The sequence below is a fragment of the Phacochoerus africanus genome, chromosome 11, assembly GCF_016906955.1.
Source record: "Phacochoerus africanus isolate WHEZ1 chromosome 11, ROS_Pafr_v1, whole genome shotgun sequence".
Classification (NCBI taxonomy): domain Eukaryota; kingdom Metazoa; phylum Chordata; class Mammalia; order Artiodactyla; family Suidae; genus Phacochoerus; species Phacochoerus africanus.
Genome location: NC_062554.1, coordinates 50,979,127 through 51,051,215, shown reverse-complemented (window position 1 = coordinate 51,051,215; position 72,089 = coordinate 50,979,127). Strand labels below are relative to the sequence as shown.

Sequence of the window (72,089 nt, the reverse complement as noted above, 5' to 3'; positions counted from 1 at the left end):
CATCCATGTTGCTGCAAATGGCATTATGTCATTCTTTTTTATGGCTGAGTAGTATTCCATTGTGTATATATACCACCTCTTCCGAATCCAATCCTCTGTCGATGGACATTTGGGTTGTTTCCATGTCCTGGCTCTTGTGAATAGTGCTGCAATGAACATGTGGGTGCACGTGTCTCTTTTAAGTAGAGTTTTGTCCGGACAGATGCCCAAGAGTGGGATTGCGGGGTCATATGGAAGTTCTATGTATAGATTTCTAAGGTATCTCCAAACTGTTCTCCATAGTGGCTGTACCAGTTTCCATTCCCACCAACAGTTCAGGAGGGTTCCCTTTTCTCCACAGCCCCTCCAGCACTTGTTATTTGTGGATTTATTGATGATGGCCATTCTGACTGGTGTGAGGTGATATCTCATGGTAGTTTTGATTTGCATTTCTCTTATAATCAGCGATGTTGAGCATTTTTTCATGTGTTTGTTGGCCATCTGTATATCTTCTTTGGAGAAATGTCTATTAGGGTCTTTTGCCCATTTTTCCATTGATTGATTGGCTTTTTTGCTGCTGGGTTGTATAAGTTGTTTATATATTCTAGAGATTAAGCCCTTGTCAGTTGCATCATTTGAAACTGTTTTCTCCCATTCTGTAAGTTTTCTTTTTGTTTTCTTTTGGGTTTCCTTTGCTGTGCAAAAGCTTTTCAGTTTGATGAGGTCCCATGGGTTTATTTTTGCTCTAATTTCGATTGCTTTGGGAGACTGACCTGAGAAAATGTTCATGAGGTTGATGTCAGAGAGTGTTTTGCCTATGTTTTCTTCTAGGAGTTTGATGGTGTCCTGTCGTCTATTTAAGTCTTTCAGCCATTTTGAGTTTATTTTTGTGCATGGTGTGAGGGTGTGTTCTAGTTTCATTGCTTTGCATGCAGCTGTCCAGGTTTCCCAGCAATGCTTGCTGAATAGACTTTCTTTTTCCCATTTGATGTTCTTGCCTCCCTTGTCAAAGATTAATTGACCAGAGGTGTCAGGGTTTATTTCCGGGTTCTCTCTTCTGTTCCGTTGGTCTGTCTGTCTGTTTTGATACCAGTACCACACTGTTTTGATGACTGTAGCTTTGTAGTATTTCTTGAAGTCTGGGAGAGTGATGCCTCCTGCTTGGTTTTTGTTTCTCAGGATTGCTTTGGCAATTCTGGGTCTTTTGTGGTTCCATATAAATTTTTAGATTGTTTGTTCTAGTTCTGTGAAAAATGTCCTGGGTAATTTGATAGGGATTGCATTGAATCTGTAGATTGCTTTGGGTAGTATGGCCATTCTTACAATATTGATTTTTCCAATCCAGGAACATGGAGTATCTTTCCATTTCTTTACATCTTCTTTGATTTCTTTGATAAAAGTTTTATAGTTCTCGGCATATAGGTCCTTTACCTCCTTGGTCAGGTGTATTCCGAGGTATTTGATTTTGTGAGGTGCCATTTGAAAAGGTATTATATTTTTGTATTCCTTTTCTAAAATTTCATTGCTGGTATACAGAAGTGCCACTGACTTCTGAATGTTAATCTTATATCCTGCTACGTTGCTGAATTTATTAATCAGTTCAAGTAGTTTTGGGGTTGAGTCCTTAGGGTTTTCTATGTATAGTATCATGTCATCTGCATACAGTGACAGTTTGATCTCTTCTCTTCCTATATGGATGCCTTTTATTTCTTTGGTTTGTCTAATTGCTGTGGCTAGAACTTCCAAAACTATGTTGAAGAGCAGTGGTGAGAGTGGCCATCCCTGTCTTGTTCCAGATTTGAGTGAAAAGGCTTTCAGTTTTTCCCCATTGAGGATTATATTTATCATAAACGGCTTTGATTATATTCAGGAATGTTCCCTCTATACCCACTTTGGCGAGGGTCTTGATCATGAATGGATGTTGGACTTTGTCAAATGCTTTTTCTGCGTCTATTGAGATGATCATATGATTTTTGACTTTTCTTTTGTTAATGTGTTGTATGACGTTGATTGATTTGCGTATGTTGAACCATCCTTGTGAACCTGGGATGAACCCTACCTGGTCATGGTGTATAATTTTTTTGGTATGTTGTTGGATTCGGTTGGCTAAGATTTTGTTGAGAATTTTTGCATCTATATTCATCAATGATATTGGGCTATAGTTTTCTTTTTTGGTGGAATCTCTGTCTGGTTTTGGAATGAGGGTGATGGTGGCATCATAGAATGACTTTGGGAGTATTCCTTCTTCTTCAACCTTTTGAAAGAGTTTAAGGAGGACGGGCACCAATTCCTCTTTATATGTTTGATGGAATTCGCCTGTGAAGCCATCTGGTCCTGGACTTTTATTTGTAGGGAGTGATTTTATGACCTCTTCAATTTCATTTCTAGTGATCGGTCTGTTCAGTTGGTCTGTTTCTACTTGATTCAGTTTTGGCAGGCTATAAGATTCTAGAAAATTGTCCATTTCTTCCAGATTGTCAAACTTGTTGCCATATAGTTGTTCATAGTATTCTCTTATGGTTTTTTTGTATTTCTGCTGTATCTGTTATGATTTCTCCTTTTTCATTTATAATTTTGGTTATTTGGGTTCTTTCTTTCCCTCTTTTGAGTGAGTCTGGCCAGGGGTTTGTCAATTTTGTTCACCTTTTCAAAGAACCAGCTCTTGGTTTCATTAATTTTCTCTATTGTTTTTTGAGTCTCGATTTTATTGATTTCTTCTTTGATCTTTATAATTTCCTTCCTTCTGCTGACTTTAGGACTTTTTTGTTCTTCTTTTTCTAATTCATTTAGGTGGAGGGTTAAGTTGTCAATTTGGGATCTTTCTTCTTTTTTGAGAAAGGCCTGTATTGCAATAAATTTCCCTCTGAGCACTGCTTTCACAGCATCCCATAGATTTTGAGTGGTTGTGTCTTCATTATCATTTGTTTCAAGGTAGTTTTTAATTTCCTTCTTGATTTCCTCATTGACCCATTGGTTTTTTAGTAGCATGTTGTTTAGTCTCCATGTGGTAGGTTTTTTCTCTTTCCTTTTCCCATGGTTGATTTCTAATTTCATGGCATTGTGGTCAGAGAAGATACTTGAGATAATTTCTATGCTCCTACATTTATTGAGATTAGCTTTGTGTCCCAATATGTGGTCAATTCTTGAGAATGTTCCATGAGCATTTGAGAAGAATGTGTATTCTGCTTTTTTTGGATGTAGTGTCCTGAAGATATCAATTAAGTCTAACTTTTCTATTGTTTCCTTTAGGACCTCTGTTGCTTTATTGGTTTTCTGTCTAGAGGATCTGTCCATTGATGTGAGGGGGGTGTTAAGGTCTCCTACTATGATTGTATTCTCATCAATATCTCCCTTTATGTCTGTTAATATTTGTTGTATGTATCTGGGTGCTCCTGTATTTGGGGCATATATGTTGATGATAGTAACATCCTCTCCTTGGATGGATCCCTTAATCATTAAGTAGTGTCCTTCTTTGTCTTTCTTTATGTCTTTTGTTTTAAAGTCTATTTTGTCTGATATGAGCATTGCGACTCCTGCTTTTCTGTCATGTCTATTGGCGTGAAATACTTTTCCCCACCCTTTCACTTTCAATGTATATGTATCTTTTGTCCTAAGGTGAGTTTCTTGTAGGCAGCATATTGAAGGTTTTTGCCTTTTTATCCACTCAGCCACTCTGTGTCTTTTGATTGGGGCGTTCAGTGCATTGACATTTAAGGTGATAATTGATAGATGATTATTTATTGCCATTTGAACCTCCTGTTCCAGTTGATTCTATGGTTCTCCATTCTTCCTTTCTTTCTTTTTTTTTTGGTTGGATGGTCTCCTGTTATTATCTGCTTGAGTGTATTTTTTTTTTCATTTTTTGCGAATGCAATATTTGCTTTTGGCTTGTGGTTGCCCTGTTTTTAAGTATGCTAACCCCTTCCCATAATTGTGTGTTTTAGCCTGATGGTCCTGTAAGTTCAAACACTTCATTACTATATTAAAATTAAGAAGAGAAACATACAAACAAACAAACAAAAGGGTTATTTACTTCCTAACATCCCTTGCCCACATTTTATGGTTTTGATGACTCTTTTTTTATTTTTTTCTTTTTAATTTTATTTTATTTAAGGCCTGTTCATGATTAAATCTGTATGCTGGCTTATTTGAGTGACTGCTCTCTGATTGTGGTTTCCTCAGTCCTAGTTCTTCCTCTTTTTTTTTCTTTTCTTTTTTCTTCCCTTTCCTTCCTTTCTTTTTGGTTTAGAGAAGCCCTTTCAATAGTTCCTTTAACCTGGGTTTTGTGTTGCAGTATTCTTTACGTTTTTGTTTGTTGGAAAAATTTTTATTTCCCCTTCTATTTTAAATGATATTCTTGCTGGATAGAGTATTCTAGGTTGCATATTTTTTCCTTTGAGCACTTTAAATATCTCTTGCCATTCCCTCCTGGCCTGTAGTGTTTCTGTAGAGAAGTCAGCTGATATTCTTATGGGGGTTCCCTTGTAGGTAACATTCTGTTTTTCTCTTGCTGCCTTTAGGATCCTCTCTTTATCACTAACTTTTGCCATTTTTATTATGATGTGTCTTGCTGTGGGTCTATTTGGGTTCAGTTTGTTTGGGGCCCTCTGTGCTTCTTGTATCTTGAACCCAGCATCCTTTAGATTTGGGAAGTTATCAGCGATAATTTCTTCAAATATATTTTCCATCCCTTTATCTTTTTCTACTCCTTCTGGAATTCCTATTATGCGTAGATTGGCCCACTTTATATTATCCCATAGGTCTCTTATATTGCTTTCCAGTTTTTTGATTCGGTTTTCTGTCTGTTGACCGGATTGAGTGATTTCCATTATTCTATCTTCCATATCACTGATTCGTTCTTCTGCATTATTCATTCTGGTTTTTACTGCCCTTAGTTCCGTTTGCATCTCTGCAAATGAATGTTCTAGTTTTTCTTGGCTCCTCCTTATATTTTCTAGTTCCTTTCTGAGGGTATCTGCATTCCTGTTCATATCTTCTCTTAATTCCTTCAGTGTTTTCACTATTTCTCTTTTGAACTCCAGGTCTGTCAGACTGCATAGATCTGTTTCATTGTTGACTGTTTTAGGTGAGTTCTCCTGTTGGTTTGACTGGGGGTGGTTTCTCAGCTTCTTCATCTTGCTTGTTGTTTTCTTTCTCCTGAGGGAGTTGTACTCTCCGTTATCGGGCAGTGTTTGCCTTGTAACTGCCGTGGAATATTTCCTGAGGGCTGGCGTTGTTGGTCAATCTTTTTTGAGGCAGTGTGGCTTTTCTGGAGTGTTGATGGGGCTAACAGTGTTTCTTTGAAGCAAAGGAGGACTTCCTGAGGGCAGACAGGACTGGGAGGTCCACACCACGATGGTAGCAGATTTCACTTGGTCATGCAGAGCTTGCTCTGGTGTTTTTAGGCTGTGGGGTTCTTGCAGGGGGTTGGCGGTGTTGGGCAGGTGTTCCTCAGGAGTGCAGCACCCCCTGGGGGCTGGAGCAGCTATCTGGGTCACTGAGAACCTAAGAGGCTCTTCCCTAGGGCAGCCCAACTCAGAAGGATGGCCTGAGAATGTAGGCAGATCTTTTCACAGTCTGGCCAAGCTTGTTGCAGCTTTTCTGGGCTGCAGGGGCTCTTCTAGGGGGCTGGTGGTGCTGAGCAGCTATTCCGTGGGAGTGGGGCACCCCCTAGGGGCTTGGGTGGGTAGCAGGGCCACTGGAAACCCAAAAGGCTCCTCCCCAGAGCAGCCCGACTCAGAAAGTCCGTCTGAGATCTTTTCCCGGCTTGGCCAGGCTTGTTGCAGCTTTTCTGGGCTGTAGGGGGTCCTGCCTGGAGCTGGCAGTCCTATGCAGCTGATCCACTAGGGCACCCCCTGGGGGCTTGGGCGGGTAGCAGGGCCGTTGGAGACCCAAGAGGCTCCTCCCCAGAGCAACTCGACTCAGAAAGACCACCTGAGATCTTTTCCCGACTCGGCCGAGCTTGTTGCAGCTTTTCTGGGATGCAGGGAGTCCTGCCTGGAGCTGGCAGTCCTATGCAGCTGATCCACTAGGGCACCCCCTGGGGGCTAGGGCGGGCAGCAGGGCCATTGGAAACCGAAGAGGCTCCTCCCCGGGCCATCCCGACTCAGAAAAACTGTCCGGGAATTAGGCAGATCTATTCACTGCCTGGCTAGGCTTGTTCTAGCTTTTCTGGGCTGCAGGCCCTTTCTCTGGGGCTGGTGGTGTTTGGTGCTGCTCTGCGGAAGTGTAGCCCCTCCAAAGGGCAAGCAGGCCTGTGCAGGGACAGCCCCTGCGGTGGTAGGCTTCAGGCAATTGTTGAGGCCAGCCCTCCTGGATGGCAGGCAGCCCCAGGTTCGTCGAGAGCTTAGAGGGTGGCGGGGGTGGGGGGAGGGGATGCACTGGGAAGCACAGCTTTCAGCTAGCTAGTGGGCCTGTAAGCTTGCTGTGGTGTGGGGGGTATTCTATGGGGACCCACCCCTTCTTCTCTCCCCTCCCCAGCACGGGCGCAGACCAGGCTCTTCTCCCAGGTTCCCTCTGATGCGGCTTTCCACTTCCCCGCCCCTAGAGTATTGCTCCCTTCCTCTGTGACAGCTTTGTTTTCTAGTCTCCCAGGCAGTCTCTGCCCCTTCAAATGGTTTCTAGACCTCCCAAGCAGTTTCCGCTCCGCCCCGCCCCCCCAGCCTGGGGACTATCCTCTGGAGCCTAGGTCTCGGTGCCCAGCCCCCACCCAGGCGTCCCCCGGCCCTTTCCCGGGGAATAACCTCTGGAGCTGAGGACTCGGTGCCCAGCCCCCACCCAGGCATCTCAATTTTTGGTGACTGTGCCCGTAGTTCAGATGGTCCATTCGGTTCTTGATCGGCTTTTCCGTACTCCAACTTACTGCTACACTCTTGTCTGCATCTGGAGATTCCTCCAGTTCGTTTGATCTTTCCCCCGTGTAGGTGACTTTCCAGGGTGCGGGATCCCTTTCTCCTCTGCAGTTCCCTTTCGGGAGCGCCCGTCCCGCTCGGATTCACCTTCACTCACTCTCCTCTTTTCTCCCGTTCTGCCCCGTAATGTCACGAACTTCTTGCCGTTATTGGAGTTTAGGTTCTTCTGCCAGCGATTGGTTGCTGTTGTGTGCAAGTCATTTATTGTGTAGATGTGCTTTTTTTTGTTGTGTTTGTGGGAGAGGGCGAGCGTGTCCCTCTACTCCTCTGCCATCTTGTCCTCCACATTTTCTTTGACCTTCTGCATGTGGGAAGCAAATGACAATGAGGCATAAACATTGTCATCTAGACGGTGACAAATGTAGATGATGAAGGTATAAACAAATTAGAAAGTACAATGGGACAGGATGGAATGTGGACAAATAGAAAATATAGAAATCTCTGGGGTGCTGGCAGTATTCTATTTATAAATCCACAGGTTGTTTATATGTTATTTGTTTTATAAAAATATCTGAAATGTATATTTTATACATTTTTATACATATTTATGCTAAACTGCATGATAAATTAAGGTTACAAAACTTTGATTCAAGGCCTAAATACATTGAATATTAAACTAATCCATAAACAGAAACTGAGAGGAAAGGCCCAAGTGTATGGAGCAGCCTTCCAGTACAAAATACCTCACATAGAAGAAACCAGCAGAGGTAGGATTACTCGTAGATGGTTACCCAGACCAGTCCAGGGAAGAGAGGCTTCTCTTTACTAAGCCAATTAAGAATTTCCACGAGTCTGTGGGAAGAGGAAAGTTAACGTACAATCCTACTGCATTAATTTGAAGTATGTTATATATCATTCTGCTCAAATTATTTTAAAGAGGGCATAGTCCTCTTTCCAAGTCATATCATTTTGTTGTCTGAATTCTATCTACTTTTTCATGAAACATTTCTTTAAAGAATTTCTTCAACTACTTGATGATAATAATTTGAGAATAGATATATTTTGTCACAGAAAAATGAAACACTGTGCTTCAGTCACCAGAAATCTTAAAAATCATAATGCCTGAATCAGAATTGGGTGTCACAGTTTTGTATTTTTTTTTAATTTTCCCAATAGATTTTTTTTTTTTTCTACTGTACAGCATGGTAACCCAGTTATACATACACATATACATTCTTTTCTCTCACAGTACCATGCTCCATCATAAGTGACTAGACACAGTTCCCAGTGCTACACAGCAGCATCTCATTGCTAATCCACAGTTTTGTACTTCAAGTTCAAAGGTGACTTAGCAGTAACTATGGGTTGAGTCCTCAAATATTGGATTAGAGCATTTTATATCTCACCTACCTGGGGAAGCATTGTTTCTGGAGACCAGGATAGAGCCGAGTCTGAAGATGAAAGTCAGCTGTACTGTTACATGAAAAGTGAAAAAGTAGTTTGTCATTGTTCTTTGCCTATATATACTCAAAGTGTGAACATCAGGGCCTTATCATTTCTATAGGTAGGTCACCATATTGGGAAATTGTCATGGCCTCAAAAATAATTTATATTTAAAAATGGTGAAAATAATTTTGCAAATTACTTCAAGGAAATATAAACACAAAAGAACGTTAAGAACCCTAAAACTAAAACTAGAACGGGCTAAGGACTGAGCATAAGGGTCTCCCTCACCATACTCTAGGATTAAGAAATATGGAAAATTTATTACTTTGATAGAACTCTGACTTGAATTTTTGGAATGAAATTCCAAAGAGTAAATTCTGTACAGGAGAAATTCAGTGAGGTTTTAAAATTTGTTCTTGCATTATTCAGATTAAAGCCTTCACTATTTATTCAAATAAAAATGAATAGGGAGCTTTTAAGTAGCCTTAGATTTCCAAACCCCTCCTTATTTATTCTCTAAGGAAAACTCAATATGGAAATTATCATTGATGAACTGATGTTTCCTGCTTATTGAAATCTTAGTTTGGAATTGGAGTTCATTATAGAAGTTGTAACAGGAGTTCCCACTGATGCTCAGTGGAAGCGAACCCAACTAGTACCTATGAGTATGCGGGTTTGATCCCTGGCCTAGCTCAATGGGTTAAGGATCTGGTGTTGCCTCCAGCTGCGTTGTAGGTCACAGATGCAGCATGGATCCGATGTTGCTGTGGCTGTGGCTGTGGCTCGCAGCTGCAGTTCTAGTTCAACCCCTAACCTAGGAACTTCCATATGTGGTAGGTACTGGCCTGAAAAAAAAAAAAAAAGAATTTGTAACATGTGCCATAATTTCATGTGCCAGAAAATCAACCGTAGATTAAACAGTGCAGAGTGAGGTGTTCCTGTTGTGGCTCAGCAGGTTAAGAACCCGACATATTGTCCGTGAGGATACAGGTTAACTCTGGCCTCACTCAGTGGATTAAGGATCCAGTGTTGCCTCAAACTGCAGCATAGGTTGCAGATGTGCCATAGGCCTGTGGTGGCAGCTCCAACTCAACCCCTAGCCAAGGAACTTCCATATGCAGCAGGTATGGCCCTAAAAAGAAAAGAAAAAAAGAAAGAAAGAAAGAAAGAAAGACACGGTGCAGAGTGAAATATCATATTTCACACATGAGAATTTTTTTTGATGCTGATACACTTTTAAGCTTTCATTCATATTGTCCCACCATCTCCTTCTTTGGAGATAGTGGACCCACTATCCTTGACCCACTACTTCCTTATTTTTCCTATCCTATTACCTACTGGTCCTATAAGGAAGTGCTATTTGATTCCCTGCAAATGAGTAAGGGTCCCTTCCTTGGCTTCCATCCCATTGGTCTTTACTTCTACTGTAGCATGTATCACATTGCATTATAATTTTTTTACATGTGTTTGTAAATATGAATATAATACCACCAGAAGCATGTGTCCCCCTCAAAACAAGTGGGCTTTTACACAGGGAATGTACCCAAATGTATGCATAAAAACCACACGAACATGTTTCAGTGTCACTTTCTTTTTTAAGACAATGGAGAAGAAAATGGAATAAAGTAAGGCTTTACAACTTCTCATCAGTCTAAGTAGGATAGATACATCCTCACTAGGTATGGTGGATGGAGATGATTTAGATGCTGAAATTTCCACCAAGCTGGTCCTTTCTTATCTGGACAGGCAGGAAACCTACTACTATGAGCTAGTCTCAGCAGGTACAAGTCTTATTGCCTTAGCTTCCCTGAAGTTATGTCCACTTTTATTCTTATGGGGCCGCTTGATATAGTCCTGACTCTTGTGGACAGTTGCCAGCCATTCAGTAACTGACCTGATTAATAAACTACACACTACAAGTTTTATCTCTCTCTCTAGTCTATTTATCTATCATCAGACTCATTGACAAACTTACATTTTAAACAGAATTGGGTTCTAAACTCAAACTACTGTATTATAAACTGAGTATATTAGTCAGTTTTGTTTTTTTTTTTCCTTTTTAGGGCCGAACCCATGGTATATCGAAGTTCCCAGGCTAGGGGTCAAATCAGAGCAAGCGGAATCTGGGATCTGAGCTGCATCTGCGACTACACCACAACTTAAGGCAATGCCGGATCCCTGACCCACTGAATGAGGCCAGGGATCAAACCTGCATCCTCATGGATACTATTTGGATTCATTTCCACTGCACCACAATGGGAACTCCCCAGTTTTATATTTAGGTAAAATGAACTTAAATAAATGGATTTTTTTTTTTTTTTTTTTACTATTTCTTGGGCTGCTCCCACGGCATATGGAGGTTCCCAGGCTGGGGGTTGAATCGGAGCTGTAGCCACCTGCCTATGCCAGAGCCACAGCAACGCAGGATCCGAGCCACATCTGCAACCTATACCGCAGCTCACGGCAACACCAGATCGTTAACCCACCGAGCAAGGGCAGGGACTGAACCCGCAACCTCATGGTTCCTAGTCGGATTCGTTAACCACTGCGCCATGACGGGAACTCCAAATAAAGGGATTTTTAAATAAAGAGCCCACGTTTCCAATTGAAGATTGTTGTAGTCTTCCCTACCCAGCAAATATCTCCATCCCTTACAAAATAAAAGTTCTTTAGAGGTATAACATTACTTTGTTAACTGTTATACTCTTAGTTTCTCATACATTATGGCTGCTTAACTAATATTATTTTAATAATTAGTGGCTGAGGTACAAGTATGTCTCTGCCAAGAGGTCTTAGTGAGTCTCAGGGGTCTGGTGATGTGAAGGGGTGTGTTTATGTGAAGTTTAATTTAGTGACTTAATGATTTATTCCTTTCAGACTGTTTTTTCTTTGCAGGTTAGAATTACTTGGGAGCTTTAAGTAAGTACTGTGTTTTGTCAGATTTAAAACAGGAGGGCTTGGGAGTTCCCCATTGTGGTGCAGGGGAAATTAATCTGACTAATGACCATGAGGATCAGGGTTCAATCGCTGGCCTCCCTCAGCGGGTTAAGGATCCAGTGTTGCCATGAGCTGTGGTGTAAGGTCACAGACGTGGTTCGGATCCTGCATGGCTGTGGCTATGGCATAGGTTGGCAGCTGCAGCTCCAATTCAACCCCTACCCTGGGAACTTCCATATGCTGCAGGTGCGGCCCTAAAAAGCAAAAACAAATAAACAAAAAACCCAGGGGGTCTCTTCTTAAAATCAGAATATATTATTTTATTCAAGCATGTATGCACTGATAAAAACCTCAAAAGTTATGCAATGCAAAGACAAAAAGGGCCTTTGAATTTAGAGTTTTACTTAAACACCATTAAATATAACTTATGACTGGTTTTAATCAATAATCAGAACTTCTATTTCTAGGTCATTTCTTAATTTCATGTATTTTATTTTTCCTCACTTGTTCTGACTTAGAGCTGCTGTTGGTAATTATTTTTTCTTGTCTTTTTAGGGCTGCACCCACGACATATGGAGGTTCCCAGGTTAGGGGTCAAATCAGAGCTATAGCTACTGGCCTACACCAGAGCTACAGTAACATGGGATCTGAGCTGCATCTGAGACCTACACCACAGCTCATGGCAATAACAGATCCTTAACCCACTGAGTGAGGCCAGGGATCGAACCTGGCCTTCTCGTGGATATTAGTCAATTCATTTCCACTGAGCCACAACAGAAACACTGGTAATATTTTTTAATTGACACCCAAAGGCCAGATAAGTATCCACATTTGAATTCATCTTTAAAAAATTAACTTCCTGAGATACAGAAGTTTACATATGACTTCATCAAAATGAAAAAGAAATTGAACAAAGAAAAAAAGGAAAATCAACCATACTTGTTTTCTATATTGCCCTTCCTGCTACAGTGGAGTCTCACGGGGGAACATATTAGAGTGCCAGGCCTTTGTAGAGGTGAATCATTCAGCAGATAGGTTGTATTTATCCATGAACCCAAATTTATTACCATAATTTTTTCTCATTTAAAAATAGAAATATATTATTTAAATAGAGCTCTTTGCAAACTCTTCAAATGGAATATTTTAGATTCAAACAAATCAAACTTTCTTTTTGAGAGACAGTCTCATAGTAGCCCCATCTGGGCTACTTGGTATCTAAGAAAAAAAAAGGTAAATCAAAGACAAGACAAACCCTATGACAAGAAGTGTGTTAAAAGTTAAGGAAAAAAGGTGAATTATGAATTGTCCCCATTTCATTGAGAAAGTGACATTTAAAGTAGTTATGTTGGAAAATATCTCTTCAGGCAAGAGTAATTGCCAAATGCAAACCCCTAAAGTGATATTATTTGCATGTTTGTAAAAGTTGTATTTAATGACAGGAGTGAGGGAGAGAGATGAAGATAAGGACAGAGATGGGAAGATAAGGACAAGGGGAAAAATCGTGTTGGTTCTTGTAGGCCATTGTAAAAGTGACTTTTTTCTCTGAATGAAATGAAATATAGGGATTTAAAACATGTGGGTTATGTTTTAAAGATGATCTTGGCTGCTATATAGAGAATAGACTATATGAGACAATGGATGAATCAAGAGTCTGGTTAGGAGGGTCTTGAAGTAAGAGATAACAATTTATCAAATCAAGGTGGTTTTATCAGAGTTGTGATACATACTGTAATTATGCATATATTATGACTATAAAAGTAGACATATTTTATTGCTTGAAGTATAAATATATTTGTTTGGGAAAAGATACTTTAGGCAAACCAGTGGACTAATAGTGCATTAGGAAAACACGAAGTCGGTGTTCCTGTTGTGGTGAGGTGGGTTAAGGATCCGGCATTGCTGCAGCTATAGCATAGGTTAGAGCTACAGCTCTGATTCCATCCCTGGGCTGGGAACTTCCATATGCCAAAGGTTCAATCAAAAAAAAAAAAAAGAAAGAAAGAAAGAAAAGTAAAAGTATAGTTTAATGAAGGTGATAGACATTAGATTAATATCTATTGTTGTATTGTGATATGCATATTATGAAACATGCATATATATCTGCTCTTCAACCCCATTTCTGGCACAAGTCTTCTAAAACCCTTGGAGTTTTAAGTGATGGCTTTGATAAAAAGTGTCCTTTGTTATATTAATGAAGTAACTTTTTTACTTCACCTAAGGATGGAAGCTGGGTGCCAGGAGAATCAACCTTGTGATTAGAAAGTTGGAACTTCCAGTGTCTCCCTAGAACTTCTGGAGTTCAAGGGAGGGGAGAGGGGCTGGAGATTGAGTTCAGTTAGCAATAGCCAGTGATTTAATCAATCATGCTTATGTAATGAAACCTCCATTAAAACCCCGAATGATGAGATTGAAGAGCTTCTGGGTTGTGAAAACATGGAGATGCTGGGAGCGTTGTGTACCTGGAGAAGGCACTGAAGCTCCACACCCTTTCCCCATAGCTTAACTGTATTGCTATCCTCTATCTAGATGTTCACCTGTATCCTGCATTATATCCTTTTAGAGTAAGATGGTAAACGTAGCTGTTTAGCTGAGTTCTGTGAGCCACTCTAGGAAATTAACCAAACCTGAGGAGGGATTCCATGGGAAACATTATGGAAATTCACCTCATTGAAATAAAAGCAATGGAGTATCAAGAGTATGAACAATGTTGATTATTTTAGCATTGCTTTTGGTAATAAAAAACTGGAAAATTATGGATTTCTATCATTGTAGAATGGTTGGATACATTGTACTGTAAACAGAACACAGAATATTTGGAGAGGTTTCAGGAAAGTTTTGTTAGATGAAAAAAGCAAGAAGTTAAAACCAATGTAGTTTGTAGCCAATTGTAATAAAATCTATTTGTAAAATGTTTATGTCAGCAAATAGGAGAATAGAGGAAGTGCTCTTGGTTATAAACATAAGTAATGGGGGGAATATTGATGGAAAGGAGGGAAGATAGGAAATAGAATGCTAAGAAAAAAAGGAAAAGGCAGAAATATACTCTAAAAGATATAAAGTATGCATTGTATGCTCATGCATGCCACAATGTTAGAAACGTGTGGGAAGATGTATCTGTACATGTCATATTTTTGATATGTTCTAAAAATATCCTTAGCTCTAGGTTAGCAACTGTACTTAGAAGTCAAAGAAATATTAGGAGAAAGAGGAGAGAAAATATTTCTCCTTGGGGGAATGTGCAATCCCTGATGTGAAATTTTGTGTAGACTCTTGAGCCTCCAAAGGCACCTGGGTTAAAGCATCTTCATCTGCATATAAACAATTTCATAAATCTTTCTTTCCTAAAGGATGTGAATTATGGAGGGGCTCCAGGGAAATCCACTTTATCAAACTCCTGAGACCTTGAAGCTGGAAATCAAATAATGTACATGATCCTACATTGTATGATGATGAAAACAAAAAATGCTGTTTGGATTCTTTTTTGTCATTTAATGATCACCTCTGGGCAAAACCTTGATTAAAATCCTGATCTTTATCTGACTAACTCTCAGAGCAAGTGAAAGACTGAGACCTATAAATGCTCTGAGGCCTTCCACTGGGATGGATGTGGAGGGGGTTATTTCAGTTTTGCTGCCTCTGACTGCAGAAGAGCTCTTCCTGTTTGGAGAGCAGTGGTAGAGAGGAAACCACAAGGACATTTCTGATGTCTGTAGGCAAAGAAGAGTAAGCACGGACTCCTTTATGTTTTTATAGTCTTTCATCACCCATAGCTGTGGAAGGTAGCAGATTTTTCTGCTGTCCCCAGTTTTGGCCCTGAGGTGCAGATAATCAAAGGGGCTGTGTGGGAGGAAAATGGAGATGGGAAGTAGTGCTGAGTTTATAGGGTTTGCAGTGCCACCAGTTTTTCTGTCCCTTAAGGATTTCTCATGTGGGAGGCACAGATTCCATTCCTGACTTAATGACTTGCTGTGTATGCTTGGGAAGCCAGCAGTTCTCTGTGAGTCTCTGTTGCCCCAACTCAGCTGTGGACATGGGCTCATGATCTACACAGTGTCCAGCCTGGGTTGGTAGCCAGCACTGTGTAGGTGAAGTGTGGTGAGTAAATGCCAACTTGAACAAGTGAAGGGATAAAATGTGTTAGTGACAAACTGCAGTAGAGAAAAGATGAGAAATGCTTGTACTTTTTTTTACCTCTTGCTACTTCTTCCAGTATTACTTGATGCTATGCTGATGCCTCCCATGTACTTCTCTTTCTTTATATGAGCAGAGCCAGATCCTGCTCTCTATAGAATAAACTTCAGTAGAGTCGTTGGGCTTCTTGGCTCCAGAATGGACTGAGCATGGGATTGTATGGGGAAACTGGGTTCAAATCTGACTCTACTCTCTTAACTTTCAGATCCCACTGGAGGGGAATGGATATTGGAAACAGCTCCCTAGTCACTGAGTTTATCCTTGTGGGTTTATCTAAGTATTCGGAGATCCAGCTGCCCCTGTTCTTCCTTTTCATGGGAATTTACATTGTTACTGTGGCAGGAAACCTGGGCTTGGTCACTCTAATTAGACTGAATTCTCATCTTCACACTCCCATGTACTACTTCCTTTTTAATTTATCCTTTATAGATCTCTGTTACTCTTCTGCCATCACCCCAAAAATGTTGGTAAACTTTGTGTCAAAGATGAACACCATCTCCTATGCAGGATGCATGACTCAGCTCTTCTTCTACTGCTTCTTTGTCAATGCAGAGTGCTATGTGTTGACAGTGATGGCCTATGATCGCTATGTGGCCATTTGCAAGCCCCTGCTGTACACAGTCATCATGTCCCCTAAGGCCTGTTCTCTGCTGCCTGTGATTGTATATATGGGGGCATTTATAGCTTCCTCAGCCCACACAGGATGCATGCTGAGGTTGACCTTCTGTGATGCCAACACCATCAACCACTACATGTGTGACATTCTCCCTCTTCTGGAGCTCTCCTGTACCAGCACTCACATCAATGAATTGGTAGTTCTCATTGTTGTGGGCTTTGATGTTGGTGTGACTGGTCTCATCGTCATCATTTCCTATGCTTTCATCATCTCTAGCATCCTCCGCATCCATTCTGCTGAAGGAAGATCCAAAGCCTTCAGCACTTGTAGCTCACATGTCATTGTTGTTTTTGTTTTCTTTGGCTCAGGGGCATTCATGTACCTCCATCCTTCCTCTGTTTTGTCCATGGACCAGGGGAAAGTGTCCACCGTGTTCTATACCATTGTGGTGCCCATGCTCAATCCTCTGATCTACAGCTTCAGAAACAAAGAGGTTAAAGTTGCCCTAAAAAAAAGCTTGAGTAGAAAAATATTTTCCTGAGCTGGAGTAGTATTAATTACTATAAGAAAATACACCTTTCTTTTTAAATTGTTTTGGTTCTTCTACAAAGGTCTTTAATACAGGAAGAAGTGAGGTATAACAGAAAGAGTATTGAACTTGGAATTAGAAGGCCCAGCATGAAAGCTGTGCAAAAGCAGGGCATCATCTTACTTTATAGGGCTTTAGGGGGAGAAGGTGAGGCACATGAATGTTTGTTGCCTAGTATTGGGGGCCTAATTGTTGTGCAGTTTATTTTTTCCTCTCTTCTTTCCTCCCTATTCTTCTTCCATCTCTTCTTCCCCTCTCAGTTTTTTTCCATCTTACAAATGAGAAGAAATAGTCATACTTTCTTAAAGTATGATAACTAGTTCATATCAGATAAAAATGTTCCAGTTACAGAAACAATTCCTTTACAGAAAACATTAGAGAGGATTCCCATCTGAATTTTAGAACTGTATTTAACTGCCTAATATCTCTGTTTGAATATTCCACATGCAAAAATTAACCTAATCATAGCAACATCTCCAAGCCTACCAAACTTCTTGCTCTTCATGTGATCAATATCATCATGAATGGCAGCATTGGCTCCTTAATTGCTCAAACCGCAAGCTGGCATCTCCTTGATTCTTCTCTCTTCACTTGTCCTCCACACCCAATTTATCAAGTGCTAACAATCCTTGTTCTTCTCCTGACACCATCATTTCTCGTTCAGACTGCAGCCATCTAACTGACCTGACCCTCTCTTGTCTTTCCGCCTTAAAATCCATTCTCCACACTGAAACCAGACTGCTCTTTTCATGCTGCAAATAAGATCATAATTACTTGCTTTACCCTGTTCAGTGCAGTTGCCTTCAAGGTAAAAATTAAAGTTCCACTGTATGCCAAACAAGATTCTTAATATTTGGACCCTGTTCATCTCTTCAGCATGATCCTCTGTCACTACAAACCATTCCTCCCTGCCTTTTAAAAAAACCAGAGACAAGTATAGGAAAATTTGCAAGTGCATCTTTTAAGTTAGGTGGTAAGGGAAAATTTCATAAAGTTGTTTTTTGAATGAAAATTTGAAGATGGGTGAGAAAGTTAGCCATGTAGATATATGGAGAATTTTCTACAAAGAGAGGTCACCTGGACAAATATCCTGAGATGGGAAGATATTTGGGCAATTAGTGGTGGTCGGAAGCAATTGTATGTGGATGGCTTTCAATTGTATGTGGATAGTTACCTGGAGGTAACAGATTTGCTGTTAATTGAATTATGTATGAAAGAAAAAGTAGGGGCCATGGTAATTATTAGGTTTTTGACCTGAATAATTGAAATAATTGATTTTTTCATTCATTTAATTGGAAAATATTGTAGATGGTAGATTTTTATGGATTGAGACAAAACGACTTTGAGATAGTTGTTAGAAATATAAGTATAGATCTTGAGGAGGATCTGCATGTAAGAGTGTGAAATTAAGGGGGAAGCATAGTCCAGGGATATAAATTTTGGAAGTCACCAACATATAAATGGTTTTAAGACTTTGAGAGTTAAGGAGATCAGCAAATTGAGTGTATTCAAGGAAGAGATCCAAGGGCTGAGTCCAGGAAAACGCCAACATTAAAATATTGGGGAAAGATAATGAGTAGCAGCAGAATTTGTATGAGGAATTTTTAGGACTGGATTATTCTGCTGATTTTGTTTGAGTTTCTTCATTTCTGGATCTCCATGTTAATCAAATGGAATGCATTTTCTACCTTAATTCAGAGCCCTTCCTTCCTCCCTTCCTTCTTTCTGCCCTTCCCTTTTCTCTTTCTTTCTTTCCCTTCCTTCCTTCTCCTGTGATTTCTCAACTTCCCCCCTTCTCATCTTAGATTTTACAGTATAATTATGTCCTTGCAATATTAAGGAAAAAATTAAGGAAGAAATTATTTTCACTGTTTTTTCTATGTGGAATGATAGCCATCTGTGGGACAGATACTGTAGGTTTTAATTAATTACTAGAATAATATCACAAGATATTGATATAAAGTGATATATATAATAGCTTGAGAATTTGCTTTTCTAAGTATGTATTTGTTTTTATAAATTTAATTTTATTGAAGTATGGTTGATTTACAGTGTTGAATTAGTTTCAGGTGTACAGCAAAGTGAATCAGTAATACGCATACCTATATCCATTTTTTTTCCCATATAGGTGATTACAAACTATTGAGTAGAATATCCTGTATTATACAGTAGTTTCTCATTAATCATATACTTTATACAATGTAGTATATGTATTATTCCCACCATACCAATTCTTCCCTCCCCCCAACAATGTCTCCTGTGGTAACCATAAGATTAATTTTGAAATCTGTGAGTGTGTTTCTACTTTTGTCATTCTTAGTGAAGTAAGACAAAGACAAGTATCATATGATATCACTTATATGTGGAATCTAATAAAAATGGTACAAAAAAGAACTTATTTGTGTTTGTCGTTACTAGTGGAATTCATATGACACAGACACAGTTCCAAATTTGCACACAAAAGCAAAAGTCATAAATATTTTATTTATTTATTTTTTTATGTAATGATTTTTTTTTCATTATAGCTGGTTTAAAGCATTCTGTCAGTTTTCTACTGTAGAGCATGGTGACCCATGTACATATATACACGTTCTTTTTCTCACATTATCCTCTATCATATTCCATCACAAGTGACTAGATATAGTCCCTGTGCTATACAGCAGGATCTCATTGCTTATAAATATGCTCTTGTGATTTATTACTTTCATTATTTCATGGTTTTATTAACAGTTGCAATTTTTTCCAACCTCCATAACTTTTAAGTTATTAGATGAAAAATATTAAAATGGCAGCCAGTGTTGTATGTTGAAAATAAATGTTATTATGAGTACTGCTTTCACAAATTGTAAATTGAGAGTAGAATCAATTTCTTTAGCATCTTTTTGTTAGCTCTGTTATATCATTTGACACAGTTAATATTGAATAAGAATTATCAGTCTGTTACCTCTTTTAGATTATGAGATCCTGGAAACTGCAGACTGTATCTAGATTGTATTCCTTGGGTTTGACACAATTTTGCTTTGAAGTTACTCAATATTTGATACTGTTAAGATTGTAGTATAAAACGAGTTATAGTAATTCTTACTTCCAAAACATAAAGGTTTGTGTTTTTCTCTTTGTAAGACTTAGTATGATAAAGATGTTTAATATAAAAATTTAAGATATAATTAAAATGCTTATTCTGCAATATCTATCCTTGCATGTGATCTTAGTAATATCTTTATTTAAAAAAATTCAGAAAATCAACATAAATCATGCACATTTGGCAATAAATTTGACAATCTGGAAGAAATGGACAACTTTCTAGAATCTTACAGCCTGCCAAAACTGAATCAAGAAGAAAGAGATCATTTGAACGGACAGATCACTAGAAATGAAATTGAATATGTCATAAAAACACTCCCTACAAATAAAAGTCCAGGACCAGATGGCTTCACAGGAAAATTCTACCAAACATACAAAGAGGAGCTGGTGCCCACTGTCCTTAAACCTTTTCAAAAGCAAGAAGAAGGAACACTCCCAAAGACATTATGTGAGGCCATCACCCTAATCCCAAAACCAGACAAAGATACCACCAAAAAAGAAAACTATTGGCCAATATCTTTGATGAATATAGACGCAAAAATTCTCAACAAAAATCTAGCCAAACGAATCCAACAACGTATCAAAAAGATCATATACCATGACCCTGTGGGATTCATCCCAGGTTCACAATGATGATTCAACATACCAAAATCAATCAACATCATATACCGTATTAACAAAAGAAAAGTCAAAAACCACATGATCATCTCAATAGATGCAGAAAAAGCATTTGACAAAGTCCAACATCCATTTATGATAAAAACTCTCACCAAAGTCTGTATAGAGGGAACAGTCCTTAACACAATCAAAGCCATTTATGACAAACCCACAGCAAATATAATACACAATGGGGAAAAACTGAAAGCCTTCTCACTCAAATCTGGAACAAGATGGGGATGTCCACTCTTAACACTGCTATCCAACATAGTTTTAGAAGTCCTAGCCACAACAATTATATAAACAAAAGAAACAAAAGGCATCCAAATAGGAAGAGAAGAGATAAAACTGGTACTGTATGCAGACGACATGATACTTTACATAGAAAACCCTATGGACTCAACCCTAAAAACTACTTGAACTGATCAAGGAATTCAGCAAAGTAGCAGGATGTAAGATTAACATTCATAAATCAGTTGCATTTCTGTATACTAACAATGAAATATTAGAAAAGGAGTACAAGAATACAATATCTTTTAAAATTGCACCTCAAAAAATCAAATACCTGGGAATACACCTGATCAAGGAGGTAAAGGACTCACATGCTGAGAACTATAAAACATTAATCGGGGAAATTAAAGAAGACGTAAAGAAATGGAAAGATATTCCATGTTCCTGGATTGGAAAAATTAATATTGTAAAAATGGCCATACTACCCAAAGCAATCTACAGATTCAATACAATCCCAATCAAATAACCCTGTTATTTAAAAGAGTGAGACTTTGAGCTTTGAAGGGGGAAAAACTTACACAAGTCTCAGGTCTCACCCCAATATAACTATGTGCTATTTACTAGGGACAACTGTACAACTGAAGGACAAAGAAAAATTGAAAAGAAAGGACTGAAAATACTTGGCAAAAATCTAACAAGGCAACTGGCATGACTAAATTAACACAAAGAGAAATAGACTTTAAATGTGATTGTTAGAGTAAAGAAATCAATACACAATAGCAAAAATAACAAGATATAGCATTTTAAAACTTGTATACACTTACCAATATAGCCTCAAATTATATTATACAAATATAACTTGCAGCAGGAAATCAACACATACAAATCAGAGTGAGATTTTAACATCTTCTCTCAGATATTGATAGGTCAACTGGATGAACTCTAAAAGGGAAATAGCCAATTTGAGCGAAACATTAATAACCTAAAGCTATAGATTTATGCATAGGACTTTGCATTCAATAATGAAGCATTTTCATTTTTGTAAGGAAATGTAGAATACATGTTAAAATTTGATTAAGGATATGTCCTTGGATTCATTCTTAAATACAAGCAAATTTATATCGCAGAGACCACATTCTCTGATTAAAATGTAATAAAATTAAAAAATAAAAGCCAAAAAGTTATTTACCTATTTTACATTTGACATTGTAAGAAACAGTTCCAAATATTTCATAGGGCAAAAAAAATGAAAATTAAAGTTATAAAGTGTTTAGAATTTTTTTTTTTTGTCTTTTGTGTGTGTTTTTTTGGGAGGAGGGCGTCGCACTGGTGGCATATGGAGGTTCCCAGGCTAGGGGTCTAATCGGAGCTGTTGCTGCCGGCCTATGCCAGAGGCACAGCAATGCCAGATCCTAGCAGTGTCTGTGACCTACACTACAGCTCATGGCATTGCCGGATCCTTAACCCACTGAGCAAGGCCAGGGATTGAACTCTCGACCTCATGGTTCCTAGTTGGATTTGTTTCCACTGCACCATGACAGGAGCTCCTAAAGTATTTAGAATTGAGTAACAATTAAAACACATACCAAAACATTTAAGATAACTGCTAGTGTTAGTGGGACATTATGTCCTTAAATTAATTTTGTTTCCAGAAATCATTTTGAAATTAATTCACTAAGATTAGAATTGCAAAAATAAAGTAAACACAAAGAATAACATGATTTAATAGTAATATGAATAATACAGTAATGTTATACTTTAATAATACATATTAGAAAAAAATGTACTATGGTGTTATTCAATTTCATTCTTTGTTGGTACTGAGTCTAGTACATTTGTTCACTATTGAAAGTGGGGTATTGAAGTCTCTTGTTACTATTGTATCTTTCTCCTTTTAGTTCTGTTAGTGCTTGCCTTTTATGTTTAAATGTTTATGAGTTGAAGTATATTTATACATGTCATATTTTCACATAGAATTAATTCTTTCATTTTTAAAATATATATAATGTCCTTTTTTGTGTCTTGTGATAGTTTTTGACCTAAGTATGTTTTGGCTGACATAAGTCAATCCATCCCTGCTCTCTTTTGGTTGATTTTTGCATGAAATACTTTTTTCTATACTTTTTCTTTTGGGGTATGTGTGTCCTTAAATCAAACCTGTGTTATATGTTCGTTCTATACTTTTCTGATGAACCTCCATGTGTTTTCCATAGTGGTTGTACCAATTTACCCTTGATGGTATATATTTGTATCTTTCTCTCTCTTTTTGTAAATCTGTTCACCAATGCTATGTCATTTAATGAGTGAGTTTAATAACATATGAAGTAATTATTTATTGGGAAGGATTTACTATTACAAAATTTTGTAAATTGTTTCATCTTTTTCTTGTTTTTTGCTTTCTTGTCTCTCTGTCCCTCTCTTGATGTTTTCCTTTGTGTTTCATTGATTTTGTATTGATATGCTTTGATATATTTTGGTAAAGTGCTTTTTTCTGTTCTATACCTTGTATAGATATTTTCTTTTTTGTCATCATTGGGCTTACGTAGAATACTTTGTAGTTTTAAGAGTTTATTCCTTTAAATAAAAGCTTAAATCAATTCCTTACAAAAACTCTATGCTATTATTCCTCTGAACGCTTTATTTATGGTTGTCACAATTCACATGTATTGTACCTGGTTATGCATATTGAAACCTAACACAGAGCTTCATATATTTTCCTAATTTTTCATAGACTCAGATACACTTATTGAAGCTGTAGGTTTTTTGCTTTTTTTTTTTAATACCATAAAGTCTTTATTTTTTTCTCTTTTTTCCTTTTTTAAATTACTCAAATGAATTTATCACATCTGTAGTTGTATAATGATCATAACAATCCAATTTCACAGGATTTCCATCCCATAACCCAAACACGTCCGCCCACCCACCAAGACGGACTCCTCTGGAGACCATAAGTTTTTCAATGTCTGTGAGTCAGCATCTGTTCTGCAAAGAAGTTCATTCTGTCCTTTTTTCAGATTCCACATGTCAATAAAAGCATTTGATGTTGGTGTCTCATTGTACGGCTGACTTCACTTAGCATGATAATTTCTAGGTCCATCCATGTTGCTAAAAATGCCGGTATTTCGTTCTTTTTAATGGCTGAGTAATATTCCATTGTGTATATGCACCACATCTTCTTTATCCACTCCTCTGTAGATGGACATTTAGGTTGTTCCCATGTCTTGGCTATTGCAAATAGTGCTGCAATGAACATTAGAGTACCTGTGTCTTTGTGAGTCATGGTTTTCTCTGGATAGATGCCCAGGAGTGGGACTGCTGGATCCAATGGTAGTTTATGTTTAGTTTTCTGAGGAATCTCCATACTGTTTTCCGCAGTGGTTGCACCAATTTACAATCCCACTAACAGTGTACTAGGGTTCCTTTTTCTCCACACCCTCACCAGCACTTATTGTTTGTAGACTTTTGGATGATGGCCATCTGGCTGGTGTAAGGTGGTACCTCATCGTGGTTTTGACTTGCAGTTCTCTAATAAGGAAAGATGTTGAAGATCTTTTCATGTGTTTTCTGGCCATCCGTATGTCTTCTTTGGAGAATTATCTGTTTAGATCTTCTGCCCATTTTTTGATGGGGTTGTTTGTTTTTTGGGTATGGAGCTGCAGAAGGTGTTTATAAATTTTGGAGATTAATCCCTTGTCAATCAATTCATTTGCAAAGATTTTCTCCCATTCTTTGGGTTGTGTTTTTGTTTTGTTGAGAATTTCCTTTGCTGTGCAGAAACACTGAAGTTTGAGTAGGTCCCATTTGTTTATTTTTGTTTTTGTTGTCAGTACTCTAAGAGGTGGATCTGAGAAGATGTTGCTGTCGTTTATGTCAGAGAGGGTTTGGCCTATGTTTTACTCTAAGGGTTATATAGTAACTGGTCTTATATCTAGGTCTTCAATCCATTTTGAATTTATTTTTGTATATGGTGTTAGGGAGTGTTCTCATTTCATTCTTTTCCATGTGGCTGTCCAGTTTTCCCAGGACCATTTATTGAACAGGCTGTCTTTTCTCCATTGTATATTCTTGCCTTCTTTGTCATAGATTAGTTGGCTGTAGGTGTGTGGGTTGAATTCAGGGCTTTCTATCCTGTTCCACTGATGTAAATTTCCGTCTTTGTGCCAGTACCATATGGTTTTGATGACTGTTGCTTTGTAGTATAGTCTGAAGTCCAGGAGCCTGATTTCTCCAGCTCCATTTTTCTTTCTCAGGATATCTTTGGCTATTCTGGGTCTTTTGTGCTTCCAGAGAAACTTTAAAATATTGTGTTCGAGTTCTATGAAAAATGTCCTTGGTAATTTGATAGGGATTGCATTGAATCTGTATATTGCCTTAGGTAGTATAGTCATTTTGATAATATTAACTCTTCCAATCCACGAGCATGGTATATCTTTCCATCTCTTTGTGTCACCTTTGATTCTTTTCATCAGTGTCTTATAGTTTTCAGAGTACAGGTCTTTTGTCTCTTTAGGTAGGTTTACTCCTAGGTATTTTATTCTTTTGGATGTAATGGTAAATGGGGTTGCATCCCTAATTTATGTTTCTGATCTTTCATTGTTAGTGTATAGAAATGCAGTCGATTTCTGTGTATTGATTTTGTATCCTGCAACTTTGCCGAATTCGTGGATGAGCTCTAACAGTTTTCTGGTAGAGTTTTTAGGATTCTGTAGGTATAGTATCATGTCATTTGCAAATAATGATAGTTTTACTTCTTCCTTTCCAATTTGGATTTCTTTTATTTCTTTTACTTCTCTGATTGCCATGGCTAGGACTTCCAAAACTATGTTGAAGAGTAGTGGCGAGAGTGGGCATCCTTGTCTTGTTCCTGATCTCAGTGGGAATTCTTTCAGTGTTTCACCATTGAGAATGATGTTCGCTGTGGGTTTGTCATATATGGCCTTTATTATGTTGAGTTAGGTTCCTGCTATGCCCACTTTCTGAAGGGTTTTTATCAGAAATGGACGTTGGATTTTGCCAAAGGCTTTTTCTCCGTCTATTGAGAGGATCTTCAGTTTGTTAATGTGGTGTATCACACTGATGGATTTACGGATATTGAAGAACCCTTGCATCCCTGGGGTAAATCCCACTTGATCATGATGTACAATCGTTTTAATGTAGTGTTGGATGTGGTTTGGTAGTATTTTGTTGAGGATTTTTGCATTGATGTTCATCAGTGAAACTGGCCTGTAGTTTTCTTTTTTTGTGGTATCTTAGTCTGGTTTTGGTACCAGGGTGATGGTGGCCTCATAGAATGAGTTTGGGAGTTTCCCTTCCTCTGCAATTTTTGGGAATAGTTTCAGAAGGATAGGTGTTATCTCTTCTCTAAATGTTTGATAGAATTCACCTGTGAAGCCATCTGGTCCTGGACTTTTGTTTGTTGGAAATTTTTAAATCACAGTTTCAATTTCAGCACTTGTGATTGGTTTGTTTATCTTTTCTATTTCATCTTGATTTTGTCTTGGAAGATTGTACTTTTCTAAGAATTTGTCCATTTCTTCTAGGTTTTCCATTTTATTGGCTTATAGTTGCATATAGTAGGCTCTTATGATCCTTTGTATTTCTGTGATGTCTGTTGTTACTTCTCCTTTTTCATCTCTAATTTTATTGATTTGAGTCCTCTCTCTTTTTTGCTTGATAAGTCTGGCTAAGGGTTTATCAATTTTGTTGATCTTTTCAAAGTACCAGCTTTTCATTTCATCGATCTTTTCTATGGTTTTCTTTGTTTCTAGTTCATTGATTTCTGCTCTGATCTTTATGATTTCTTTCCTTCTACTAGCTTTAGGTCTTGTCTGTTCTTCTCCCTCGAGCTGCTTTAGATGTAAAGTTAGCTTGTTTATTTGAGCTTTTTCTTGTTTCCTGAGGTGGGCTTGTATTGCTATAAACTTTCCTCTTACAACGGCTTCTGTTGCATCCCATAGGTTTTGGAGTCATATCTTTGTTGTCATTTTCGTCTAGGTATTTCTTAATTTTCTCTTTGATTTCTTCAGTGATCCATTGGTTGTTTAGCAGCATGTTGTTTAGTCTCCATGTGTTTGTGTTTTTTGCAGTTTTTTTTCTTGTTGTTGATGTCCAGTCATATAGTGTTGTGGTTGGAAAAGATGCTTGATATGATTTCAATTTTCTTAAAGTTACTGAGGTTGGATTTGTAGCCCAGGATGTGATCAATCGTAGAGAATGTTCCACGTGCACTTGAGAATAATGTGTATTCTGTTGCTTTTGGATGGAATATCCTATAAATATCTATTAAGTCCATTGGTTTAAGGCATCATTCAGGGCCTGTGTTTCCTTATTGATTTTTCTTTCTGGTTGATCTATCCATTGCTGTAAGTGGGGTGTTAAAGTCCCCTACTATGATTGTGTTATTGTCAATTTGTCCTTTTAAGGTTGTTAGCAGTTGCCTTATATATTGTGGTGAACCTGTGTTGGGTGCATAGATATTTAAAGTTGTTATGTCTTCTTCTTGGATTGATCCTCTGATCATTAGGTAGAGACCTTTCTTGTCCCTTAAAATAGTCTTCCCTTAAAGTCTATTTTGTCTGATATGAGTATTGCTACTCCAGCTTTCTTTTGATGCCTGCTTGCATGGAATATTTTCTTCCATCCTCTCACTTCCAATTTGTATGTGTCCTTAGAGGTGAAGTGGGTCTCTTGAAGACAGCATATATATGGGTCTTGTTTTTGTGTCTATTCAGCCAGTCTGTGTCTTTTGGTTGGGGCGTTTAGTCCATTAACATTTAAGGTAATTAGTGATATGTATATTCTTATTGCCTTTTTATTAACTGCTTTGGATTTGTTTTTGTTGTTCTTTTTTCCTTCCTTCTTCTCTTGTTCTCTCCTCTTCTGGTTTGATGACTATCTCTAGTGTTGTATTTGAGTTGATGTTTCTTTGTGTATCCATTGTAGATTTTTGGCTTGCAGTTATTCTGAAGTTTTGATATAAGAGTCCATATGTATATGAGATTGTTTTAAGTTGTTGTTCTCTTAATTTCAAGTTCATCTCCAGTGTCCTGCATTTGTCCCACCTCTTCTTATGATTTCTGATTTTCGTGGTATAATTGTGCATGGATGATTTCATATCTTAACTGTATATACACCTTTACTGGTGAGGCTTGTCATTTGTGGAGTTTTTGTTTCCTGTTGCTGTCTTGTCTTTTCTGCCTAGAGAAGTTCCTTTAGTATTTCTTGTAAGGCTGTTTCAGTGTTGCTGAATTCTCTCAGCTTTTGCTTATCTGTGACGGTTTTGATTTCTCCTTCTAGTCTGAATGAGAGCCTTGCTGGGTAAAGTAATTTTGGTTGGAGGTTTTTTCCTTTCATCACGTTAAGTATATCATGCCACTCCTTTCTGGCCTGCAGAGTTTCTGCTGAAAAATCTGGTGATAACCTTATCGGGGTTCCCTTGTATGTTATTTGTTTCTCTTCCCTAGCTGCTTTCAAGATTTTCTCTTTGTCTTTAATTTTGGTCAGTTTGGTTAATATGCATCTTTGGGTGTCCCTCCTTGGGTTTATTTAATATATGGTACTTGTTGTGCTTCCTGGATTTGAGTGAGTAGTTCTGTTCCCACGTTAGGGATGTTTTCAGCTGTTATCTCTTGAAACATGCTTTCTGCCCTCTTCTCTCTCTCTTCTCTTTCTGGCACCCCTATAATATGGATGTTGGTGCATTTAATGTTGTCCCAGAGTTCTCTGAGACTCTTTTCATTTGTTTTCAATCTTTCTTCTCTTTTCTGTTATGCATCCATAATTTCCACTAATCTGTTCTCCCCCTCACTTATTTGTTCTTCTGCCTCCTGTATTCTGCTGTTAGCTATTTCTAGTGAATTTTTTATTTCAGTTATTGTATTTTGCATCTCTTCTTTTTTAAGTTTTATATCTTGTATCTCTCTGGTCAGTGTTTCCTGTAAGTTATCCATCTTTGCCTCCAGTTTATTTCCAATGTCTTGCATCATCTTTAGCATTAACAATCTAAAGTCTTTTTCCTGGAGGCTGAGAATCTCCTCATTGCTTAGCTGATTTTCTGGGGTTTTTCCCTTCTCCCTCATCTGAGTTATAGCTCTCTGCCTTTTAATTTTTGTAGGTTTTTGGTGTGGTGACCTTTTTACAGATAATAGAGTTGTAGCCTCTCTGACTTCTGGTGTCTGCCCCCCTTGTGGCTGGATTTGGTATGGGGGTTTGGTGTAGGCTTCCTGATGGGAGGGGCTGATGCCTGCTCACTGGTAGGTGGAGCTGATTCTAATCCCTCTTGTAGGTGGGGCTTAGTCTCTGGATGGGATTAGAGGCAGCTGTGTGCCTGAGGGCTCTTTAGGTAGCCTGTTTACTGAGGGGTGGGGCTGTGATCCCTTCTGGATTGCTGTTTGCCCTGGGGCTTCTCAGTGCTGACTGTCAGGTGGGGCCATATTTTCCCCAAATGGCCATCTCCAGAGAAAGGCACACTGCTGAATATTCCTAAGAGCTTTGCTTTCAATGTCCATCCCTCACAACAAGCCACATTCAGTCCTGTTTTCCCAGGATGTCGTCCAAGAACTGCAGTCAGGTTTGACCCAGATTCCTATGGAGACTTTACTTTGTCCTGGGACCTAGTGTACGTGAAAGTCTGTCTGCGCCTTTTAAGAATGGGGTCTCCATTTTCCCCAGTGCCAAGGAGCTCCTGCGCACAAGCCCCACTGGCCTTCAATGCCAGATGCTCCAGAGCTCTTTCTCCCAGTGCCAGATCCCTACACATGGGAGTTTGATGTGGGGCTCAGAGCTCTCACACCTGTAGGTGAGTCTCTGTCAACCAGTTAGTTTCCAGTCTGTGGGGCTTCCCACCTGGGAGATATGGGGTTGTTTTGTGAAATCACCCCTCCTATCTCTTGATGTGGCCTCCTCTTTTTCTTCTGGTTTAGGATATCTTTTTTATGTTATCTGGTCCATTTGGGTGAAGATTGCTCAGCCTTTAGTTGTCAAAGCTGTAGTTTTTTTAAAATTTACTTTTATTGACACATAGTTAATTTACAATGTTGTATTATTTTCAGGTGTACAGCAAAGTGAATCAGTCATACATATAAACATGTCCATTCTTTTTTTCCCATGTATGTTATTGTAGACCATTGAGTAGACTTTCCTGAGGTATACAGTATGTTGTCATTAATCATCTATTTTATACAGTAGCATGTATGTGTTATTGCCACCCTCCTGGTTGTTTTGATTTAAAGAAATAATTTAACTTCTTACTTTTGTCATTTAAAAATATTTTATTGAATGCATACTTGTTTTATGTATTCATTAATATATTTTGTTATATTTATTTTTAATACTTTTGTCTTTTAATTTTTATATCAGAACAGAAAGGAAACACATTTAGCCAACACTTTTAGAATTATGTAGTGTTCTGTGTTTTTATCTGTTAACCTTTATCAATTTGTTTTAGACTTCTTGCTGTTGTCCTTTAGTGCACTTTCTTCTCAACTTGAGGAACTCACTTTAGCATTTCTTGTGAGGCAGGTTTAGTGGTGCTGAATTCCTTCAGCTTTTGTTTGTGTGAGAAAGCTTTTATCTCCTTTGTTAAAGATAATTTTCGCTAGGTATATTATTCTTGTTGGTTCTTTGGCTATTTTTGTTTTCTTTCAGCACATTGAATGTATCATTCCACTTGGTAGTGAACTGCAAGATTTATGCTGAAATCCACTGAATTTGACCAAAAATCCACAAATATTTATATGGGGGTTTTATAGTATAAGTTGCATTTGTCTTACTGCTTTCAAAATTCTCTTTGTCTTTGACTTCCAATAATTTGATTATAATATGATTGGAGTGGATTTCTTTGGAGTCATTTTATTATTTATCCTTTTTGTTTCCACTATCTGAATGTCCATTTCCCTCTACAGATTTAGGGATTTCTTAAGCCATTTTTTAAAAAGAAATCTCTCAGGTCATTTTTTAGTCTTTTTACTGTGAAATATCTCTAATCCATACATTGATACATCTGGTAGAGTTCAATAAGTCCATTTCTTCATTATTTTTCATTCATTTACTTATAGTTTATCAGATGAATAAAGTCAAATGATCTTCATTTTCCTTTTTCAGCCACACCCATGGCATATGGAAGTTATGGGCCAGGGATCGAACATGAGCTGCATCTGCAAATTAAGCCACATCTATTAAAATGGATCCTTAACCCACTGTTCTGGGATCAGCATCAAACTGGCACTACCTCAGAGACAATGCCAATTTTTTAACCTGCTGTGCCACAGTGGGAACTTCCCAAATAATCATGTTTTGAACTCCATTACCCTTTCTTTTGAGTGGTCCAGTCTGTTGTTGTAACCCTCTAATGAATATTTCAGTTCAGGTATTGTGTTCTTTAGTTACATGATTTCTGCTTCGTAGTCTTCAAAGATTTCTGTCTCTTGATTAAAATTCTCACTTTGTTCATGTATTATTCTCTGATTAACAGTGAACATGTTTATAGATTTTTCTCTGATAACCGTGAGCATGTTTATTAACTGAGTTAAGTTGAATTCTCTGTCAGGTAAATAATACATTTCCATTTCATTAGGGTTGTTTCATGGAGATATATGTTGTTCTTTTCTGGAAAATACTTGGAAGTGTCTTCGTTTTCCTTGACTCTCTGTGCTCATGTTTGAACATTGGACAAAATAGCCACCTGCCGCAATATTCATGGAATGTCCTCTACTGCAGAAGATTCACACCAATAAGCCTGGTCAGAGGCTGAGGAGCTCTCAATCCTTGTGTCAGTCAATCCATTTCCTTTGTTCTTATAGTTCCCAGGCTTCTGGTGAATGTCAGGTCCCTTTAGTGCTTTAAAACACACATTATTAAAACCAGTTCCTCAGGCAGCCCCCTGATAAGTTTCGATAAGTTTCATCATTGGATGCCCAGTGTACCTTTTTCCATAACTAAAGAGAAGCTTGTGGAAAGGGCTTTTCTACAGTGAATTCTTTGCTAAGACAGAGAGAGGGGCTATGGTGACTTTCAGTCCAAACTTCTAGATTTTCTTTCTCTCATCTCATGTAGCTTATAACCATGTCCAGTGTCCCCTTAGCTTTCTGAAGCAGGGATACAGAGCCAGTATTCTGGATGCTATCAGGTTAGATATTATGACAAAAAGATGTCTTGAATTTCCCTAACAACTGGAGTATGTCTGGCATCATGCATAAACTGAGTGAAAGGTCCTCTTAACAAATTTTTGAATTACTTACAAAGGGAATCTGTACATAAATTGTTTTTGAGTAAGTTGTTTTTATAGGAAAATAGAGAATAGGGATTCCTCTTCAGTCATCTAAATGAATATTAAATGGGAATTTATTAATTTAATTTTGGCTCTGCCTTGGAAGATATACAATCCCTACATTAAAAGAAAAACTTGAGTAGAATAATAAATCCCTAATGGACTAAAGCAGATTATGGTACAGGGAGTAAATGTCATCCCCTCAGTTCCCTATTATATGTTGAATGTTTCCCTGGGGAAGGGACTGAGTAAGCTTCTACCATGTTTATAACTGAGTGCATTATATAATTACACTCACATTCAATCTTCTATGACTTACCAAGGGGCAAAACTGATAACAGTAAAGAATGTTTATTTTTCTCTGCTGCTTGAATGGACTGAAAGTCATAATCAGAAATTATGATCTATAGTTCTGAAAGATTTTGAAGTCATATCAGAAATTAAGTGTGGGCTGCATTCTCTTAGAAACAAAATAACACAAGCTTCAGAACCTGAAATTACCCTTCAAAGACCACTGGGTAAAACAAATGATAAGGAAGCACCAGGGTTTTCTGGAAGAAGGAGGGTGAGTTTCTAAATTTCACTTATATTCATGTCCTCCTTGTTTGAGATGGAAGTCCAAGGATCTAAGATGTGACAATTTCTTTCTTGTTTTAGTATCCTGAGACTCAGGTAAAACAGATAGAACAATCCTTTCAAGGAGGGGGCTCAAAGGATGCATTATATCAGCCAGTAAATTCCCTCTTCAAGGGTGAAAATCTCTCTCATCTACAGTTAAGGCTTTTTCCTCTGTGATGTGGAGCAGTAAGGTAACCTGTCCCAGACTCTGGCCATTTAGATTTAGTTAAGAAACAGTCATCTTAGTTCTCCCCTTACTAGGTCTAATCTGTATTAGAGGCCAGTGCCAAGTTGGTAGGGTCTCAGCCTACAATTTTACTGGTGAGGGGAGGGTTGAAGTGATAAAGAAATGTTGAGATAAATGAAGGATTGTTTTAATATGGCCCAAATTTCTTCTCTCTCATTCTGTTTTTTTGTTTTGTAGTTGTTTTTTAACTGATTAGCCAAATTTTCACAGGGTAGCATTTCCCTTCCCCCTGTAGTCTAAGTTTTGGTGCTCTTTTCTACTTTGCTTACAAAGACCCTAATAAGCAAAGTCCATGTTGCTCAGTTTCATGAAAATGGTAACCCAATTCCATGAGTCCAGGCTGGTCTACTTTCAGATAGTACCAGCCCAAACACCACCCTTTTGATAGCGATATTGTGTGAAAATTATATTGACTTTTATGCATAAAATTTTCTCCTGTTGTCACAGATCCCCTTAGGGAAGAATGGCTCCTGGAAATGGATCTTTTGTGACTGAATTCATTCTCTTGGGATTAACAGACCAACCAGATCTTCAACTCCCCCTCTTCTTCCTGTTTCTAGTAATGTATGTGGTCACTGTGATGGGCAATTTGGGCTTGATAATCCTAATTGTACTAAATTCACACCTGCACACCCCCATGTACTTTTTCCTCTTCAACCTGTCTTTCATAGACCTATGTTATTCTTCTGTGTTTACACCCAAAATGCTGATTAACTTCATATCAAAGAAGAATATTATTTCTTACATTGGGTGCATGACCCAACTTTACTTTTTCAGTTTTTTCATCATTTCTGAATGCTATATGTTGACATCAATGGCCTATGATCGCTATGTGGCCATCTGTAACCCCCTGTTGTATAACATTGCCATGTCCCCTAAAGTGTGTTCCAGCCTTATGCTTGCTTCCTACTTGATGGCATTTTCTGGTGCCACTGCTCACACTGGGTGCATGCTGAGACTGACCTTCTGTGATGCAGACACCATCAACCATTATTTCTGTGACATCCCTCCTCTGCTCCAGCTCTCCTGCACAAGTACCTACATCAGTGAGCTGGAAGTTTTCATTGTGGTGGGCATCAACATCATTGTGCCCAGTCTCACCATCTCTGTCTCTTATGGTCTCATCCTCTTCAACATCCTGCACATCAGCTCCAGGAGAGGCAGATCAAAAGCGTTCAGCACCTGCAGTTCCCACATAATTGCTGTGTCTCTGTTTTTTGGATCAGGTGCATTTATGTATCTCAAGCCATCTTCTGCTGGGTCTATGGATGAAGGAAAAATCTCTTCTGTCTTTTACACCAATACGGTTCCTTTGCTCAACCCCTTAATTTATAGCTTGAGGAACAAAGATGTTAAACTTGCTATAAGAAAAATCCTGAGTGGGAGACAGATTTGATTTGAAACATTATATCTGTGTATGTGAGTTACAAGACAGTTTCTGTGTGTTTTATTTTAGTGATGCTCTTCTATATTTTTCCTAATATCTTTTTTTCCTTGTTACCTTGAAGAAATTTGAGGCATTCTGAATAATTTATTTTTATCTTTATATCTAAGTGTTCTTTTTTTCCTCACAATTTTCACAATATTATTTTTACCTTTTTCCTGCTTGGTAACAACATTAAATGGTAAACATACTATTTGTTTTCATTATAATTTTGAAATTATTTTTTCCTCTGGGAAAAAAGAAATAGTCTCCAAATAATGGAATTAGGTGACACTAGTGTGACAGCACATCACTATGTGTGTTTTTCATCTGTCACCTGCTACAAGAGTCTTGAACTGATACTCCTTTTCTGCTCATACTCCAGTTGGCAAGACTGTGTCTTCTATAAACATCAGTAATTGAAGTTTCAAAAAGACCATTAAATAAGAAATTCAGTGGGACTATTTTGCATCCATAAATGTTTAGCTCAAGCTTCTTTTGGCAAAGAATTTCAATCTTTACATTTGTAAGTCAAATGGACACATAGCAAACCATCAAAATATATGTTTGGCATGGCTGGGAAAGTGAAGTCAAGAGAGGTTAATGATTTAACTAAAATCACACAAGTTTATGAAGGAAAAAATACAAACTAAATTCTTAGCATTTTATTACGCTGCAATATATTTTGTACCATCTTGATTCCATTATTCTGTTTCAGTAATAATGGAATATGAGAAAACATTTCTGGTTGAAAGTTGACTCTACTTTGTTTGAGAATGATTCATGAATTTCTCTCAGGTTGGATTTTTTGGGGGGATGGGGTTGGGAATGGGGCTGTCCCCATGGCATGTGGAAGTTCCCAGGCCAGAGATCAAATTCCTGACACAGCAGTGACTTAGGCCCCTGTAGTGACAAAGCTGGATCCTTAATCTGCTGTGCTACAAAGGAATGTCTGCTTTTTTTTGTTCTTTTTTTTTTTTTTTTTAAGGAAAATGGTTTAATTGGGGGGAGAGGCAGAAAGAGAAAACCGTTTTGGCCTGTATATTGTAGATCTGATTGCTGAAATAGGAAAATTACTAAAAAGCTGTATTTGGAATGTTTGCAAGTGTTTGTGCCTGAGAGAACAGAGAAAGATACTCAGAAACCTGTTATGATGTCAGGACCGAAGGAGGCATATGGTCAATGAATAAGATGTCCCCGTGTGGGGAGTGGTCTTGAGACTTAGGAACTACATTTCATTATGAAGTTATTTCCTATTTTGCAGAGTACTGTAAACATATTTCACTGTTCATAGATCCTTGATAAAACTACTTTGATAATGACCACACCTTAGTAGTGTTTTGGAGAATGAAGGTGGAAGAGCTGTGGCCTCATCTGGGAAACTAGGTAGAGAGACAGCATCAGTACAGGACATAAATAGTGAGGACTAATAGACTCAAGGAAGGAAGAAGTTATTTACACAGAAAAGTGTTGGTTAATGAAAACCTCTGCCTATGACTCACTCTTCATGGGAGTCCCTGGAAGTTCTGCAAGGATCATAGGATTTCTCTGGATAGGATGAAAGCTTAAGTTATTTAATGTTAAAAGTGTTAATCCAGCAAGGCTGGCTAACCTATGAACAACTAAATTACTCCTATTTTTGTTGACTTCCACATGCTACATCCATATGGATTTTTAGGTATACACACATAAAATTATAGCTGGAGAATGATGTAAATGTGAAAAAAATATTTGATGAATAATCCAAATTGAACTGAAGGATATTGGCTTATTTTTAAGGCCAAAAATACTCCTTAGAATGCTTTTTATTATGTATTAATGACAATGTAAATCTTTTTAAAGCTATTTTAAATAATACTATTTAATACTTCCCTGAATCTCCAGTCAGTATTTATGTATTTTGAAATTTGATGAAGCTGGTTTTTGACTTGTTTGTTTTCAGCTGTTTGGTACAGATAAATCCTTGAGTCATGGTTATGAGTGAGCACTTATATTTCATCCCTTGACCACAATATGACCATGATTGATTTTTCCCTTCACAAGTTCTGTTCTTTATATAGCTGTTCATGGCTAGGGTTCTTTTCTGTTTGTTTTTCTAAACTAGTGCTCTTTTCTGTAAACTTATTTTCCTAATGGAAAGCAATATGTATCTAAACAAGTAAATGTATCTGAGCCATTTGGGAAACCTTTGTAGACACTGCAGAGCTGCATCCACTCTTTTATGTATTTTTAATGATTTGTTAAAGCTGTTCACTAATCTTTCATTTCATGAGCCTCAACATTAAATGTGTTCAACTTCACTAAATAACTAGTTTTTAAAATTAATAATTTATATCTTTGACTAATTTGAAAAAACAAGTGTAAATACAGTTTGTAATAATTAAGGGTGGTAACATTTAAATAGAGGGCAATTTTCTACTTAACTTTTTAAGTTAAGCAGCTTAAGCACTTTTTAGTTAGCTATAGAACTATGCATCTTTCTTCTTGGACTTCTTTTAAGGAGAGAGGAGTCAAGTCAGTGTATTTTCCATGCACAAAATAGTTATTATTAGTAGTTTTTGCTTTTTTGTATTATGTGAATGGCACTGACAGGCTTCTAGGGAAGGTGTGTTTTTGTTGATAGTGTCACAGCTGAAAGTCAACCTGGACAGTCATGGGTTTCTCCTGTACCCTTCTTCTAGGACTGGGCATTTTCTTAGTTGATGTGAAAGCCTCAGGTCTCTAGCATTAACAGAAAATGATTCTCTTACTTCACTACCAAAAAGAAATATCTCTGATCACATCCTGAATTTGCTTAATATAAGATGATGGATGTTCACTGAACTTATTGTGGTAGTAATTTTAATATTTATGTAAGTCAAACCATTAGCTATAAAGTTATATAGAGCTGTATGTCGATTATATCTCAATACAGCTAAAAGGAAAATAATGTCAAAATATGGAAAAATGATTTTCTTTATATTCTGGTTTTTCTTTTTTTGTTTTTTGTTTTTTTTTTTCGGCTGGGCCCCTGGCATGTGGAAGTTCTCGGGCCTGGAATTTTTAATGTATTCTGGTAACTAGATACATATCAGATATATTATTTCTTCCGTTCTGTGGGTCTTGTATTCATTCTCTTGATGATGTCTTTTGAACCTAGAATATTTTTAATGTGGTGATGCCTGAATCATCCTATTTTTGTTGTTGTTGTTTGTGCTTTATGCATCCTATCTAAGAAACCAAGTCTATCCCAAGGTCACAGATTTACTATGATGTTTTCTTCTTAAAACTTAACGATATTACTTTTCACATATATATCTAAGGTTTTTTTAAGTTAATTTTGTTTATTTTGTGAGTGAGGGTTCCAAATTCATTTCTTAGAAATTGAGTTCTAATTGTTTCATCACTATTTGTTGAAAAGACAATTCTTTCCATCACATAGTTTTGGCGTTCTTGCGGAAAATCAGGTTACAAGAAATGTGATGGTGTATTTTTGGACTCTCAAGTATATTTTATTGAAATATATGTGACATATGTTAATACATAAATTCTCATGTGATTAAATGCAGCCAGCCTATGACTATGCTCCAGCTCTTTTGTTTCCTTTCATGTCATTTTTATGAATTCTCTACTATGTTTGTGCCATTCTTTTTAAGGCTTTTAATTTCCTTTAGTTTACAGTTAAAAGCAAGGGTGGGCATGATAACGTAATGCTTTCAAGCTACTATTCTCATCATCTGTGGTTACCAAGAACAATAAGCTAGGAGATGGAGAGGAAAAAGGAAGAGTAGCTGTCTCCTCAACTACCTTTTGAAATAAACTCTGCTTCCTTTTTTTTTTTTTTTTTTTTGTATTTTGCCATTTCTTGGGCCGCTCCCAAGGCATTTGGAGGTTCCCAGGCTAGGGGTCGAATCAGAGCTGTAGCCACTGGCCTATGCCAGAGCCACAGCAACACGGGATCCGAGCCGCGTCTGCAACCTACACCACAGCTCACAACAATGCTGGATCCTTAACCCACTGAGCAATGCCAGGGACCGAACCCACAACCTCATGGTTCCTAGTCGGATTCGTTAACCACCGAGCCATGATGGGAACCCCAAACTCCGCTTCCCTTAACTTTTAACATTCCTCTAAAGAACTCAAATGGTTCTCACAGTGGGATAAGAGGGAAGTGAAAGGAAAGTGCAAAGTAATTACCAACTTATTCTCACGCAGATTTACAATTTAAAATATGTTCTGTAATATAAAAAATTAGACATATGTTTCAAGGATTGTAACTTGATTTTCAAATCTTAAAGAGCATTTACTTGGGAAATTCCCTGGAGCAGTTTTTTTTTTTTTTTAATAATTCAAATATTGTCTGACTTAAAATTTTCTATCAAAGGGAGCTGTTTACTTCATTTATCATGAAAACATTTCCAAATGTTTCTGAAACATTTTCAAGTGATAAAATTCCTTTTCTCATGTGGTCTTTGTGAGCTTCCACTATGAAATTCCATGTCCAGGACCAGAAAGTGCAGAAGGTGATGGTGCAACCCATCAACCTCATCTTCAGATACTTACAAAATAGATATCAGATTTAGGTGTGGCTTTATGAGCAAGTGAATATGCAGTAGAGGGCCGAATCATTGGTTTTGATGCATATATGAACCTTGTATTAGATGATGCAGAAGAGATCGATTCTAAAGTAAAATAACTGTGTTAGACCATGCTAAAAGGATATACTATTACTCTGTCCAAAGTGTCTCCAACTAGAAATGATCAATGAAGTGAGAAATTGTTGAGAAGGCAATACAGTTTTTTCAGGTATCCTTTGCTGGAAGTGTAGTTCTAAATCATGTATTCATATTGTTTTGATCATTCTGTGTTATTACCAGTAGACAACAAATGGGGTTGTTTTAATTAAGAAAAATATCCCCTTCTCTCATAGGAACCTGCTTGGACAAAATAACTCTTTTGCTTAGTTCTTAGGGAGAGTTAACAGTTTAATTTTCCATATTATAAAAGTTTTGATATAAAATTCTTACTGTTAAGATAGATGAAATTTATAAGAAGACTTTCCCCTAAAAACACAGTGTTCCCTTTCTTCTCTATCATGTGTTATATTCTACACTGTTTAGAGAATTTATGATTTAAAAAATCCCAGAGGCAGCACTATTTTCCTATAAGTGGGTCATTGATAAGATAGTTCATACCCCAAATTAGGGTAAACTTCTCTTCCAATAATGCATGTACTGTTACATTGTGGGATTTTCTAGGACACATTTCTGAGTTCTATTTCCACTCTTTTGATGTATTCAGAAATTTCCAGCTGTGGCAGTGTTTGAGGAGATGAAAGACCACTCAGACATTGCCACTTGGTTCTGAAACTGAGCATTTCAGGGCATGCAAACTGAGCACTGATCATATAAGTCACGGATTGTCTGGTCCTCTTTCTGCTTCTTAATCTTTACATAGGGTCTCAAAAACACAGTCAGATTAATCAGGCTTTAATACTTAAAAGCTTCCACTGGAATCTTTATTGTGTATAATCAGACTTTCTTTGAGATGGAGAGCCTCCTGGTACAAGGATACCCCTGAATATAATTTGATGTCTCTTTTTTAATGTCATAGACATTTGTGAAATTTCCATGGTTTACTTCTAACATCAATTCATATAATAATTTTCTCTTTGCCTTGGTTCTTTTTCAAAATGCTACATCATGTATATATACGTTTTCTCACCAAATTTATTTAGACCACTAGTTTAAAGTATTATACAGTATATTGAAAAGATTCTAAACGAAATATATAGAGAGCTAAAAAGTTTCAAAGGAAAGTGAAATTAAAGTTTCAAATGGCATAATCTTAATTTTGCTTCATCAGAAATTCGTTGCCTAGTGGTCTCTTCCATCTCTTTGAGGACTCGTCAAAGAAAAAAATTGCAGAATTGTGGTGGTACAAGTCATTGTTTGTGTGTGAAAGCACTCCTTTATTTGAAGAGTTTAAGGACTTTTTTTTGATAGTTTGATGCTTTCTACTAATTAAAGAACCCTCTTATATTATACAATAATGTTATTTCCCCTCCTTTCATTAAATATAAATAGTATGTGTCAATGTAGAATCATATATGTTTATTTTTCACACACAAACACACTTGTACACTTCTTTTTTTAAATTTTATTTTCCCACTGTAGAGCAAGGGGATCAAGTTATCCTTACATGTATACATTACATTTTTTCCCCACCCTTTGTTCTGTTGCAACATGAGTATCTAGACAAAGTTCTCAATGCTACTCAGCAGGATCTCCTTGTAAATCTATTCTAAGTTGTGTTTTATAAGCCCAAGCTCCCGATCCCTCCCCCTCCCTCCCCCTCCCATCAAGCAGCCACAAGTCTTTTCTACAAGTCCATGATTTTCTTTTCTGAGGAGATGTTCATTTGTGCTGGATATTAGATTCCACTTATAAGTGATATCATATGGTATTTGTCTTTGTCTTTCTGGCTCATTTCACTCAGTATGAGATTCTCTAGTTCCATCCATGTTGCTGCAAATGGCATTATGTCATTCTTTTTTATGGCTGAGTAGTATTCCATTGTGTATATATACCACCTCTTCCGAATCCACTCATCTGTCGATGGACATTTGGGTTGTTTCCATGTCCTGGCTCTTGTGAATAGTGCTGCAATGAACATGTGGGTGCACGTGTCTCTTTTAAGTAGAGTTTTGTCCGGATAGATGCCCAAGAGTGGGATTGTGGGGTCATATGGTACTGGTATCAAAACAGACAGACAGACCAATGGAACAGAATAGAGAACCCAGAAATAAACCCTGATACCTTTGGTCAATTAATCTTTGACAAGAGAGGCAACAACATAAAATGGGAAAAAGAAAGTCTATTCAGCAAGCATTGCTGGGAAACCTGGACAGCTGCATGCAAAGCAATGAAACTAGAACACACCCTCACATCATGCACAAAAATAAACTCCAAATGGCTGAAAGTCTTAAATATATGACAGGACACCATCAAACTCCTAGAAGAGAACATAGGCAAAACACTCTCTGACATCAACCTCACGAATATTTTCTCAGGTCAGTCTCCCAAAGCAATAGAAATAAGAGCAAAAATAAACCCATGGGACCTAATCAACTGAAAAGCTTTTGCACAGCCAAGGAAACCAAAAAGAAAACAAAAAGAAAACTTACAGAATGGGAGAAAATAGTTTCAAATGATGCAACCGACAAGGGCTTAATCTCTAGAATACATAAGCAACTTATACAACCCAACAGCAAAAAGTCAATCAACCAATGGAAAAATGGGCAAAAGACCCTAATAGACATTTCTCCAAAGAAAATATACAGATGGCCAGCAAACACATGAAAAAATGCTCAACATCGCTGATTATAAGAGAAATGCAAATCAAAACTACCATGAGATATCACCTCACACCAGTCAGAATGGCCATCATTAATAAATCCACAAATAACAAGTGCTGGAGGGGCTGTGGAGAAAAGGGAACCCTCCTACACTGTTGGTGGGAATGTAAACTGGTACAGCCACTATGGAGAACAGTTTGGAGATACCTTAGAAATCTATACATAGAACTTCCATATGACCCCACACTTGTATACTTCTAAAATGGATTGAACCTCCCAAGGCAATTGAGTGATCTCTGAAATGTAAATAATACCCTCAAACAGTATTTTTTGTTTTAGATAAGGCTAAATGTTTTTACATTGCTTGATGTGTGTAAAATACTTCAGTCAGGAGTTCCTGTTGTAGCGCAGGGGAAGCAAATCCGACTAGGAACCATGAGGTTGCAGGTCAATCCCTCACCTTGCTTAGTGGGTTAAGGATCCGGCATTGCCAGGAGCTGTAGTGTAGGTTGCAGATGTGGCTCATATCTGGTGTTTTGTGGCTCTGGCATAGGCCAGTGGCCACAGCTCTGATTCGACCCCTAGCCTGGAAACCTCCATATGTTGCAGGTGTGGCCCTAAAAAGACAAAAGGAAAAAAAAACAAAAAAACAAAAAAAAACCTTCAGTCAATCAAAATGGTACTTTCATGGCTTCTTATCAAAGATAAATCTGGTTCAACTATTTCATTATTTTTAACCAAGATGTAATCATAGTTTGGATAATTATATTTTTATTGCACAGCTTCAATTTTAAAGTAGGTAATGGAGAACAATTGAAAGTTCTTGACCTAGGGAGAAACAAAGCTGAGCTTTCAGACTTAGTCTGGCATTGGTGTTCATGTCTAAATAAGAGGAGATGAAAATGCTGGAATAGTAGTTAGGAGCCACTGGTGTCAACACTACAGTAGTTTAGTTTAAACGTAAAAAGTCAGAAGTTGGGTGATGATTGAGTGATATGGATGGAAGTCATGGTGATTGTAGATGCTATGGTTTAGTATAAGAGCAACACTGAATATATTCTGGAGGCTCGTAGACAAATACAGCTTGACTTTTCTAATATTTATTGACAATAAATACATGAGAAAATGTTCAACATCAATAATTATTAGAGAAATGAAAATTGAAACTACAATGAGGTCCCTCACACTGGTCAGAATGGCTATCATTAACAAGTCAACAAATAAGAAATATTAGAGAGGGTATAGAAAGAAGGGAGCCCTCCTTCACTGTTGGTGGGAATGTAGATTTGTGCAACAATTATGAAAAACAGTAGGGAAGTACCTCAGAAAACAAAATATAGAACTAGCATATGATCCAGCAATATTACTCCTGGGCATATATCTGGACAGAACATTCATTCAAAAAGATACATGCATCCCTACGTTTATCACAGCACTGTTTGCAATAGCCAAAACATGGAAACAGCCTAAATGTCCAGCAACAGATGAATGGGTTAAGAAGATGTGGAGCATATATATGATGGAATACTACTTAGCCATAAAAAGGACAAATACTGTCATTTGCAGCAACTTGGATGCAACTAGAGATTCTCATAATAAGTGCAGTAAGACAAAAAGAGAAATACAAAAACCATATGATGTCATTTATATGTGGAATCTAAAAAGTGTCACAAATAAACCTATATACAAGACAGAAACAGACTCACAGACAAAGAGAACAGACTTGTGATTGCCAAGGGACAGTGGAGAGGGAGTGTGATGGATGGGGAGTTTGAGGCTAGTATTTGCAAACCATTACATTTAGAATGGATTAGCAATGAGGTCCTACTGTACAGCACAGGGAACTATATATAATGTATTGGATTAGAATATGATGGAAGAATATATTTAAAAAAAGAATGTATATGTGTGTGTGTGTGCATGCTGGGTCACTTTACTATACAGCAGAAATGGAACTGCTATAATAAAAATTAAAACAAATTATTGAATTCCTTCCATTTACTCTGCAGTGTTCTTAGATCCAGGAGAAAAAGAGTAAACAACATAAAATTACAGTTTATAGAGAAGTACAGAAAGTCTGATGAGCGTTATGATGGAGAGTCTATCAGAATTTATGAGACTATAAATAATGACAGCCAACATTCATTGCTATTCACCACATACGAGGCACTGTCCCAAACATCGTGCTTAGGGTTTTTTTTTTCACTAACACTACAGCCCAACGAAAATATGCTATTTTTACTGTTCCTATTATTTGTAGTTTGTTTTTTGTTTTGGTCTTTTTCTCATTTTAGGGCTGCTGCACCCAAGGCATATGGAGGTTCCCAGGCTAGGAATCCAATCGGAACTGTAGCTGCCAGCCTATACCACAACTCACAGCAACGCTGGATCCTTAACCCAGTGAGCAAGGCCAGGGATCGAACCTATATCCTCATGGATGCTAGTCGTGTTCGTTAACCGCTGAGCCACGATGGGAACTCCTTTACTGTTCCTATTATAGAAAGATAAACAAGAGATTTAGTAACTTGCCAAAGTGTTATGGTTTGTCAGAGTGAAATTAGGAACATAAAATTCACAACTCTTTAACTCCGTAGACCCTAATCTTTTCTATGATAAAAAGAAATTGATAAGCTCAGTTACTGAAACGTTACATTAAATGACCCAGGAGGAGAGTCAGGTAGAAATTTCCAGTAAATGTTTAAAAGCATAAACTATAGAAGGAATATAAACTATTGCAAATTAGGAATTCCTGTCATGGTGCAGTGGAAACGAATATGACTAGGAATCATGAGGTTGTGGGTTCGATCCCTGGCTTGCTCAGTGGATTGAGGATCTGGAGTTGCCGTGAGCTGTGGTGTAGGTCACAGACACAGCTCAGATCTGGTGTTGCTGTGGCTCTGGTGTAGGCTGGTGGCTGCAGCTCCAATTTGACCCATGGCCTGAAAACTTCAATATGCTGCAGGTGTGCCCCCCCCAAAAATATATTGCAAATTATTTCAGAGATATCCTATAGAGAAAACAATGAAAAGGAACCACTGAAACCTTTGGAAAATATTGGGAAAATTAAAAAAAAAAAAAAAGAAATAAGAAAGCCTGGAATTAGGGCCTTTGCAGAAAATATGTCTATTTAGAAAATGGGAATAAAGGAGTTCCCGTCATGGCGCAGTGGTTAACGAATCTGACTAGGAACCATAAGGTTGCGGGTTCGGTCCCTGCCCTTGCTCAGTGGGTTAACGATTCGGCGTTGCCGTGAGCTCTGGTGTAGGTTGCAGACGCGGCTCGGATCCCGTGTTGCTGTGGCTCTGGTGTAGGCCGGTGGCTACAGCTCCAATTAGACCCCTAGCCTGGGAATCTCCATATGCCGCGAGAGCAGCAGAAGAAATAGCGAAAAGACAAAAAAAAAAAAAAAAAGAAAATGGGAATAAAGAAGGAATGATAAATATAATAGGTTTCCCTTTGGGGGTGTAGGTAATGAGGAGATTGGAATTTACTTTGGATCTATGCTGAGGGATGTAAAATCCCTAGAGTAAAGTGAAGAAGAGTAAATATTGAGTCCCTGAAGGACTAAAGACAGGTCATGATCCAGGATATGTAATCTGCTTATCCCCTTTTTATACATACAGTCTAGTCCCTGCGGAAAAGACATAGCAAGCTTCTACCGTCTTTTTAATGAAATGTGTTATATATATATCATTACACTCACATTAAATCTTCTATGTCTAATCTAGTAGCAACTGTGATAATAAAAGCTTTCATTTTTCTCTGCAGTTTGAAAGGGATGAAAACAATTATCAGAAATTATAGTAGTTGAGCAAGATTTCCAAGGCTTATGTGAATCTAAGTTTTGGACTTTTGCCCTTAGAGTCAAAGGAATCAAGACTCAAGAACCAGAAATTACCTTTCCAGGACCAAGGGGATAAAGACCAAGGATAAGGGAGCCAGCCTTGAGGTTTCCTGAGATAAGGAAGGTGCATCTCTGAATTCAATTTAAAATACTGTATTCCATGTTTTGAGATGAAAGTCCGGGAACCGAATACATGCCATTTTTTCCCATTATGTATGGTTTTGTGACTCAAGTGAAGCTGATGGAAGAATCTGTTCAAGGAGGGTGGTCAGAGAATGTTCAGAGACATGAGGGGGCTCAAAATATGTCAGTCAGAAAGTTTTTTCTAAGTAGGTGGAACTCTCACTCTTCTAAATTTATGGGTTTTACTCTGTGACAGAAGGAGAAACTTTATCCTAAATTTTGGTCCCCTCATCTTAGATCAGAAACAGTGTTCTTGGTACCTACTGCAGCAAGTCTAATCTGCATTAGAGATCAGCACCTGGTTGCTAGGGTCACTGCTTCCAATTTTGCTGGTATGTGAAGCACTCAAGTGAATAAGAAATATTTAGGTGAAAGTAACACAATTCTGTCCTACCCTTCCCCCTTGTTTTTTTTTTTTTTTTTTTTAGTAGTTATATTTGCATACGGCAGCACTCTCCTTCCCTTTGCAGGCTAAGTTTGTGATGTCCTTTGCTATATTTAGCTTACAAAGGCTCTAATAAAAGGAAAGTCCTTGTCAGTCTGTATAATGAAAATGGTAAAGTAGATTCTTTGGGTACAGGTTGGACTAGTCACAGGTATTGCCATTGTATACACTGTTTTGTAGGATGAGATACTAGGAGAAGAACTGAGTTGTTTTCTAATGTAACCCTTTTGTCCTCTGTCCACAGATTTCCTTAGGGAAGAATGACTTCTGGAAATAGGTCTTTTGTGACTGAATTCATTCTCTTGGGATTAACAGACCAACCAGATCTTCAACTCCCCCTCTTCTTCCTGTTTCTAGTAATGTATGTGGTCACTGTGATGGGCAATTTGGGCTTGATAATCCTAATTGTACTAAATTCACACCTGCACACCCCCATGTACTTTTTCCTCTTCAACCTGTCTTTCATAGACCTATGTTATTCTTCTGTGTTTACACCCAAAATGCTGATTAACTTCATATCAAAGAAGAATATTATTTCTTACATTGGGTGCATGACCCAACTTTACTTTTTCAGTTTTTTTTCCATTTCAGAGTGCTATGTGCTGACATCAATGGCCTATGATCGCTATGTGGCCATCTGTAACCCCCTGTTGTATAACATTGCCATGTCCCCTAAAGTGTGTTCCAGCCTTATGCTTGCTTCCTACTTGATGGCATTTTCTGGTGCCACTGCTCACACTGGGTGCATGCTGAGACTGACCTTCTGTGATGCAGACACCATCAACCATTATTTCTGTGACATCCCTCCTCTGCTCCAGCTCTCCTGCACAAGTACCTACATCAGTGAGCTGGAAGTTTTCATTGTGGTGGGCATCAACATCATTGTGCCCAGTCTCACCATCTCTGTCTCTTATGGTCTCATCCTCTTCAACATCCTGCACATCAGCTCCAGGAGAGGCAGATCAAAAGCGTTCAGCACCTGCAGTTCCCACATAATTGCTGTGTCTCTGTTTTTTGGATCAGGTGCATTTATGTATCTCAAGCCATCTTCTGCTGGGTCTATGGATGAAGGAAAAATCTCTTCTGTCTTTTACACCAATACGGTTCCTTTGCTCAACCCCTTAATTTATAGCTTGAGGAACAAAGATGTTAAACTTGCTATAAGAAAAACCCTGAGTGGGAGAAGTTCTGATTAGAAACAGTATCTCTATGAGCATGAATTATAGGACACTGAGATTCTGAGTGTTTAATTTTAGTGACAGCCTTCCATATTTTTTCCTCATATCTTTTTATTTCTAGTATCTTAAAGATTTGAGTCCTCTCTGAATAATTTATTTCTGTCTTTATTTCTATGTATTCTTTCCCCCCCACTATTTTCACAATATCATCTCCTCTTTTTTCCTGCTTACTAATAAAATTAAATAGTAAATATATTATTTATTTTCATTATAATTTTGAAATTATTTTTTCCTCTGGAAAAATGAGAAATAGTCTCCAAATAATGGAAGTAGGTAACACTAGAGTGACTATATATCACTAGGGGTGGTATCTGTCATCTGCTTTAAGAGGATGGAATGGATACTCTGTTTCTACTCATGTTTCAATACTCCACTTGGCAGAACTATGTCTTCTTTTTAAAAAATTAAAGTATAGTTGATTTATAATGTTGTGCCAATCTCTGCTGTACAACAAAGTGGTATGTATATGTCATATCATGTATATATATATTCTTTTTCTCAACTTATCGTCCATAATGTTTTATCCAGAGAAATTGGATATAGTTCCCTGTACCTGTTTGTTTATTCATTCCAAACATAATGGTGAAGTTTCAATAAGACCATCAAGGATAATCCATTTTGCATCTGTAAATATTTGGCATTCAGCTTCTTTTGGCATAGTTTTAGTTTTATTTTTGTCTTTTTTTTGTTGTTAGGGCTGCACTCTTGGCTTATGGAAGTTCTCAGGCTAGAGGTTGAATTGGAGCTATAGCCGCCAGCTATACCACAGCCACAGCAACTCAAGATCTGAGCCACATCTGCAATTTACACCACAGCTCATGGCAATGCTGGATCCTTAACCCACTGAGGGAGGCCAGGGATTGAACCTGTGTCTTCATGGATGCTAATCAGATTCATTTCTGCCGAGCCATGATGGGAACTCCAGAGTTTTATTTCTTACCTTTCTAAATCAAATTGATACACAGCAGATCATCAAAATACATGTTTTGCATGGATGTGAAAGTGAACCAAGATTGGTTAATGATTTATGTAAAGTCATACAGTTTTATAAAGAAAACTATAGACTGAATTCTCAGCTTTTTGATTTCAAGTCTATTACTCTTTAGTATACATTGTACCCTCTTGATTCTATTATCCTGTTTCAGTAAGCATTGAATATGAGAAAACTTTTCTGATTGAAGGTTGACTCTACTTTGTTCCAGAATGACTTATGAATTTCTCTCAGGATAGTGTTTTTTTTTTTTTTTTTTTTTGTGGGGTGGGAGGTAGGTGGGCACTGTTCCTAAAGAATGTTAAAGATCCCAAGACAGAGATCAAACTCTTGGCATAGCAGTGACTTGATCCCCTGCAGTGACAAAGCTGGATGCTTAACCTGTTGTGCTGCAAGGGAACCTAGGTAATTTCTTCTCCTTCTCCTTCTCCTTCTCCTTCTCCTTCTTCTTCTTCTTCTTCTTTTAAAAAGTAAAATGGTTTGATTTTTTTTTTTTTGTCACAAAGAGAAAACCTCTTGGGCTTGTATATTATAGAGATGATTGCTGAAATAGGAAAATTACTAAAAAGCTGTATTTGGAATGTTTGCAAGTGTTTGTACTTGAGAGTACAGAGAGAGAAAGATACTCAGAAACCTGTTATGATGTCAGGACCGAAGGAGGCATATGGTCAATGAATAAGATGTCCCCGTGTGGGGAGTGGTCTTGAGACGTAGGAACTACATTTCATTATGAAGTTATTTCCTATTTTGCAGAGTACTGTAAACATATTTCACTGTTCATAGATCCTTGATAAAACTACTTTGATAATGACCACACCTTAGTAGTGTTTTGGAGAATGAAGGTGGAAGAGCTGTGGCCTCATCTGGGAAACTAGGTAGAGAGACAGCATCAGTACAGGACATAAATAGTGAGGACTAATAGACTCAAGGAAGGAAGAAGTTATTTACACAGAAAAGTGTTGGTTAATGAAAACCTCTGCCTATGACTCACTCTTCATGGGAGTCCCTGGAAGTTCTGCAAGGATCATAGGATTTCTCTGGATAGGATGAAAGCTTAAGCTATTTAATATTAAAAAATTGGAGTTCCTGTTGTAGCTCAGCTTTTAACAAACTTGACTAGTATCCATGAGGACGTGGTTCAATCCCTGGCCTCCCACAATGGGTTAAGCATCTGGCACTGCCATGAGCTGTGGTATAGGTCACAGACGCAGCTCAGATCTGGCATTGCTGTGGCCATGGCGTAGGCTGGTGGCTATAGCTCCTATTTGACCCCTAGCCTAGGAAATTCCATATGCCACGGGCACGGGCCTATAAAAAAAAAAGTTAAAAATGTTAAACCAATATGGCTGTAAGACATATAAATAACTCAATAACTTCTATTCTTGTTGGCTTCCTTATACTACATCCATGTAGATTTTTAGATTAAAAAAAATCAAATTGCCGCTGGGAGGAGGATGACAGCATGAAAAAAATTTTGGTTAATAAACCAAATTGTGATAAAAGTTGTGGATTATTTTTAAGGCAGAATATTGTACTTAAAAAATCTTTAATATGATATGTCAGTAATAATGTAAATATTTTCTAAGATACTTTTAATAATATTCATTATTTAACACTTTCCTTAATCTTCAATCAGTATTTATGTACTTGATATTTGATGAAGCTGGTTTTTGATATTCTTTTTAGATGTTCAGCATGGCTAAATCCTCCACTAATGGTTTTAAGTGAGAACTCATATTTCATCCCATGATCACAATACAAATATTTTTGATTTTTTTAATTGTTATTTTCCCAATACATGGATTTTTCCCTTAACAAATTCTATTTATGTAAGAGCTCATCTTGGCTGGGGTTCTTTTTGTTTGTTTCTCTAAACTATTGTTCCGTTCTATAGTTTTTTTTCCTTATGGAAACTAATGTGTATCTAAACAAGTGAATGTATCTGAGCCATTTAGAAACCTTTGTAGACACTGCCGAGCTGCAGCCACACTGTTATGTATTTTTAATATTTGAGGTTTCCCAAGAGTGGGTTAAACCTGGTCACTAATCTTCCATCTCATGAGCTTCAAAATTAAAATGAAATCTATTCACTTTCATAAAAGAACTACCCTTTCAAACTAATAATGTCTTTTTTAAAAATTTTCATTACTATAGGACATGGTTCAACAAATATGTTGCTGAGATTTATGTCAAAGGGTGTTCTACCTATGTTTTCCTCTGGGAATTTTATAGCATCTGGCTTTACATTTAGCTCTTTAAGCCATTTTGAGTTCATTTTTGTGTGTGGTGTTAGAGAATGTTCGAAATTCGTCCTTTTACATGTAGCTGTCCAGTTTTCCCACCACTGCTTATTGAAGAGACTCTCTTTTCTCCATTGCATATTCTTGCCTCCTTTGTCTTAGATTAGTTGAATGAGTTTATCTCTAGGATTTCTATCCTGTTCCACTGATCTGTAATTCTGTTTTTGTGCCAGTACTATACTGTTTTGATTCTGTATCATTGTAGTATAGTCTGGTTCCTCCCGTTGAGTTTTCCTAATTAAACTTTATTTAAAACATTTTTACAGCAAAGGAAATTATAAAATAAATGTGAAGACAACCCACAGAATGGGAGAAAATATTTGCAAGTGAGCAACTGAAAAGGGATAAATCTCGAAAATACACAAACAGCTCATATTTTATAAATATATATATATATATATATATATATACACACACACCAAACAATGCAATAAAAAAAATGCTCAGAAGATCTAAAAAGACATTTCTTTAAAGAAGGCAGACAGATGAGGGTTCCCATTGTGGCTCAGTGAGTTAAGAACCCGACTAATATCCATGAGGTTTTGTGTTCAATCCCTGGCCTCACTCAGTGGGTTAAGGATAGGGCATTGCTATAATCTCTGGCATAGGTTGCAGATGAGGCTCAGGTCTGGTGTCCCTTTGGCTGTGGTGTAGACCTGCAGCTGCAGCTCTGATTTGACCCCTAGCCCAGGAACTTTCATATGCCATATGTACAGCCTTAAAAATTAAAAAAAAAATGTTTTTTATAAAAATTGATAGCAACAACTGCAAAAACAAACACTTAAATAGAAAAAACTCCTGGAATACGTGACTATAGGAAAGTCACAGGATACAAAGTTAACATACAAAGGTTAATAGCTTTCCTATAGATTAGCCTTAGGATAATTGGAATTTGTAATAAAAAATTGAATACTATTCATATTAGCATTCCACCCTCACTCTCCAAAAAGTAGAAATACTTTGTTATAAATCTAGCAAAATATATACATGATCTATTTGTGGAAAACTACAAAGCTCTAATGGAGATAATTTAGAAAGTCTAAATAAATGGAAAGATGCTCCATGTTCATGGATTAAAAGACTCAATTATATTAAGATGTCAGTACTTCTCAACTTCATCTATAAAGTCAGTGAGTTCCAAATAAAAATTTCAGCAAGTGTGTGAATCTCAACAAATGGATTCTAAAGTTTATATGCAAAGGCAAAAGACTCAGAATGTAAAATATGGTGTTCCCGTGGTGGCTCATTAGTTAACAAACCCAACTAGTATCCATGACAATGCAAGTTCGATCCCTAGCCTTGCTCAGTGGCTCAAGGTACCTGCATTGCTATGAGCTGTGTTGTAGGTCACAGAGGCGGCTCAGATCCGGCATTGCTGTAGCTGTGGCATAGGCTGGCATCTACAGCTCCCATTCAACCCCTAGCCTGGGAACCTCCATATGCTGTGGATGTGGCCCTAAAAAGACAAAAGATGAAAGACAGAAAAAAAATATATATATCAACTACAATACTAAAGAACAAAGTTATAGGACAGATACAACTTTAAGACTCACTATAAAACTATAGTAATCAAGACAGTGTGGTATTATGAAAGAAAAGATCAGAAGAGAGAGCCCAGAAGTATGGCTACAAAATATAGTCAATTGGTCTTTGATAAAAGGGCAAAGACAATCAATGGAGAAATGATAGTCTTTTTGACAATGATGCTAGAAAAAATCATATGCCCATATGCAAAAATGTGAATATAGACACAGACTTTATACCTGAAAAAAAAATCCTCAAAATAGATCATAGTGTAAAATGCAAAATGCAAACTACAAAACTTCTAGAGAAACTTCTAAGAGAGAGTTTGGGTGAATTTAGGTGATTTAGAAGAATCTGGGTTTGGTGATATGTTTTTAGTTGCAATATAAAAGCATGATTTTTGAAAGAAAAAAGGTGATATGATGAACTTTCTCAAAATCAAAATTAAAAACTTCTGCTCTATATAATATGTTAAGAAAACTAAAAGCAATCCACAGAATTGGAGAAAATGTTTGCAAAATGCATAAGTGAGAAAGGACTTGCATCTACAATATATGAAGAATTCTAAGACTGCACAATAAACAAATAGCTTAATAAAAGAACGAGCCAAAAATCTGAACAAATACTGCACCTAGAAAGATATGCATGTGAAAAATAAGCATTTGAAAGTTGCTTAACCTTATTTGTTTTTTGGGAATTTCAGATCAGAGTAACAAAAAGCTACTACAACATACCTATTCGAATGAAAAATTGACATTATCAAATGCTAATGAGGATGTGATACAACAGGAACTCTCTCATTCATTGTTTTTTTCTTTTTTCCTTTTTAGGGCTGCACCCGCGCATATTGAGGTTCCCAGGCTAGGGGCCTAATCAGAGCTGCAGCTGCTGGTCTGTGTCATAGCCACAGCAACAAGGGATCCAAGCTGCATCTGCAGCCTACACCACAGCTCATGGCAACATCAGTCCCTTAACCCACTGAGCAAGCACAGGGATCAAACCTGCATAGTCAAGGCTGCTATTCAGATTCATTTCCACCATGCCACAATGGGAACTCCTCTCATTTACTGTTGCTGAGAATTCAAACTGGTACAACCATGTTGGAAGGTTAGCAATTTCTTAAGGAAAGTAAACATGGTCTTACATTACAACCCAACAGTCATGTTTCTAGGTATTTACTCAATTGATTTGAAATTTTATGTCCATACAAAAACCTTCATGTAAATGTTTATAACAGCCTTATTTATGATTGTGAAAAGCTAGAAGCAAACAAGATGTTCTTAAAAAGGTGAGGGGTACATCCACAAGTAAAATATTTTTTTTGTCATGAAAAGGTTTTTCTATTCAAAGTGTGGTCATCATCTGAACAGTAGCTTCAGCATTACCTGGGAATTAATTAGAAATACAATATCTAGGACCCCCCTCCCCCCAAATCTACTGAATTAGATTCTGCATTCCCATTTCCTTCCTGGCACTTGCAGATTTAATTTTCTTTTTAGTACCTCAGTTATATATTTACATTTAAATATATATTATCCATGTTTCTGGATGTTTGTAGCAACATAGCTCAAAATTAAAGTCCTATCTAGGTAAAAAATGTTTTCATTTTCTGCATCTTTATAATATAGTATAGAATAAAACTTAAATTACCACTGACTATGACAAGTTAGAACATACTGGGCTTGAGTTGCTTAAAAAGGTGTCAGGAATTAGCAAAAGAGACAATGGTATACTTCAGTTAAAAGGTTAACCATTTTTTAAAATTAAATTTTTATTTTATATTGAGTATGTTTGATTTACAATGTTGTGTTTTCATATGTACAGCAAAGTCATTTATTTATACATTATGTTCCTGATGTATATATCCATTCTTCTTCAGATGTTTTTTACCATGTAGGTTATTACAGAATATCGAGTAGAGTTCCTTGTGCTATATAGTAGGTGTTTGTTGATTATCTATTTATATATAGTAGTATGTATATGTTAACCCCAGACTCCTAATTATTCCCTTCCCTCCTCCTTTCCCTTTGATAACCATAAGTTTGCTTTTGGAGTCTAGGGGTCTGTTTCTGTTTTGTAAATAAGTTCATTTGTATAACTTTTTTAGTTTCCACATGTAAGTGGTATCATATGATATTTGTTTTTCTCTGTCTGACTTAGTTCACTTGGTATGCTAATCTCTAGGTAAAAGGATAACCACTTGACATATCTTATTATAACTAAATTAGGCTACTGTGACCATCATGTAGATGGAAGAAAGAAGGGTAATGAGATAGTTTTGCAATGTTAAGAATAAGCTCAGAGTATCTCTATACTCATTCTCTGCCTGTATTTACATGGATTGTATTAAAGGTGAAAGAATGACCTTTAATTTTAGCCCAGTATCTTGCCATAAGCTTTTCTTGCAGTGTGATTTGATGTAATGTAAACTTGGAAGGAGTGTTTTTTGGTTCTTGCATCTCCTGAATAAGAGTTCGTAACATTTCCATAGAAAACACACATTTTAATGAATCTCCAAGGTCCTCATCACGGCCCAGCCCAATAGTGACTACTTTGTGGGATACATGTCACATTTTCCCAGAGGGATTTTTCATCCCCTTGTGATCTTTAGGGGTCTGAGAAAAATAAATGTGACTCATTTTAGTAATGATTGCATTGTCAAGTATGTGTAAAACCCATAGCAGGGATTTCCCCAATATTTTCCTTGCCTTTCTACTCTTTCTTTTCAGCTCTGTCACTGAATTCACCTGATTCCATGGCTTTCACTTCTGTGGAAATGGTCCCCAAATCTTATTCTCAGATTCTGCTCTTCCTCTTGAACATTATTTAGCCTTATTTAGGTTGTATACTTCTACTTGGTGGTCCAGCTGGCAACTCAAGATCACTGTGCTCAAAACTGAATGCATAATGTTTATAAATATTTCCATTCTTTCTGCATTGTTTTTAGTAACACAGTAATTTAACCAAGCACCTAGTTCTGATGAATCTTTCTTGTCAGTGTCTCTTGCATGTATTTGTTTTTTGGAATTACTCACAGTAGCAGTGTTTATTCAGGGTGTTTTAATCATTCATTAACTATTTTTATTGCAGTTCACTTGACTCCAGTTTCTCTCTTTCTTTCTCGCTCTCTTTTTTTTTTTTTTTTAACAGCCACACCTAGGGTATATGGAAGTTCTCAGGCTAGGGATTGAATTGGAGCTGCAGCTGTACAAAACTCACTTAAAACAAAAACAGTAACAGAAAACATTGTTTTGGGTTGTTTACCCCTAAGATTCATCGGAGTCGATTGCTCCTTTGTGTAAACAGTGGAGAAGAGTTAATGAGGTGAGCTGACCTTGATTTTGGCATTTGATACCTTCCAATAGTGACTCAAATCTGAGTTTTCTGAGTCTGTGCTGCTTTCAGCAGACAGAGACATTAGGACCTTTTTGAGAGCCTGTGGAAGTCCTCTGTCAGACATTCAAGTGGGATGGGAATTACTCTCTCTGAGCTGTTAACTCAGCAAGATTAAAGTCTCATGTAAAAGGGTGAGTGTTGAATTTTATCTCTCCTGTTATACTGTTTCCAAACCTTGTCTGTGGAAGGCAAGGATTCCCTGAAATGACCTATTTTCTGTATGTTGAGATAACCATTGATCACTAGGTGGGCCTGGTAGACTGTCCCAGCTGAAGTGGAGCAGAGATGCTATAGTCATGAGTGGTCACAGGGTTACTGTATCTTATCCCTACAGAACTTGCCCATTAGAGTTTTTGATACACATCTTTAACAATTCCCTCAGCCTTCATACTAAGGAGAAAACAAAGGCACACAGAAGGGTGGGCTTGGGTCCATTCTTGCATTCTGGGTTTGAATCTTATACTGGGGATGGGTGAGGAGAGTTGGGCACTCATTTTAATGTTACCCTTTGTCCTATTCCCACAGATGTTTCCTAGGGAAGAATGGCCTCAGGGAATGTCTCCTCAGTGACTGAGTTTATCCTGCTGGGTTTAACACAACAGCCAGAACTCCAGCTGCCTCTCTTTTTCATTTTCTTGGGAACCTATGTGGTCACTATGGTGGGGAACGTCGGCTTGATTATTCTGATTGGTCTGAACCCTCACCTTCACACTCCCATGTACTACTTTCTCTTCAACCTTTCCTTCGTTGATCTCTGCTACTCCTCTGTCATCACCCCTAAAATGCTGATGACTTTTGTAAACTGGAACATCATCTCTCATGCAGAGTGCATGGCTCAGCTCTATTTCTTTTCCTTCTTTGTTATTGATGAGTGCTTTATTTTGACATCAATGGCCTATGACCGATATGTGGCCATCTGTAAGCCCCTTCTGTACAAGGTGTCCATGTCCCATCAGGTCTGCCTCATGCTGACGATGGGTGCATATATGATGGGGCTGGTGGGTGCTGTGGCCCACACTGGGTGCATGCTGAGACTCAGCTTCTGTGATGGCAACATCATCAACCATTATATGTGTGACATACCTCCTCTCCTCCAGCTTTCCTGCACAAGCACCTACATCAATGAGCTGGTGGTCTTCATTGTAGTGGGCATCAGTCTCATAGTGCCCAGTCTCACCATCTGCATTTCTTATACCTTGATCCTCTCCAATGTCCTTCGCATTCGCTCTACAGAGGGCAGGTCCAAAGCCTTCAGTACCTGCAGCTCCCACATAACTGTGGTTTCTCTTTTCTTTGGGTCATCAGCATTCATGTACCTTAAGCCTTTTCCTGCTGGGTCTTTGGATGAGGAGAAAGTTTCCACAGTTTTTTACACCATTGTGGGGCCAATGATGAATCCTTTTATCTACAGTTTGAGGAACAAAGATGTCCAAATTGCACTGAGTAAGACTTTGAGGAAAAGAGTGATCTCCTAAATGGAATCTGTGTTAGTTATTGACACCAAATCCTCGAAACAGCAAAAAACATATAAAGCTATGGAGATAGTAGTAAGAAATGCACACAAACAAAAAATGTAAATGATTTAAATAATAGGGTGAATTAATGTAATTACATAATCACTACCTAAGAAAACCATAAGGAAGAGGAGGATCAGCCCTTTATTCTTTCATAGAAAGGAGGGAATGTAGTTCATTCTGTCATTCTTGAGCTTAATTGCAGATGTTATAAGGCTTTAAGTAAAAAAGGTTGAGTGGTGATGAATCCAGGAATGATAAGGTTGTAAGACTTTTGACTGAGGCATGTCTTGAATTCTGGGTGAAGTTTTGTCATGGAGATGTGGACTTTGGTGGGCTTTGCATTCAGTCATTTATTCACTTGTTTAGTAAACAGCTATTTAAAGGCTATGGAGTTTGAGAACTGAGGGTGGTCTTTAGAGTGCTAGAGGGGCTTTTGTCTGGGAGATTTCCTTTATTTCTCTAAGTGAGAAGTATAGGGAAGTGCCCCCTCACCAGTGGTCTCTAATCTCTCCTCACTTGAGTATCAAGGGAATGTAGTAAAGGGAGATTTTCTTCTGATTTTATTTGCTAAGGACAGGAAAGGAAGATGACCATTTAGGTCAGTCAGGAATAAAGGAAGTGGCATTGGGTTTTACTTCTTGGGACTTTAGGGCAGGAAATGTGGGTGATAGGACATGCTGTCTTCATTGAGAAGAACTTTTATGAGCAGAGGAATAAAAGTTTTTGTCCTTTCCTCAAACAGACTTTAAGAACTCTAATTCATTGTCAGTCAGCATTTTCACTTAGTGTTTTCATTTTCCCCTTTGTCCCCACAGTTATGTGGTTCAAATGATATGGTTTATTTAATCAGCAAATAGAAATTGAGCACTTGTGCTGTATTAGAATCTGTTTTTAGACATCAGAGATACAATGGTGAAGAAGACAGACCATGTCTGTGCCCTAAAAGGGCTAATTATCTATGGGAAGGTGGAGCTGGGATGCAAGTGGGCAGGAGGAGGAGACAGAGGTGAGTAAATGAAGGGAGCCATATGCATAGAGCAGAAGAATGCTATGCAGAGCCTTAAATCAAAGCCATGAGACAGTAACCACTGTGTGGTTAATAGAGACTGGGTGTTTGGGAAAAGCTTTTCTGAGGAGGAGACATTTCAGCTAAGAGGAAAATGGGCTTTTGCTGGAGCCTGAGTGTGTTCATACAGAAGAAAGAGCACATGAAGACATAGGGAGAGGGTTGCCATCTGCAAGCCAAGGAAAAATCAAACCTACCAATACCTTCATCTTGGACTGAATGCTTCCAGGGCAGTGAAAAAAAAAAGTTTCTGTTCTTTATGCCATGTACTCTGATATTTTGTTATGGTAGCCCTAGAAAGTAACACACAAATCTTTACTAAATGCATGAAATATACTAATCCATATTTACTAAATGTATTTACTAAATGCTATGAAATATTTTTTAAAAGAAGTATTTACTAAATGCTATGAAATATTTTTTAAAAGAGTTGGAATTTATGCTAGAAACCTATCATTTAAGTCTCAATACAGTTATTATCAAATTTGATAGTCAAAAGTTATACTTATCAAACTTATTTTACTGAAAGACTAATCTCTCTATTTGAATCTTCTTAATTGACTTTGAATTTTAAGTTGATCAAAAATAATATTCATCAAGATTTCAGGAAATGCATGTTTCTATATTTTAAATATGTTTACATTTGTGCAGAGTTAATGCTTTCTGAGGAAATTTTTACCAGAATTCAGATTTTAGAACAAGTATTGGAAAGTCCAGTATGTAGGAAGCATGGTCCACTCCTCTCCTTCCCTTCTGGTGGGAAACCTCAGGAGAAGCCAGCTCAGGGCTGTGTGGGCTTCAGCAAGCTGCCTGCCCTTTCCCTTGTTCTTAGCTGACCCCAGGCATCCACATCTCTCTTTTCATCAGCACTGAGTTAGGAGAGATAGAAACCCATTCCCTGTTCCATGAGCTTGAGAACAATGTGTATCTGCTGCTGTTGGATGCTGTTCCATCTCCCAGTGTTATTGGTTTCAATTAGAACAAGTTGATTTGCTATTTGGGTACTATTAATTATCCTTATTGATTTTTCTGCCTGCTTGATCCTTATCCTTCTGTATCATCTCTAATTAAATCAAGATTAAATGTTCCTGGTAAGCTTCCTTGTTCTTATGTCTGATTTCTGAAATTAATACAGTGACTCTAGCTGTCTTTTGAGTGTTGTCATGGTATGTACTTCTTGATCCTTTTGCTTTTTCCTAAGCTTTATTTTTAAAATGAATTTCTTATAGACATTATGGAACTGGGGCTTGTTTCATTATCCACTTTGAAAATATGTCTTTTTACTGACCTATCTAGACCATTCACATTTAAAATAGATTACAAATATAATTAGATTAATGTCTATTATACATATAACTGCTATCTGCTAGTGTGCATGATTTTTATTTCTTTTTCATATTTTCTTCCTTTTTCTTATTCTTCCCTTTTCTTATTCTTCAGGATTCATTAAGCATTTTATATTATATTTTTTCCTCCTCCCTTAGCATACCAATTGTACTTCTTTTTAAAACATTCCACTGGCTTCCCTATAGTTTAAAATACATTTTAAATTAATCTCAACCCACCTTAAATAACACTATACCAGTTTATGTGTAGTGATGTTACCTTAGAATATTTCTGCTTCTTTCTTCCTGTCCATTGTAACATGGCTCTTATTCACTCTATTGTTCCATGTTGTAACTACTAATGTATTGTTACTATTATTATTTTAAATACAGCTATATTTCAGAAGAATTAAGACAAAGGAAAAGAAAATATTTTATTTAACCTCCATTTATTCCTTCCCTGATGCTCATTTTTCTTCATGCCAATTCAGTCTTCTTACCTGTATTATTTTGCTTTTGCCTGAAGTATTTCATTTAATATTTTTATTAGTCTAGTCTGACTGGCAATAAATTCTCTCAGATTTTGTTTGTCTAATAAAACAACTATTTCAGTTTCTATTTGAAGGATAATTTTATTGACTATAGAATTTGAGGTTGGTGATATAATTTTTTATTTCAACACTTTACATATTACTCCAATTTTTTTGTTTTCCTTTTTCAAAATTTAATTTTTAAAAATCAAATTGTATTTGAGTAAGTTGATTTGCAATGTTGTGTTAGTTTAAGGTGTCTAGCAGTGTGAATCTGTTTTTTTCAGCGTTTATAGACTTTTTGATGATGGCCATTCTGACTTGTGTGAGGTGATACCTCATGGTAGTTTTGATTTGCATTTCTCTAATAATTAGTGATGTTGAAAATCTTTTCCTGCTTTTGGTCATCTGCCTATCTTCTTGGAGAAATGTCTGTTTGGATATTCTACCCATTTTTTGATTGAGTTGTAAAGCTGTATAATTTTTTTGTATATATTGGAGATTTATTCCTTGTTGATCACTTCATTGGCAAAGATTTTCTCCCATTCTGTATGTTGTCTTTTTGTTTTGTTTATAGTTTCCTTTGCTCTGCAAAAACTTTTAAGTTTATTTGTATCCCATTTGTTTATTTTTATTTTTATTACTCTAGGAGGTAAATCTGAGAAAGTACTGCTGTGGTGATTGTTAGAGAGTATTCTGCCTGTATTTTCTTCCAAGATTTTTATACTCTCCAGTCTTATATTTAGGTATTTAATCTACTTTGAATTTATTTTTGTGTATGGTGTTAGAGAGTTCTAATTTCATTCTTTTACATGTAGCTGTCTGGTTTTCCCAGCACCATGTATTGAAGTTACTTTCTTTTCTCCACTGTATATATTCTTGCCTCCTTTGTCATAGATTAGTTGAACACAGACTCTTGGGTTTATTTTTGGGCTTTCTATCCTGTTCCATTGATCTATATTTCTGTTTTTTTTTTAATAGTACCATGCTGTTTTGATGACTATAGTTTTGTAGTATAGTCTGAAATGAGGGAGTCTGATTCCTCTAGTTCCATTTTTCTCACTTATGATTACTTTGGCTTTGGGATCTTTTGTATCTCTATACAAATAATTTTTTTTCTAGTTATGTGGAAATCAATGTTGGTAGTTTAATAGAGATTGAGTTGAATCTGTGGATTTCCTTGGGTGTTATACTCATTTTGTCAATATTGATTCTCCTAATCCAATATCATAGTATATATTTCTATCTCTGTCATCTTTGATTTCTTTCATCAGCATCTAAAGCTATCTATCTGTTTGTCTACCTACTTATAGTATCTCTGTATCTGTGTGACTTAAGATATATTTAATAAATCATGTTATTTCTGATTTTAGCACCAGAGGTTTCATTGTAGGCTTCCTCTTTTGTTTATTTATAACTTCTTTCTCTGATGGTGTCATTTACTTATTTGGCTGTACATTGTAAGAATAAAGAAAAATACCCCTAAATTTATATAAACACTACTCTAGATGGGAAATATGATTGTTGCAGGGGTATTTATTTGCAGTTCTGAAACTCTGTCATGTGTCCTGGGGTTGAATGAATCATAGTAAATTGTAGATAATAGAAATTCTGTTTTAACCAAATGCCTTTTCCTAATTTGCTTATGACTAATAATGAAGATGTTATATAATTTCACATAAGAGTAATGCTGGGACATGCCTTGCTTTCCCCTTGTCTTTTACTGATTTTACAACCTACTAAAAATCTGAATGTCTCACTCTTACTTTTGGAGAATAAAGATTGAGAACCCCTGATTCAGATTTATTTGAAGAGAATTCCAAATAAAAACCAGTTTCAGCTGCTTTTTTAGCCTCTGCCATGGTCAGGTTCCAGAAATAAAACAGATTTAATTTTGTATTCCTACAAGAATATAGCAGTATCTAAATTTCTATAGATGGTGGAATAAACTTAAATTGTAAAAAATGAAAGTGCTACTCAGCAATGAAAGTAACAGACTGCTGATTCATGTAACAATGGTGTTGAATCTTAAGGGCATCATGCCTAGTGAAGAAACCAATCTCAGAGATTACATATTGTATGATCATTTGTTGTCCTCCCAATGGCTATAGAGATAAACGGGTTAGTCATTATCAGAAGATATGTGGTGGTTACATGAACATATATAAGTGATCAAATTTCATAGACACACAGACACAGACACTCATGATAAAAACAGTCAGTGGAGGGGGAAGGAGTTGGAGGGATCAGGAGCTTGGGCTTATCAGACACAACTTAGAATAGATATACAGGGAGATCCTCCTGAGTAGCATTGAGAACTTGGTCTAGATACTCATGTTGCAGCAGAACAAAGGGTGGGGGGAAAAATGTAATTGTAATGTATACATGTAAGGATAACTTGATCCCTTTGCTGTACAGTGGGAAAATAAAAAAAAAAGAACTAAAGCAGAGTGGAGAGTGGTAATCAGTATGGTAGTTCAGTATTGAACAATATTGAACACCATAACAATAACACCTGATAAATCATTCTAAAAGGTACATTGGATGTATTTTTTTTTCAAGGACAAATAAAGTATACTCATAAGGATAAAAAAACAAAACAAAACAAACAAACAAACAAAAAAAACCAGTGCATGGAAAACTGCGAAAATCTCAATAATATCTGTGGTCCTGAAATATTGTTACCATTATTGTACTAGTGCAAATTTCCTGGTTTTTCTGTTATACTACAGTTGTTGAAGGTGGCATCATGATAGGAAGCTGGATAGAATTCAAGGCACTCTGCATTATTTTTGAAACTCCCTGTGAATCTATACTCATTTCAAAATAAGCTGTATTCTCACAAGCACAGTAGAAGTTAATACATATCTAGAAATTCTAAAGTCATATTTTCTTGAAATGGAAGCCTGTGAACAGTGATTTTTTCTTATAGATTTTATTTTAATCTATTAAAAGCAAATACATGTTGAGTCTGAACAACCCAAAGTAAGTTTTCCTGAAGTATTGGGTCGTGATTATATCAAATGACATTTGATTGAAATGAAAATCTCTAAGAACAATTAAAAATATCCTTTTTTTATGTGCCTGTAAAATATTCATAAACAATGATACTCAAAAATTACTCAAACTATTTTAAAAAACAAAATAAATAACGTTTACTGAAATATTTATAAATCTTTGCTACAACTAATATGTTACCTAGTGTGATAGCGAAATTTCCCAGAACATTAATTATTTAGTCTTTATGAGGTACAGAGCAGATCCTTTCTCTGTGCTCTGGGGGTAATATATTCCCTGTTGGCAAACTGATATTTACTGTCATGATTAGGGTAGAACAAAGACACCCATTTCTTCCCTATAGAGTTTATCTGGATGCAAAGTCCTAGAGAAAGCCTACACATGAATTTCTAATCAGGTATAAAAGAATTTGCCTTAAGCAAATGCCATGCTACTCTATGATATGGTGGCTCAGATGCCAAGTCTCTGGTTTCCCTTCACTATCTCTCAATAAAATTTGTAACTACAAGTTTAATCTGAACCTTAGACTGATTCCTGGAACCTTCAGACTGTGCTATCTATGCTATCATTCTTTTGCCAGTAAAGGGAGAAGATTGTGTGACCATGTCTGCTCAACTTTGACATCTCCAAAGACAGTTCTGCCTCCAGGACAGTGGAGGTGAAACGCACGTGAAGTTCTCTCAGCACTGTGTTCCCTCAACGGAATGAGAGTGAGTTAACCAAATTTCTTTTTTATTTTTTTAAATCTCTCTCTGTTGTTTAGAAATGAGGAAACATGTTTACATTGAATAACAAGAAACTCCAAAATCTGGAGCTCTGATTCTACTGTGTGCACTGGTCTCAGCATACCCTCTGTGTTGACTTCACCCTCATTCTGGGAATAGGAGAAATGTAGCAGTTCCAGGTGACAAATCCAGAACATAGCAACATCAGAGGAAAAGATGTTTTTTCCCTAATCATTTTTGTTGAAATATATTAAATGTACTAGGTGTGTTTGCAGGTCATAATAAGCATAGAGCTTTATATATTTTCAGTAACTTAACAGCTAATTTAATCAGTGCCCAGATTAATTATGTTTTTACTTCATACCATTCTACAAAACCCAGGAAAGCACATCCATCTTCCTTGATTCATCCTCTCTCCAGCTAGGATAGAACGGAGGAGGAGAATATGGACTGTTAAGTGTAAAGTTTAATCTACCAAGGCTCTCCTCCATACCTGTTAGCAATTATTGACTTCATGAGATACCTGTATCCAGGTATCTGAAAATTCCATAGAGTGTTAGCAACTCTCTTCTGTAAAACAGAATATTGGGATGGTCTCTGCCCCATAGGAATCCTCTTTTTCTTGAAGGTCATCGTGAGGATACTGAAATATCTGTTAGGGTGAGGAAAGCATGAGTAGGAAATAAAAAGAGACTGATCAGATGAATAGGATGGGGTGATGCGGCTATACCCCACTGCTGAAGCCCATCCGCAGGTAGGCTTGTCACCCAGCTACCCCATGCCTTTATCTTCTAGTAAAGACAGAACAGCTGTTTATCACATACAACTAGTGCAGAAAAAGACAGTGATTAAAATGTTGAGGGGTGTGGGTAGCAGTACCTTCAGACGCCATGAAGCAAAGAAGGACTGTGTCATCTCTGCCAGTCTGAATCTGTTTCTCATAAAGCTCATGTAAGGACAGTAAGGCTATGTTCCCTATTAATGGGGTTTTCTTCTGTTCTCACAGATATCTGAAGCTGAACATGCTGGCTAGAAATGACTCCTTAGTGACTGAGTTTATTCTTGCTGGATTAACAGAGCGTCGAGAGCTCCAGCAACCCCTCTTTTACTTGTTTCTAATGATCTACATTGTCACCATGGTGGGCAACCTCAGCTTGATCATTCTTATTGGTCTACATGCTCACCTCCACACCCCCATGTACTATTTCCTCTTCAACCTTTCCTTCATTGATCTCTGTTACTCTTCTGTTTTCACGCCCAAGATGCTCATGAGCTTTGTATCCAGGAGGAATATCATCTCCTACGTCGGGTGCATGACTCAGCTGTTTTTCTTTCTGTTTTTTGTCATCTCCGAATGCTATATGTTGACCTCAATGGCCTATGATCGCTATGTGGCCATCTGTAACCCGCTGCTGTATAAGGTCACCATGTCCCATCAGGTCTGTTCAGTGCTCGCTTTGGCTGCATATGTGATGGGACTTGCTGGAGCCTCTGCCCACACAGGGTGCATGCTTAGACTAACCTTCTGCAGTGTGAACGTCATCAGCCATTACTTGTGTGACATCCTCCCACTGCTCCAACTCTCTTGCACCAGCACTTATGTCAATGAGGTCGTAGTTCTCATTGTCGTGGGTGTTAATATCACCGTGCCGAGTTTCACCATTCTGATTTCTTACATCTTCATCATCGCTAGCATTCTTCATATCAAATCTGCTCAAGGAAGATCGAAAGCCTTCAGTACTTGTAGCTCCCACATTATTGCTCTTTCACTGTTTTTTGGTTCAGGAGCATTCATGTATCTTAAATATTCTTCTCCTGGATCTATGGAGCAGGGAAAGGTTTCTTCTGTTTTCTATACTAATGTGGTGCCCATGCTCAATCCTTTGATCTACAGTTTGAGGAACAAGGATATCAAAGTTACGCTGAAAAAATCCCTATTTTAAATTCAGTGGAGAACCATATTCTAATTTGATGCATCAATATTGTAAAGAAATTAGTTTTTAAGTTATTTTTTATCAGTGTTTTTCAAGAAGAATCTTTATCACCATATTGCTCCTACATATTGTGTCATGTTTGATAAAATAGCCTTGTCTTATCCTTTTCTTTATAGCTGATCTATCTCATTTTTTCCTATCTCTTGCACCTCATGTCAGTTTGCAGAATAACTAACATGATTATGAAGGGAACAAATATGCTAACCTTTTAAAAAATTATTTTCTCATATTTCAGCCTTCTGGGTTATTCCTAATCTTGGCAAATACGGTCAGTCGTAAATCACAGAAAGGTAAAATTATGTCTTCCTCATCTGAACATATAAATGCCAAATACTATTGAAACATTCTCATTATTGTCCATACTATTGCTGGTATAGACAACAGGATTCAATAAAACATCTTCAGTACATACTAGTGTCTAGCTTAAATTATAATCAGATTCCCTGAACTTTTTCTTTTGTTCTATTTTTTCTTATAAAATTTCTTCTTATATTTTGTCCTATCTTGTTCCATTTGAGATTGGCAAAACCTTTACACACATCACCTGTTTTTGAGACCCTCTATGAGCTTAGTTCATTGAATATTGAGGGGAATACATGTAGCATCACATTTTGTTGCCAAAGATGGTATTAAGAGTATGACTGAAGGAATAATGCACATGAACCTTAGTATTCCAGTCAGGGAGCTGACTGGTCTATTATAAAACTTGCATTCATTACTATCTAAAATGACATCAAATATTTTGAAAAAGAGTATATAGTTCTTAAGCAGAGTTTGTTATTTATCACTTAAAAAAAGATATTGAACATAAAGTTCATAGAAATATGTTAGGCATTGTATTACTTATATGATTTTATCATGAAAAAAGGTTTATATTAATGACAATAAACTATGTTCCTGGCAATGTTTTATAGCTTATTTAAACCTGTGTCACAGTTTTTTCAGGCTGTTGTAACAAAATACCACAGACTCAGTGCCTTATAAATAACAGAAATTTATTTCTGATTGTTCTAGAGGTATAAAGCCAAAAGATCAGGGTTCAAGGATGAATGGGTGAGCGTACTTTTTTGGGTCATCCCCTTCTCATTCTATGTTCACATGGTGGAAGAGGCTACTGATTTCTATTGAATGTCTTTAATAAGGCACTAATTTCATTATGAGGGTTCCAGCTTTGTTTTCTTAAGTGTCTCCTAAAGGTCCCACCTCCTAATATCATCACCTTTGGGAGCTAGGATTTCAGTGTTTGACCATAGCACCTTATCTCATCAATAAGATAATAAACAGATTTAGTAGATGCTATTTCCTATAATTTCCCTATTTCTCCAGTGCTTTTCCCATTTGTATATTTAAAATGCTATTGGAGGACAAGAAATACTTGTTGAATTGTGTTGTCTCATTTGAATAATGACAATAATAAATTTTATTGTTATAAATAATAATTAATGAAATTAATGGTAAATAACAAACCATAGTAAATAAATAGATCAGGAAGAACTTTAGGATGCAATTCATTTTGAGGGAGGAAGGACTGTAGCTCACATAGACTTGTTGCTCTGCTCCCTTTCAAGAGAACCAGCAATGGGGAACATCGCTGACTGAAAGTCTATAGCTGATACATCTTTGGATCCTTCATATTGTTCAGGTAGAGTCCATGCTTACTTTTACTCTGGCATGTCTTTACCCAATGGTTTAACGTGGTGGGTCATACAGGAACTAGGCAATTTATGGTGATATATTAGGTATCTCCTAATAGGCAATGTTTGTATAGGGACTTCCTGTCATTATTACTGAGACCTTTTAGAACTGCCTAATGGTCTGAAATTTCCCTACCCAGTCCTTACTTCTCTCTCTCCTTTAAGTGTCAGTCTTTCATCTGGATTCAAAGGACTTTATCACTGACTCTTATTACCTACTATTTTATACTGCACAGATTTTACTACAAGAAATGTTTTTCAGGTCTAATTATTTCTTAGCATCTGCTTCTTGGAGAACTCTACATGACACAGAAGACTTACATTACTGATTTTAAAGCTTAGTGTAATGTTCAGATAATCAAGACCACTTAGGTTTGTTATAAAATAGACAAGTAATGGATAATATAGAAGATTCAGTAAAAGATCCCCACTTATACAGTTAATTGGCTTTCAACCAAGTAATAAAACAATTACATAGGGAAAGAAAAATCTAAGAAACTGATGTTGGAAATATTAACTATTCATTAGAAAATTGTTAAACTTGATTGTTACTTAACACCATACACAAAAATTAATTTAAGATGGGTCAAAACAAGAGACACAAAACTGAAACATACATCTTCTAAAAGAAAACATAGGAAAGTATGTTGGTGTAGATACAGATTTCTTAGGCATAATCTAGAAACACTAAAACCCAAAGAAAAACATATATTTATCAAAAAATAATCAAAGGCAAGCCATAGACTCAAAGAATATTTGTGATACTTAGATTTGATAAAGGCATTATATCCAAAATATATAAAAACTTAATAATTAAAATATATCTCAATGATAAAAAAATCATTTCATATATTGGCAAATGATTCATTAGACACATCCAAAGGGAAAATGTGTAGATGTCCAATAAGTACATGAAAATGTGCCTTACTTGCTACACTCACTTAGATGTTTAGTCAGGAAAACAGTCCTTAACTAATTTTAGTATCCTCCCTTGCTTCATTGTCCAGATTTTGCCCCCTCTTTTTTCATATTTTTATTTTATTAAATTTTTTTTATATAATGATTTTTATTTTTTTCCATTATAGCTGGTTTACAGTGTTCTTTCAGTTTTCTGCTGTACAGCACGGTGACCCAGTTACACAAACATGTATGCATTCTTTTTTTCTCACATTATCATGCTCCATCATAAGTGACCAGACATAGTTCCCAGTGATACACAGCAGGATCTCATTGCCAAACCATTCCAAACACGATAGTCTGCATCTATTAACCCCAAGCACTCCATCCACCCCACTCCTTCCTCCTCCACCTTGGCAACCACAAGTCTATTCTCCAAGTCCATGATTTTCTTTTCTGTGGAAAATTTCCTTTGTCCCATGTATTAGATTCCAGATATAAGTGCCTATCATATGTTTTTTTTCTTTCTCTTTCTTTCTTCATTCAGTATGAGAGTCTCTAATTCCATCCATGTTGCTGCAAATGGCATTACTTTGCTCTTTTTTATGGCTGAGCAGTATTCCATTGTGTATATGTACCACATAGTCCTAATCCAATCATCTGTCGATGGACATTTGGGTTGTTTCCATGTCTTGGCTATTGTGAATAATGCTGCAGTGTACATGCGGGTGCATGTGTCTTTCAAGGAAAGTTTTGTCTGGATCTATGTCCAAGAGTGGGGATTGCGGGGTCATGTGGTAATTCTATGTGTAGTTTTCTAAGATACCTCCATACTGTTCTCCATAGTGGTTGCACCAGCTTACATTCCCACCAGCAGTGCAGGAGGGCTCCCTTTTCTCCACACCCGCTCCAGCATTTGTTATTTGTGCACTTATTAATGATGGCCATTCTGACTGGTGTGAGGTGGTATCTCATGGTAGTTTTGATTTGCATTTCTCTAGTAATCAGTGATGTTGAGCATCTTTTCATGTGCTTGTTGGCCATCTGTGTGTCTTCCTTGGAGAAATGTCTATTCAGGTTTTTTGCCCATTTTTCCATTGGATTTTTGGCTTTTTTGCTGTTGAGTTGTATAAGTTGCTTGTGTATTCTAGCGATTAAGCCCTTGTTAGTTGTATCATTTGAAATTATTCTCTCCCATTCTGTAAGTTGTCTTTTTGGTTTCCTTTGCTATGCAAAAGCTTTTCAGTTTGATCAGATCCCACTGGTTTATTTTTGCTTTTACTTCTGTTGCTTTGGGAGACTGACCTGAGAAAGCACTTGTAAGGTTTATTTCAAAGAATGTTTTGCCTGTGTTCTCTTCCATGAGTTTGCCTTAGGGCAAGGGACACATACAGATTGAGGGGATGGGAAAAGATATTTCATGCAAATGGATAAGACAGGAAAGCAGGAGTTGCAGTACTCATATCAGACAAAATAGACTTTACAATGAAGGATGTACATAAAGACAAATAAGAATGCTATTTAATGGTAAAAGGATACTTCCAAGAAGAGGATATTTCAATCATCGATATATATGCCCCTAATATAGGAGCACCCAGATACCTCCAGCAAATACTAACAGACATTAAAGGAGAAATTATTGGGAATACAATCATAGTAGGAGACTTTAACATCCCACTCATATCAATGGACAGATCCTCTAGACAGAAAATCAGTAAGGCAACAGAGATCTTAAATGGCACAACAGAAAAGTTAGACTTAATCAACATTTTTAGGACATTACATCCAAAAAAATCAGAATATACATTCTTCCCCCTCTTTTTATTGGTGTATAGTTGATTTATAATATTATATTAGTTTTGGATGTATAGCATAATTATTATTTTTACAGACTATCTTCCATTACAAGTTATTAAAAGGTAATGGCTATAATTCTCTGTACTACACAATATATGCTTGTTGCTTATTATTTATAAGTAGTAGTTTGTATTTCTTAGTCCCATACACATACTTGCTCCTACCCCTTCCCTCTCCTTTTTCTTAATAAGTAGTTTATTCTCTATATCTGTGAGCCTGTTTCTGTTTTGCATATACATTCATTTGATTTATTTTTGATTCCATCTATAAATGATAACATATGTATTTGTCTTTCTTTGAATTATTTCACTAAACATAATGTTCCCTAGGTCCATTCATGTTGTTGCAAATGACAGAATTTCAGTCTTTTTATTGCCAAGTAATATTCAACTGTCTTCCTATCTGTCTATTTATCTATCTATCTATCTATCTACCATATCTTTTTCCATTCATCTGTTGATGGGCATTTGCATTACTTCTGTATCTTGGCAATTGTAAATAGTGCTTCTGTGAACATTGGGGTGCATGTATCTTTTTAAATGAGTGTTTTCATATTTTTACCAGATATGCCCACAATAATTGAAGTGCTGATTCATAGCTTATATCTATTTTTAGTTTTTTGAAGAGTTCGTATTCTTTTCCATACTGGCTGCACCAATTTACATTTCCACAGTATACAAGGGTTCTCTTTTCTCTGCATCCTCTCCAGTATTTGTTATTTGTAGACTTTTGGTGATAGCCATTCTGACAGATGTAAGTTGTATCACCTGCATTTCTCTGATGATGAGTGATATTGGGAATTTGTTCATGTGTCTTCTTTGGAAAAATGTCTGTTCGGTTTTTCTGCCCATTTTGAAATCAGGTTGTTTGTTGTTGTTTGTTTGCCTGTTTGATGTTGAGTTGTATGATGTTTATGTAGATTGGATATTAACCCCATATTGATCAAATCATTTGTAAATATTTTCCGCCATTCAGTATATTATCTTTTCATTTTGTTAATGATTTTCATTGCTTTGGAAAAGCTTTTAGGTTTAATTAGGTCCCAGTTGTTTATGTTTGTTTTTAATTCATTAGCCTTAAGAGTTAGATGCAAAAAAATTGCTGCCATTTATGTCAAAGCATTCTGCCTATGCTTTCTTCTAGGGGTTTTATGGTTTTATGTCTTACATTTAAGTCTTTAATCCATTTCGAGTTTTTTTTGCATATGTTCAGGAAATGTTAACATCCTACTATTTTATATGTAGCTGTTTCATTTTCCCAGCATTGTTTGTTGAACAGATTGTCTTTTCTCCATTGTATATTCTTGCCTCCTCTGTTGTAGATTAATTGAGCATAAGTGTTGGGTTTTTTTCTGGGCTCTCTATTCTGTTCCATTGATCTTTGTGTCTGTTTTGTGTGTGTGTGTGTGTGTGTGTGTGTGTGTGTGTGTGTGTCAGTACCATGCTGTTTTGATTACTATAGCTTTGTAGTATACTCTGAAGTCTGGGCATGTGATATGTCCAGCTTCTTTTTGTTTTGATTGTTTTTTTCCTCAATATTTATTTGCCAATTGTGGTTCCATATGAATTTCAGGATTATTCTAGTTCTGTGAAAAATGTCATGGGTATTTGATATGGATTGCTTTAAATCTATAGATTGCTTTGAGTAGTATGGTCATTTTAACAATATTAATTCTTCGTATTCAAGAACACAGAATGTCATTAGATTTCTTCATATCATGTTCCACTTCCTTTATCAGTGTTGCATAGTTTGCACATTATATGTGTTTCACCTTTTTGGTTAAGTTTATTCCTATGTATTTTATTCTTTTTGAAGGTATTTTAAATGCTATTTGTTTCTTACTTTCTTTTTCTGATACTTCATTATTAGTGTATGGGAACACAACAGATTTCTGTGTATTAATGTTATATCCTGGAGCAATGCTGAATTCCAGTGTTAGTTCTAATAGTTTTGGCATGGAGACTTTAGTGGTTTTTTTTTTTATTGCTGTTTAGGGACACACCTGCAGCATATGGAAGTTCCCAGGCTAGGGGTAAAATTGGAGATGTAGCTACCAGACTACACAACATAGGAT

The 72,089-nt window shown here is 37.0% G+C and overlaps 5 protein-coding genes across 5 annotated transcripts; all 5 read left to right on the top strand.

Annotated features, from left to right (window-relative positions):
* The first annotated feature begins 15,625 nt into the window (after positions 1 to 15,625).
* On the top strand, positions 15,626 to 16,561 carry LOC125111155 (olfactory receptor 145-like). Its single transcript, XM_047752990.1, has one exon. It carries the CDS (start codon positions 15,626 to 15,628, stop codon positions 16,559 to 16,561), a length of 936 nt encoding a protein of 311 aa, XP_047608946.1.
* Positions 16,562 to 28,133: 11,572 nt separating this feature from the next.
* On the top strand, positions 28,134 to 34,108 carry LOC125110990 (olfactory receptor 8B3-like). The gene is made up of 2 exons (XM_047752707.1): positions 28,134 to 28,142; positions 33,170 to 34,108. The coding sequence occupies exons 1-2, from the start codon at positions 28,134 to 28,136 to the stop codon at positions 34,106 to 34,108; spliced, it is 948 nt and encodes a 315-aa protein (XP_047608663.1).
* Positions 34,109 to 42,470: 8,362 nt separating this feature from the next.
* LOC125112129 (olfactory receptor 8B3-like) lies at positions 42,471 to 47,139 on the top strand. The gene is made up of 2 exons (XM_047754370.1): positions 42,471 to 42,482; positions 46,198 to 47,139. Exons 1-2 carry the CDS (start codon positions 42,471 to 42,473, stop codon positions 47,137 to 47,139), a joined length of 954 nt encoding a protein of 317 aa, XP_047610326.1.
* An 8,786-nt stretch (positions 47,140 to 55,925) lies between these two features.
* On the top strand, positions 55,926 to 56,867 carry LOC125111106 (olfactory receptor 8B3-like). Its single transcript, XM_047752926.1, has one exon. It carries the CDS (start codon positions 55,935 to 55,937, stop codon positions 56,865 to 56,867), a length of 933 nt encoding a protein of 310 aa, XP_047608882.1. The 5' UTR covers positions 55,926 to 55,934.
* A 7,728-nt stretch (positions 56,868 to 64,595) lies between these two features.
* On the top strand, positions 64,596 to 65,516 carry LOC125111029 (olfactory receptor 8B3-like). Its single transcript, XM_047752787.1, has one exon. It carries the CDS (start codon positions 64,596 to 64,598, stop codon positions 65,514 to 65,516), a length of 921 nt encoding a protein of 306 aa, XP_047608743.1.
* The last annotated feature ends 6,573 nt before the right edge of the window (positions 65,517 to 72,089 follow it).

What these genes read in the sequence shown, in the direction of transcription:
- LOC125111106 (XM_047752926.1), top strand. Translation starts at nt 55,935, where the DNA reads ATGGCCTCAGGGAATGTCTCCTCAGTGACTGAGTTTATCCTGCTGGGT.
- LOC125111155 (XM_047752990.1), top strand. Translation starts at nt 15,626, where the DNA reads ATGGATATTGGAAACAGCTCCCTAGTCACTGAGTTTATCCTTGTGGGT.
- LOC125111029 (XM_047752787.1), top strand. Translation starts at nt 64,596, where the DNA reads ATGCTGGCTAGAAATGACTCCTTAGTGACTGAGTTTATTCTTGCTGGA.